This window comes from Vicugna pacos, chromosome 1 (genome assembly GCF_048564905.1).
Source record: "Vicugna pacos chromosome 1, VicPac4, whole genome shotgun sequence".
In the NCBI taxonomy this organism is placed as follows: Eukaryota; Metazoa; Chordata; class Mammalia; order Artiodactyla; family Camelidae; genus Vicugna; species Vicugna pacos.
The window spans coordinates 17,456,845-17,528,933 of record NC_132987.1 but is presented as its reverse complement, the minus strand read 5'-3'; the positions used below and the strand labels follow the sequence as shown (position 1 = coordinate 17,528,933).

The window sequence follows — 72,089 nt, the reverse complement described above, 5'->3', positions numbered from 1 at the left end:
GAAGAAATTCTCATCCTGGAAGCTTCCACCTCTATATCAGATGTATGTAAAGTAACATCTTCAGAAATATTCTTTCAATTAAGTTTTCAAAGTTAAGAATTTCCTGGTTTAGTGTTGGGTTTAAGGGCTGCCAGATTTGCCTATTACTTACTCAAAGCTCTTGTGTTTCCTCTTTGTACATAAGCAGATATGTCCCTCTTAATGTGACTCTGTTGCTACTCCAAGTTACGTGGGGGAGTGTGGGGACCCTGACAGCAGCCCAGGAATGTTGTGATGCTGGAAGGCTGGATGCAGTACACTGAATGTCTCAAATTCTCAGGCTTTGAGCCATGCATTATACCTAGTGATACATAACGTCCTGTTTAATGAGGTCTGTATCTGATGCTCTTCATTTCTTCCTGAAGATCCTAGTTTGCATCTGACATCATTTCCTTTCAGTCTGAAGAACTTCCTCCAACATTTTTTTGTACAGTAGATCAGCTGGCACTGCATTCTAGTGATTTCCTTTTATCAGAAAACTGTATTTTCCCTTCACTCTCAAAAGATATTCAAGCTGAATATGGCATTTTAGGCTGACAGGTTTTACTTCCAGCACCTTAAGTATATCAAACCACTGTCTTCTGGCCTCCATTGTTTCTTTTTGATATTGTCTTACAAGCCCCTGATGTTTTTTCTCCCTGTTCTTGGATAATTTCTACGGATCTATCTTCAAGTTAACAGATGATTTCCTGTCATCTCCATTTTGCTTGTAAGTTCATTTTTTATTTCAGATATTATTTTTCAGTTCTAGAATTTCATTTGAAAAAAATTCAGTTTCTCTTTCTGTTGATATTTTGTATCTTTTCATTCATTATGAGCATATTTTCTTCTATGTATTTCAGCATAGTTACAATAGCTGCTTTAAAATTCTTGTCTAATTCCAACATCTAGGTTATTTTGAAGTCAGTCTCCATTGATTGCCTTTTCTACTAAAAATGGGTCATGTCATGTGCATATAAAATAATTTGGATTCTATTTTGGATGTTGTAAATGTTACATTCTAGAGACACTGGATTTTACTTTTCCAGAGTATCAATCTGTTTGTTTGTTTGAGTTGACAGTTAACTTGCTTGTATTCAAACTGCAAACTCTGTTTCTTGGGGGACGTTTCAAATCTCCATTCTTTTTTTTTTTTAACTTAAGCCAGCTGTTTCCAGTCAGCATTGTTGTTGTATAGTTCAGAGTTTAGTCAGAGATTTAGAGGAAAGTTTGTCTTAGACCTTATCCCTTTGAGTGTCTTCCTTCCGAAATTCCTCCCTCCCTTTATGGTAGCTAGAGTTACTTTGAACTCTGCTTCAATTCTTCAGTCCACAAAAACTATTGGTTTTCTAACAAAGTTTGAGCTGCTCTTTGCTGCCTGACTTTGTCCTTTCCTTGGGCCAGAAGCCACAAAAACTCGCTTGGCATGAGTTTCCATTCTTCCAAGTGTCACCTGCCCTCCTGAATATGCCCGTCTTTGTGCACTCTTTAGTGGATTCAGGTGGTTGCTTTTTCTATTTTCTACAGAGTTTATATTTGTTATCTGCAGGAGGATCAGTCCGGTAGGAGGTTTCTAAGCCATACTGGAAGCTCCTTCAGACCACTTTGGTAATAATTTTTGTGCCAGGCAAAAACCCTAAGTCAAAAAAAATGTGGAGAAGCACAGATTGTAGACCATGAGAGGAAGACCTATATACATGAAGTCCTGTGTACGACATGGAATGTGGGTTCAGTTTTCTCACAGGTGATTCCTTTTCTGTCTTTGGTCCATGACTAGTGGCACGTTTCTGGTCAGTGTTTGTGGGCCAATGAGGGCATTATTTCTATTCCCCTTTATGCAGTGAGCTCAGTTCAAATATCAAATGTGTGGGGTCTGAGACTTCCCAGAGGAGGTTAAAATTCAAACTACATGATGCGTATCTTGTGGAAACCCCCCTGTGGGCCATTTGGCATCAACTCTCACTCATCAATCTGACTTTGAGTTCTTTCTTCATTTCCAGCACTTGCAGGTGACCTGCTCCAGTTTGGCTAAAGAGTAAAAAAAAAAAGTTTTTTTTTGGTTCAGTTTTGTGCAGCCTTCTTACCCCCAAACCCCCTTGCCTCTTGTTTACTGGAAAGCTGAAGTCTCCCAGGCCTCCCTGAGTCATAGGAGAGCAGGCTTAAGCAGTTGATTAGGACAAGCCTGTAGGCACTGGGGAATGGCGATGACTCTCACCACCTATCTCAACAATTAACTGAGATTATTCGTTCATTTCCTTTTAGAACTTTCATGTCTGAACAGAATCTTTGGCGATGGCTTTGCTGAGTCCACGAGATTGCCGGTATTCTGGTTAAAAGCAACTTTTCTTTTTGTTACCAAGGTTGTTGTTCGCAGGGTCATACCCCTGCCCTCCCTCAAATAGAAACCAATTACTCTTGTCTAAGTATCAGGAGGCAGCGGCAGAGAAGAAACAAGAAATGTTTAGAATCCAGTCCAAGATGGTGGAGGATTTGACTTCCAGTGGACCTTGCATCTCATCATATGCTTATCGTAATATATTAGCATGCTAAGTAACACACCCACCAGCGCCATGACAGTAGACGGTTGCCATGACAACAACCAGAAAAGTCCATACAAGGACTGAAAAACTCACACAAGGCCTGATGGTCTCCATCACAACCAGAACAAGGACATGATGGTGGAAGCATCTCATAAAAGTCCACATGGCCTGACCTGGGCGAGCTGTCCCTACCGCCCAACTTGGCTGATGGCTTCCCGCTTGAGCACCTCTTCGTTGCTTGAGTGCTTTTTTTTCTCTTCTCTCTGCTCGAGAACTTTCCTTCCTTTTCCCCTTCTGAGCAATAAAGCAGCTGTTCACTTAGTCCCTCTGCCTCTGCTGTGTGAATCCTTTCAGTCGGCAGCAAGAACCCACACTTTGGTGGGCCTCCTAATTTAGGGGTCCCTCCATCCGCTAACATTATCTATCTATCTATCTATCTATCCATCTATCTATCTATCTATGTTATCTATCTATCTAATCATCTACTTTGGTGGGTGAGAGAAGGAGGTAAAAAAAGTTTGGTTTCTGTTTCAAAGAACTTTCCCAAAGAGTTATGATTCATTTACGTTACACACCCTCATGGTAAACCCTGTTCCCCTGGCTTTCATGACAGTTTGAGTTCAATGTAAGATGTGTGATAGATGCTTTTCTGAGGTCCAGTGTATTCACTTGGGCCTATGTGAAGGGTTCCTCCTGTTCTTGATCTCATATGAAAGGTATTGATATTTTGGCTTCAAGAACAAATTGAAAAATCATAAATAAAACTTGTGTTTGAGTTGGATCTGGACTGATTAGGAAGGGCTGATTACAAAGGAACCATTTAGCAATAATGGTCTCAGATATTAAAGTAGTCTGTGAAACTACAATTAATTAAGGGACTGCTGATTTGAAGAACTATGAGACCAACAAGGGAATAAGGGGAGAATTTTAGCAAAAATGATAATAATCTGCTCACAGCTGCAATATCTATAAATAAAATAGAGGGAGAGGATAAAAGAATTATTCATATAATAAGAATTATATGAAAATGTTAAATCAAATATGCATATAAACCAGGAAATTTTTTCTATTAAATTTGCCACTTAATTTATTGCCATTCAATACAATGCTTATAAGGAAAGTAACTATTTAAGGCAGAAGACTAGTTACATTGCTGCTGTTCAGAACTTCTTGAGAGCAAAAGAATGAATATTTATCAGCTTCTCTGCTTTCATTATTTGTCTTAAGACATGTTATTTTCCAATTTGAACTTCTATGTTATCCTTTGAAAAGTCCAAGCAGAAAATAAAATCATATAGAAAGCCAGCAACTTCATCAATATATCCAGACAGATGTTTGCTGGTGGCTTTTGGTATCTAAAGCCCTTTTTCCTCATGTTGCATAGATGCTGTTTTTCTAGGCACAGCCCTGGTAGTAATGAAAACCTGGTTGGTGCACAGAACTTTTACTGCTTCTGCAAGTGGAGGATTTATTCTCTCCATATGGATTGAATTTTGCTTTTTTAGAAGTCAAAGTTTTATTATTTATTTATTTTATTGAAGTCTAGTTGGTTTACAATGTTGTGTTAGTTTCTGCTATATAGCATAGTGATTCAGTTACATATGTATTCTTTTTTGTATTCTTTTTCTTCATAGGTTATTACAAGCTATTGAATACAGTTCCCTGTGCTATCCAGTAAGACCTTGTTGTTTTCCTATTTTATATATAGTAGTTTGTATCTGCTAATCCCAAACTCCTAATTTATCCCTCCCTGTACGTTTCCCCTTTGGTAACCATAAGTTTTCTACATCTGTGAATCTGTTTCTGTTTTGTACAGAGATTTATTTTTGTTTGACTTTCTCTCACCACTTTGGATGGCATTTCTTGCACGTGGGAAGACATGTACCTGGCATGATAACAGTACCAAGTTTCTTTTCACATTTTCTGCATGCCATCCTTCAGGTGATGGCTCCCTTAGCCATAGAAACACAGCTGTTTTTTTTTTTTTAAATTAGAGTCAGGATGCTTTCTTTTTGGCAGATTTCCAGGAATGGGACCACTTGGTCACAGAGAATGAACCAAGTAGCAACTTGGAGTATGTTGCCAAAGAGGCCGTGAGGGTCATTCTGACACCACCTTTCCAGTGAACCCTTCACTGGCTTCTTTCTGTCCCATTGGCTGTGCCCACTTGCAGATGGATTGGACTGGTCTGTCTGCACAAGGGCTACTGTTGGGAGGGGTCTGCCAGCCCTCAGGAGAAGACACAGTCACATACCCACCACTGGTTTTCACATCATTTCTATCTGCATTCGACCTTCCCACCCTCACCCTTCAAAATGTTTGCTGGACATTTTTCTTTTTGTCACGCTCTCCTAATTATGACTTAACTCCTAAGACTTGGGCAAACACTCCCAGTATCATAAGGAGTTGGCTGGCTGGGCAGTCTGTGCCCCATTATGGTATTTTATTCACCCTTCAGCCAGACTCCATCCTCTTTACCAGAGCCATTGCCATGGCAACTGTCCTCCTCTGGGCAATGAGTATGGGTGGCAACGTCCTAGATGATTAATATGTTTGATATTTTACCTTTCAAAAAGTTCTTTGGGGAAATTCAAGTTGGCTTGTTGAACAAGATAAATAAGCCTTTTATTGTCAACAAGGGCTAAGGGCGGCAGCTTTGATAACAGCAAAAGCCTGGACTGGTCACAAAAATGAGAGCAGAGTGAGTAGGTCACATCCAGCTCCACTTGAGACAAGAAAGGAATGGAAAAAACTCCTGATGGTGAGGGAAACTGACTCACATCCCAGAGTGCTGGGGAGTCCAAACCTAAGATTATTGCTGAGATGAAATGAGCCTCAGCTCACACCCGATCTCTGTGGTCTTTGGGTGGCGTTTGGCTGCTACCACTGGAGGGATCGGGTTTCACCTGCGGACAGTGCATCTTGGCAGCCCTGGACCTTTCCCTGACCCTCTGGGTGGCTTCACACCCCAGCCCTCTTTAGCCTGGAAGCGCTGACATGTACATCCATGCCACACAGCTCACTGAGAGTTTTGCAGAGGCTGAACGTGTCAGCTCAGAGGGACCAGCTAGCCTGATGTCCGCCCCCACCCCGTCCATCTGTCTGTCCACCATTTACAATAGATTTCCTCTTGTTTGACATTTTTTTAAACTTGAGAATTAAAGATTGAAATTTAACAGTATGTTTTGTTTTAAGTATTATGTTTTTTGGTTTCGTAGACAAATGCTTTTTCCTTTAAAGTAGATTTCCTTCTTTTCTTCCTTCTTCCTTCTCCCCTTTCTATGTATGTATGTATGTATGTATGTATGTATTTTAGTGGGATTCACTCTAGCATAGTGGAAAGAGAGTGAGGCATGGAGCCAGATAAGCCTTGACTGGAATTCATGCTTTTCTATTAGCTATGTGGTTTTGACATAGGGTGACTAGATGTCCTAGTTTGCTGAGGGCTGAGGGTTCTCCTGGAAGGCAAGACTTTCAGTGCTAAACCCAGGACAGTCTTGGACAAACCAGGACAGTTGATCGCCTTACTTAGGCAAGACATTTTGCCTCTCTGAGCCTTACTTTCTTCATCTGTGAAATGAGGATAATAATACCTGTTCCGTGGGTTATTTTGAGGATTGGAACTAGTGAACAAGAAGGGCCTGAAACTGATCTACTAGATCTCAATAGATGATAATGATAGCAATACTAATATTAGTAATTTTCTGTATTTTTTAAGCCTCAGAGTGATCTTTCACCATCATTCATTTCTGCCATTGACGCTTTTATCTTAATCTCTAACGTTTGTTCAGGAGAGGGGAGTTTATTTTGTTTTCTTCATTTTAATGGAAGTCTAGGTTTCTAAAACGTTGCTTTTCCTAATTAGAAAAAAAGCTACTAAATCTTGCTTGCTTCCTAACATCTCTGAGTGGAGTCTTAGGGTAGCACACCAACTGAGATCCAGATTATCCTTTCGAAACCTTGAGGAACTCATTAAGGCCCCTACAGTCTTCCTCTGCACATACAAGACACATGGCTTTCACCAGCCCCTTCTTTACTGGATGCGGGTCTGATGTGTTCCAGGAAATGAAGGTTTGGGAGCTGGGAGTCTGCTCTACACAGGGGAGTGGAGGTCCGGGCCACCTGCCTACATGAGGTCACCCGACCCCACAGCAAGCTCTCCTGGCTGTTTTGGGTTGGCCCTTCCGTCCAGAAAAAGAAGTTGGAGACTGGGGAGGCCAGTGAAGTGGGAAAGTGTGGCCTTGGGGGGAAAGTAAGAGGTTAAACCTGGGTGTGGACTCCAACGTTTGTTCTGGCTCCCCTGACTCTCTGCTGGTCCTTGTCCACTTTGTGAGTGTGGGTTTCTGCTCTCCCATCTTCAAGGATGAGTAGAGGGGCTGAAGCAGAGAAATAAACGCCAGAGGCTCTCCAAAGGGGGAGAAAAACTAAACAGCACCATAGAGGTCAGTTTCTGGGCTTGTGAGTGTTTTATTTTATTGGTTCAGAATAAACAGAGAGCTCTACTCGTAGCCAGGACTTATCAGCTCCCTTCTGCCAACCTGCCTGAGACGGTCAGGTCTCCAGGTAACTGGCTGCACCGGCCCTTGTGGATTTCCTGCTGGGATGTTATTATCATTTTTAAATTGAGGTAAAAAAACTCATAACATAAAATTTACCATAATATTATTTATTATTTACCATAATATTATTCATTACTATTTTCAAGTTTCTGATTCTCTGTAAGTTCTTAGTTTTGTTTTTCTCCTCTGGATATAAAATGAAGACATTCTCATAGAAGAAAATTTGAAAAGTACTAAAAAGTATAAATAAAGAAAAAGAATCATATCACTTTAAAAGCAACCACTTTAAAATATTTGGAATATATTTCTTTCCAGGGCATTTTTCAATGCACTATTTAAAAGAATTAATATCTCAAAAAATCTTAATTTAATGGGTGTCTATTAGTTTACACGTATAAACTATTATTTATTTAGTTGGATTTCAGGTTGATCCAGTTTCACTATTCTAAACTATTGATACATATCTTTGGGCAGAAATATTTATGATTATTTCCTTAGGGGAAATGATAAAAAGAGAATTGCTGGATTAAAGGACAAATATTTTTAGCCTTCTTTCTTGTTAGCTATTACATTATTTTTACATTTCCCCCCCAAATCTAAGTTAAAAGATAAGACAAAGTATGATGTTCTCTATAGAAGGGATTTGTATGTTCCTTATCTCCAAGTAGGACCCAACTTTCCCTGAAAGGTTCTCCAAGGAAGAAATCTCTGATTTCTTAAAAAAAATTTTTTTTGGGGGGTGGAGGAGATAATTAAGTTTATTTATTTATTTTTAGAGGAGGTACTGGGGATTGAACCCAGGACCTCATGCATGCTAAGCATGCGCTCCATTACTTGAGTTACACCCTCCCCCTAGAAATCTCTGATTCCTTTTAGCAGCCCTCTATCGTAGGGGTGGCTAAGAGATTTCATCTTACTTGACCATTAGGTAGCTGCCTTTAGCATTGAGTGTTGAGGTGGTATGCCTATTAAAACCCACCACTGTTAGACCCTCCTTTTTTTGTATCTAAATTAAATACTTTTGCTCCAAGATAGGAATTAAATACTGTTAAAGAATTTTAGTGACTTTTTTCTCCACAATATAGTATCCTGCACTTAATATTAAACCAAAAGGAACCGCTGTTTACTCTCCACTCCTAATCCCTCTTCTGCTCACTTCATGTTGCTTTAGGCTGTTCTGAAGAAGATAATCCCTTTCGTCTGTACGACATGTGGATCGGATGAATGATAAGTCATCCTGGCTTCAGCTGGACAAACGGAATTGTTCAAAGTTCTGAGGCATCAGCAGAAGCCTGAGAATTGAAAAATCAAAGAGGTTGGTCGCTGTTGAGGATTCAGAAATATGGCTGAGTGAGTGTGAGTGTCTGTGAGTGTGCGTTTGCGCAACTGTGGTCCTTGACAAGTGTCTGGGAGCTTCCGGCCACTCAGTTAGACTGAGCACAGGATGGAGGTTAGTGGCGGGAGATCAGGGTTGTTGGAGGATTAGAGATAAAGCATTGTAAGGCACTGAACGCAGTACTCATGATGACAAGGATTCAGTAAAGAAGCAAAATAATGAAAATATGTTGGTGAATCACTGTAATTGATCCTTCAAGGTCCCACAACTGATTGGCTGCGGAGTTGGGACCAGACGCTCTGGTTTCCTTAAGGGCAGGATTCTAACTCCAGGACTCTCTCTAGTGAAATGCTCCAACTCTGAGAGGCCAGGCACTTTGGCAAAAATTGTGATCCTTGCCATTGCTCACCCTGTGTAATGTCTGTGGAGGCAGGATGGAGCTGAATATCACCCAAGCAAAGAGTGAAATATTTGGGCATCCCATGGAAACCTTTCTTTTGGACCTCGGGGTGGATGACGGCAAAACACCCACCGACCAGCTCCTCGGGATTCCTGAGGGATTGTTATGGAGAAGAGTGATGAGTCGTATTTTGAGCATGTACATTATGACTTGATTCCCCCTCTCTTTGCACAGAGCCTTCAAAATATCCCTAATTTCAGGAAATCTAAGTTTGAATAGCTCAAAATTATGTAGTTGAGGACAGTTTTCTGCTCTCCTGTTTGGTAATTCCACTTGTGTAGAATGGAATGTGAAGGGTTTTGTTTTGTTTTGGCCAGTTTTAGGTTGTAATTATCAGTTTCCTGTGAGAACAAAAGTAGTCTCTCAGGTTGTCCCTCTCTGTACTGTAAATGCTGTGCTATTGGGTAAATGGACAGTGAAGTTCAGAGGTGGTGCCTCTGAGGCTTTTCTTGGAATTCAGCCAAATGTATAAAAATTAGGCAAAGTGTTGAGTCTGCCTGATTGCTAGGGACTCTGGGTCCTTAGCTTACAGTCTTTGTGATTTATGGCAAATCCCCATGTTTTGACTGTTGCACTCAGGTGTGGCCAAGCGAAGTACAATTGCTCTGGCTATAGGAAGAAGTTTAGGGATGGATACATGACTCCAATAGTCCAATAAGTTTTATCAGGATTTTTTTTTTCTCCTACAGATAGCAGGAAAGAGAGACCTTCTTTTTACAAGTTTGCCTAGCTGAAAGATGGCCTGTTCCTGGAAATATGAGTAGCCATCACTGCTATCCTGTGGGGACCACCTGCCTGAGAAGCACACCAACTGCAAGGAAAGCAGAACTGAGAAAACGGCAGTCTTGATCATATCCCTTGATCCAAGGATCTAACCTTGGCCTCATATCCTGCTTACACAAATCAAGTCCCTGTTTGTCTTAAAATTGCTCAAGTTGAGTGTTTGTTGTTTAAATAGATCTTTTGTTTGTTTTAGTCCCTTAGCCATATTATCCCCATTCTAAAGATAAGGAAACTGAGCTTCAAAAAGGTTAAGGGCTTTGCTCAAGCTAACACAGCTGGGAAGTGATGGGGCCTGGAAATGAGGTGGGATGCTCTGATTCTGTAGCTCATGTTCTTTCTATAGTCTGATGCAGCCTCACTGAGCACGGCTAAATGAGCCGTTCAAGCTGGCCTTTGACATCCTCATGAGGACAGGCACTGGCTGTCTTGTTTTCCTAGCTCTTGCGCTGACCGACTACAGATACTTCAGGCTGGCGCACTCAGGGTCAGACAGGCTAAAACTGGTTTTCGGATGCCTGGAAACTCTGGGAATCCCTTTTTATTTAAGTTTCCTAACTTGCAGGAACTACTAATTGGCCTGGAGCAGACCTAGTTGGCCGCCAGGCAGCCAGACTGCTGCCGAGAAGACACAGATTCTGCAAACAGAAACACTCTGGGAAGATGCCCTCAGCTTTGAGGTACTGAGACTCCCACCTCCACTTCCCGAAACTTTGGGAAAAACAGCAGAAGTTGTTCAAATGTGAGATAACAGTATCTTTAATATGTAAGTAACAAAACAGGTCGATACTCAATGCATATACAATAAGACAGGGCAACAAAAACAATTACAAAGCACACTCTAACTACATGGAGGCTTTCAAACAATTAAGTGTTGGATAGAGAATGTGTACATTAAAAACCCAATCGAGCCACACCTCAGTGCCTCCGACCTGACCAGGGACTTTCTGGTGATGGGAGGGAGAGCTCGCTGTGCCCATGGTCTTCAACTCAAATCCTGAGACCCCTTAACAATCTCCATGTCCTAGACTGCTCAGATTTCTCTACTTCCACCCCCAATTTTTTCTTGATTTATCTGTTCATCATTTACCCCATCTTAGACAAAGAGTTTCGTGAGTAATTTTGTCTGATTTGGCCTAAAACCATTGCTGCCTCAGTGACCAGGGTCTCTGAGTTACTGTTTTGGTTGTTAGTGAACACAGTTCTTTTCTATTTAATGAGCCGTGATCTGGTCTTTTCCCCAGACAGAGTCTGTCCAGCTCGAAGACCCCAATGAATATTCACCATCTCCTTGGGGGCCACTTTCACACGCACTATTGCTGTGAAGACCTTGCCCCCTCAGATAGTAACCCAGTGGTCAGATTCCCCTCGTGCCAGGGCTGCTCTCTGCCTAGGTAGTGTTGAGAGACTGCCCTTACCTCACTGGAGGGGCTATTCTGGCCCTGGTGCTGGGGCAGGATTCTGGTGGCCTGGAATAAGGAGGCTAGGCTCTCTGCAGCAGTGATGCAAACACAGGAAGGTGCGTGGCTGCAGAGAGCTTCCAGTTCCTGAACATCCAATGGTCCAACCACTCTAGGTGAATTTAGTGAAGGGAAGAGCAGTCTCAGGGTCACAGAGTTGACCACAGTGCCCAGCAAGTGCTGCTCTCAACTAACAGTGTAGCCATGTAAGTGTGTCACCTGGAAACATTACATTCCACTCAGGCTCATTGTCACTTTTTTTTTTTTAAGAAGTAGTTTCAGGTCCTTACTTCTTAGGACCTGCTGTGTTCCATCATGTGGTTTTTACACGGATTACACTGATTCTATCATCTATAATCAGAGTCCAGGAGACCTCAAAGGGAAAGAATTAGGATCAGTGAGCATTTCATGAAATTCAGACTTAAATGTGATTTTACAAAGTATAATATAGACAACATCAAAGCAATTATTTTTTCATTTCCTTCTATTCATGTGCAGGGGTGAGGCTAATTCACAGACACAGTGTATCATTTCACTAATACATATTTATTCTAACTATATTTAGAATACCAAATATATTTAGATTACAAAAAAAAAAAGAGAGAGAGAGAGAAAGAAAAAAATCCTTTTCTCATTCCTCTAGGGACACTTTTTGCTGTGACAGAAAGAGGACCTGCGGTGGCGAGCCCAGGAAACTCCTGGGAGAGTACAGCTGGAATTAGCAGATGTTAGCAGAAGTGGAAAAGTCTGCTTTCCTCAAACTGAAATCACTTTGGTCCAAGTCATGTTCAAGATCACAGTGTAAGAAAACTCAGATAATGATCTGGAGAGATGGGAAATATCTTTCCCTTGTCACCTTGTCTTCAGTGTTTTTATTAGAAGCCAAATTAGGGTGGGAGGGGGGCAAAATCAAGTAGCAGAAAATGATGTCTTTTGATTGATTCTGTTTTTCCTTTCCAAATTGTTCTGGGGGATGAGCTGGGAAACAGATCATAATGGGCTGTTGGCTGGAAGGAGAAGGGATTGTCTGTCTACATTATCTAAGTGATTGATAGGAATTCAAACCACATTCTATCATCAGGTTAAAAGGTTATATTTAAAAAAAAAAAGGGAGTAAGAGGATTGGAAAATGCGGGCTATCACCTCTAACGCACATCTGATAACTCAGTTGTTTTGTGATAAAACATGTAGAGACAAGAGACCAGTGGCTAAGACCATCTGGCTGCACCACAGATGAAATCAAGGCTTTCTAACTTCCGACTGCGAGTCACAAGCAATCGGGAATCAAGGTAAAATTTCCTTGTCTTTTTGGGTGAGCTCTAATGGAAGAGGTGGTTTCTTATGCCCATGCTGAGGTGTCTCGGAGAGCTACACGTAGTCATACTTGGAAGGATGAGACTGTCCCTCATCCTCTGTGCGGGCACCACCATCATATATCTTCTTGTTTTTCATGCTGGACTCAAAGCCACTGCTGGCTTTGAAGCCACTGGGCCTGTAGGCGACATTTTGGCCCGAGGCATGGTAAGACACGGCTTTGTAACTGAAAGAAAAAGAAACAGTCCATGACTATAGACGTATTTGGTAGGGGGACAAAGCACCCATTTATCCTAGGATGTCTGACTTTAAGCACTGGAAGTCCAGTGTTCCAGGAAACCCTTAGTCCTGGGCAAACTCAGTCAGCTGCTTCCCTGGGCTTTGGGAACACTGGATTTTCTGCCTCGGCAGTGGAGCAGAATTTCTTGCTTTGTATTAGAGCTGGTAGCTAGTGACTAGTGAGTTCCCTCTGTTAATCAATTAAGATGAAGCTGAACCAGAAACAACGTCCAGGGGAACATAGTGATGCCAAAGAATCGTAGAATCTGTGAGCTGGGAGGTACCGATGTGAAGCCCATCCTCCCTAATCTGCTCAGTGTGTGGATGAGGTAACACAGGCCCAGAGAGGGCAAAGACAGGTAGAGGTCACAGGGCTGGTTAGCAGTAGAAACAGACTGGTCCAGGTCTCCCAACCCCAGGCCCAGTTATGGAGGCAAAGTGGGCTCTCCTAGCAGCAGTGTTACTGCCATTCTGGAACGGGTGCTTCTAGTTGGTGGGGGCCTGCCTTGTGCCTTGCAGGATGTTCAGCAGCATCCCTGGCCTCCACCTCCTGGGGTGGCACAGAATTGCTCCAAGTTGAGAACCACTGAGTTACAAAATACTGGAATCAGAGGGAGCCTAGAGGGCTGGGTTTTTTTTTTCTTTCTGTTTTTATTTTATTAAAAATTGAAGTATAGTCAGTTTACAATGCTGTGTTGATTTCTGGGGTACAGCATAGTGATTCAGTTATACATATATAAATGTTCCTTTTCATATTCTTCTTCATTATAGGCTATTACAAGGTATTGAATATAGTTCCCTGTGCTCTACAGTGGGACCCTGCTGTTTATTTTATATGCAGTAGTTAGTACCTGCAAATCCCAAACTCCCAATTTATCCCTCCACCTCCCCTTTTCCCCCTGATAACAACAAGTTTGTTTTCTATGTCTGTGAGTCTGCTTCTGTTTTGTAAATAAGTTCATTTGTGTCATTTTTTAAGATTCCACATATGAGTGATATCATATGGTATTTTTCTTTCTTTCTGGCTTACTTCACTTAGAATGACAATCCCCAGGTCTACCTATGTTGCTGCAAATAGCATTATTTTTATCCTTTTTATGACTGAATAGTATTCCATTGCAAATATATATATATATATATATATATATATTATATATATATATATACACCATATCTTTATCCAGTCATCTGTTGATGGACACTTAGGTTGCTTCCATGTCTTGGCTATTGTAAATAGTGCTGCTGAGAACGTTGGGGTGCATGTATCTTTTTGAATTAGAGTTTCCTCCAGATCTATGCCCAGGAGTGAGATTGCTGGATCATGGGATTTTTAGTTTTTTAAGGACTCTTCATACTGTTTTCCATAACTGCTGCACCAAACTGCATTCCCACCAGCAGTGTAGGAGGGTTCCTTTTTCCCCACACCCTCTCCAGCATTTGTCGTTTGTGGACATTTTAGTGATGGCCATTCTGACTGGTGTGAGGTGATACCTCACTGTAGTTTGATTTGCCTTTTAGAGGGCTGGTTTTCCCTTTAATAGGATCACTTCTAAGTCTGCTCAGGCTGAAATAGTCCTATTCTGTTCTTTGCATTCCCTATGGACAAGAAGGTACATGATCCTTTTGTCAATGAACTTCTTCCATACACCTACGCTGATCATTCTGGTTGCAAATTATATGTTAAAATGGACTTGGATCAAGCGTCTGATTGCATCAGGATGGGGAGACTCACCTGGTTTCCTCCGGCGCGAGGCCCCGGCAAGCGATGCACATCATCACGCCTCCAATTAGCGTGAGGCCTCCGGCGACCCAGCCCACAAACAGGGCTGCACCAAAAGTGTACCTGGGTGGGGAGACGGGGGCTGTGAATGTGGTTGACTCAACTCTCCAGGCTCCACCCGCTGCTCCTGGCCATGCCCGTCCTCTCTGTCCTCACTTTTGGATTCTACACCTATCTCAGGCTGCCCCAGAGCACATGCTCCTTTGGATCACAGCCAACTGAATCAGGTGCCCTGGAGAATAGAATTGGGACTGAAGTCAGTCAGCAAAACAGTGGTGGGATTCTGAGCCCCTAGCATCACTCAGGCATAGAATGAATTTTAAGTCTCTAATCTCGGAGAGACATCTCAGGAAATCCCCTTTCCTCCCTACTGGCAAAGGGGAGTGTCTTGAAGGTTTAGCAAGGGAAATTTGGGAGATATGGAATCAGTCTCAAATTATTCTTTCTGAAGGTATTTTAGTCTCTTGAGTTCTTACTGTGGGTCAAGAAACTTCCATCTTTCCTACCTCAAGTAACCTTGACCACCACCCATGCAGGTAGGAGCGTTATCTTCAGAAAGAACAAGTGTGAAGAGTTTTTCATTCGTTTCTTTACTCATTTGTTCAACAAGTATTGACTGAGCTCCTACTACATGCCTGGCACTGGGAGAGAAGGGTGAACAAGACAGACACAGAGCCCACCCTCATGGTGCTTCTGACCCAGCCCACACTGAATTCTAACCTGTGGTCATCTGACTTTAAAGCTGGTGCCCTTCCCCTTTGAGGGGGCCTCTAGTGGGACTGAATCACATCCAAACAGGATTGTCTGAGAACAAAATCTCTGAAGTTGCCTGTCCAAGGGACAGGGGTGAGTTCTAGGGAGATGGTGTGAGAGAGTGATGGTGGGCATTAGTGCTGGCTGCCAGGTGGGTGGGTGACTCCTCTGGGCAGGGGTAGTGACACTAGACACCCAGATACTGCAGATAAGGTGGGCTCTTCTAAGTAGGGTCTCATCCATCCAGATTTGCCTGTGACAGAAGAGTTTCCCAGGATATGAGATTTTCAGTGCTAAAACTGGAAATGTCCCAGGAAAACCAGGATGAGTTGATCAGCATGCTTCTAAGTTGTCCTTATAACCAAGAGTCCATGGAAGATCAGAGAGGAGGAGGAGGGTAGCTGGTGGGGATCATGTCTTTCCTATTCTTGAAAAGGATGATGAGTGGAGTTCCAGGGAGCCAGAGACTATTGGGTTTATCACATGCTCCCATCCTGCCTCCCATGATGGTGTTGCTGGAGAAATAACCAAGCGTATCCACTCCAGAGACACACTTAGGTACATGACGCAAAGGCCACTCAGGTATAAAATTTACATTGCTGTCTCAGAAAAAGAGCTTTCCCTTTCAGGAATTTGCTGCTGCTTCTTGCTATGAAATACATCCCTTTGAAGTGGCTAAATGAAAATGGGTATTGGAATTGCTCTTCCATCTTTTAAAAGTTCTATCCTGCTTCAGACACCAAATGACAGTGGGGTTTCATGTCTCTCTGCTAGACCATAACCTTCATGAGAATGGGGACCTTGTCTTTATCCTGGTTCAGAAGAGTTCCTGGTTCATGGCAGGGTTTTGATACATTTGTAGAATGAATGAATTGATGAATGAGAGATGGAGCAGCTGTACAAGGAAGAAACATGACCTCGCTCACCTATACCGCACCTTGCTCACTTCTGTTCAAGCTTTTCCCTGTCCCTAGCCAGGTTCCCGTCATGGACTGGAGACGTGGGTTGATGTTCATTTACATGCTTGGGTTAATAGTGCCTGTTTCATTGCCCCCACAAAGGGGCCTGTGTAAGAGTGTTAGATAAATACTGTGAACTGTCGCTGTATTTCAATGCAAATGTCAGATCAGCCTCAAGTCATATCACCAAGGATAGAAGCTTATGAATTTACAGATCATTGTTGATTTATGATATGGCGTGGTTGCCTCTGATAAATTTTTGCTATTTCAGGCGCTGACAGTCACATTAGGCGTTTGTGTTTCATTGGATTTTTACAATTTTCACCGGACTACTGAGACTAGACTAGGAGGTTACCTGGTCTGAAGAGTCTGCACCATCCCACCCAGGCCGGTGTACATGTTGGCTGTAGACATCCAGAAGTTAGTAACCAGCATGTTGGCAAACACAGACACTCCAGCGATTGCACAAAGACCTGCAGGCAAAGAACGAGAAAGCTCTGGAGTCAGCTTTAAAGGGATTGTGTTGTTTCTGAGACAATGTGTGTTGACATGAGTTCAGATGAGCAGGCTGCATTTAGAATATCCCACTCCTGTAACAGGATGGTCAACCCAAGCACCGATTATTGAATTCTCACTGTGAGCTAGACATTGTGTGAGGTGCTTACACTCTCTTGTCTCTCTAGCTGTGGAAGGATTTGTATGTGTGCAGAAAGAGATTTTCCATCTTGGGACCAGGAATCAATAGTACAGATATTTGGGGCTTCGTCCTTTGATGGTGTCAAGAGCTCTTCCCTTAAAGTCATTTTCTAAAGACTCACCAAAATAATGCCTTTAGGGATTGAGTCACATGACTGCCTTAGAGTTGAGAATCTCTTATACTGAGACGAGGGTGGCAGCTAAGAGGGACCTTAGTACTCATGATAAATCTGTAGAGTGTAATTGAGCCTTAATCTCAGATCTTGAATCCCAGTGTGTGAAGCTCTGATCCATGTTCAAACCAAGCTCAGTAGGGAGAAACTGTGTTTCCTCTGCCAGAATGATTCTGCTTGACATTCCTGGATGCGCATTTGAGAGAGGGAGCCCCAGGCTCCTTGTTTACCTGCAATGATGAACATGATCCCGGAAGTCAGAGTCATGTTGGCTTTGGCGGAGTCCTCCATGCTGCCAATGCGGATGCACTTCAGAGCGAAGATGGACACTATGAGGCCAATGGCCCCCAGGACGATGCCTACGATCATCAGGGCTCGAACTGCCTGTAGCATGGCTGAAGAACAAGGGCCAGACAAAGAAGACCACCTCAACATGATTGATGAGGCTTTGGTTTAATACAACAAAGCAACCACAACTAACCAGTACCAAACTTCTGAGAAATAGCAAGTCCAATGACTGTGAACCTTTTCACTGTCAGGGGCTATGAAATTGTGGAAAATGCAAAACCATCATTTGCAATCCTCTGATTGATGAAAGACATGCACACAGATGTCTGTAGAATGAGAAAATTATGGACTGTTGGAGCTGGGAGGGCCAATGGAACTTAGCTATTTCATTTCCTCATTTTAAAACTTGCTAATCTGGGGTCCAAGAAGGGGAAACAGCTTGACTAAGGTAATATTAAAAATTATTGATAGAATCTATAGTAAAACTGTGTTGCTTTGACTTTTAACCCAAACATTTTTCTTCTCTAGCTTTCCATTGGGGCTCAATGCTTCATAGAGTTGTGTCCACTTCAGAAAAACCCAGTATTCATTAACAACATATAATGCAGCAAGGTCTCTAGGTGGTAAACCAAGAACACTGTAATTTTTGCCTCTTTCCACAGGGACTACTAAGTTCATGGGGAGCTGTAGGCTTTGGGATATATATGTATAAGGACTACTATATTGCTCACAGGCCTTTTAGCCCAACTACAGTTTATCAGCAGTTCCCTTTCCAGGAATCAATGGAAGCAATACATCCTTCTGGGGCTCTCCTGCAATGACTTCCTTTCCAGATATTTCCAAAGTGATTTCTAGAGCATCCTTAAAGTGCAGTGACTCATCTCAGCAGTTTCTTACTGAGCCCCCCTGACTAGGCATAGGGATGACAGTAATTAACAGATCAGCTGGTCTTTGCCCTCTTGGAGCTTATGCCAAAGTGGGGAAAGATTGTCATTAAACATGTCCACTATAAGCACAATGAATTTTACAAAGGAAGACAAATGCATTCTTGGGTCTTCCAGAGGGAAAGACCCTAGTGTGGGTAGTTCTGGTAGAGCAGAACTGAAGAACCATGGGAAGCAAAGCAGAAAACGCCTAGTTGTCACAGACAATTGCTACTTTATTTTTATTTTTATTTTTTTTAGGAATTAGATCAGCTTTAATTTGCCAAATTTTGTGTGAATTTTGAACAAGGTCAGATGGAGGTGCCTCCATTCATCATTTTAGAATCCCTGTGTCCCAAGATCTCAAAGGCTGTAACAGCTTACAAACAACTTCCTAAGTATTCTTATAGTTGTGTTACCACTTAGTGCATCACTGGATTGCAGGTATTTATGCTGAGGGCTTGAAGAACGTTGTCCTATTAAATCCTTTCAACACTTTTGCAGCCAATTGCTACTTTTAATTGAAAGCTATTAGGGACTTTTCAGACATTAAAAAATTTAATGCACATACCCTCCTTGCAATGTAGGAAATATTATTACTTCTATTTTATAATTGAAGACATTGAGACTCAGAAGTTAAGTAACTTGCCCAAAGGAAGACATCAAGGGAAAAGCAGACCTGGGGGTCAATCCAGACTGTCTCAAAATCGTTCTTGTCCCATTATAGTACACTGCTCTGAGGTGTCTTATCCTGGAAAAACAGGCTGAGTTCTAGCTGCCATCAAGGTACAGGGATCTGTAAGCTCCTAACAGAATGTATCCTCCAAACTTGGAGACTCGCCATCAAATGTCATCCTCTGAAATGGATGCTAGGAATGTATAAAGGAATATTCTCCAAAAGTCATCTCAGGGAAGTACCTGTCCCAGGAGATTAATTATAAATGTGACTCTCAGGACAAGGGACCCCTGGAAGGGATTCTCTCCAGTCTCTTTGGGAAGATTTCCATCTCAAATATGGCCAGTATCAGGGGAGCTGCCTGCTTATTCACTCTAAGGCATGTATCACAAAGCAATTTGTCATGATGGAAGGATTGGTAATCAATGAAAGATATCAAAAAAAGAAGAGGTAGATCATGCAGAATTTGTTAAAGAGTTTCTGCAGTGTCTGAGGAATGGAGGCCCTGGCAACCTTCTCGCCAGGCATCTCCCTGTGTGTAGATGTGGTATCCAGCTACTCTGTTCCGTGCCATTCACCTCCATTCATTTGATTCTGACTCTCTTCTCCCTAAATAAACTTCTGATTTTAACTTTGCTTCTCTGCTAGGAAGAGACTTCTGTAAGTATCCACCATCAGTCTTGGTCCTATTAACAACGATATTCCTGGGAAAATGTGTTGGCTTACGGTGTGGAGCAATCCTCCAGGATCTGACCATTCGTTCCAGGGAGTATTGATTAACATTGGCTTCTTGGGCTTGCAGCTGAGTTCTGATGCTGGAGCCACAGTGACCCCAGTAAGGTGAAGGGAACTCCTCATGGCCTTAGAATGGCCTTTGAATCCATTCCTAATATAAGAGGGCTCTGGTGTGTTCGCCAAAGCCTTGCTGAATGGCTTTGCTGGCCTCACAGGATATGGGAACAGACACCCCGTCCAGTCCCTCATTAACAAATGCAAGCATGTGTCGTCCACTTGTGTATGCATTTATGCCTTTGTATATTCACCCAGCACATGTTAGTGTTCTCTCATGTTAACATATTCATACGCTCATTCATTCACTCATCAAGTATTATTAAGCTCAAATTTTCTGCAAAATCTTTTGCCAGATGCTGTAGGAGGAAAAAAGTTTCATAAGAAATAATCTCTGTCTTCAAGCAGCTTACACCCTGGGAAAATTATATTTTTCATTGGAAATCCTGAACCTCAAATTTCTTTTCCCCTCAGGAGTACCTTGGCTAAAGTAATCACAGAAGAACGACTTTCTGACAGTAGCTCATAGTGTCATTTTTGTTCTCTTTAACACACACAATTAAACTATAAGCCTGTGTTTCAGGATAGCTATGGAGAGGACATTTGTGGGGCAGCCCCAGCCTTCAGGAAATATCCTCAGGGCTCTTCTGTTTTTGGATGTTGCCACACGAAAACTGGACATATGAGAGGAGGAAGGGACTTGACTTTTCTTCCATCTTGTCCCCATGGGTCTCTTATGAACTTCAAATTGACTCAGGAACCTGTTAGAGGCTTTAAAAACTGCTCTTCTGCTGTGTTAAGCCATAGACTATTCGGAGAACAAAATCATTTATCCCTTTTGAGAAGCACCTGGCAAGGCATCTGGTTAAAACAACCAAAATCCAATCAACTGACCAACCAGCCTACCAACCAACCAACCAAACAACCAAACAAATAGACAATATTAACCAAGTAGTATAAAGAATATCTCTTCCTCATTCTATAAAATTACACTTATCCTAGACTCTTGGTAAGGATGGAGTCATTGAATCTCCTTCAATTGAGTGGTTTTCCTATTTGTGCCTAAAAACATATCACACATATGCTATGGCTGAGGTACGTGGTCTTCCCTGACATCGCTGATTAGAACGGTTGGCGATGTGGCAAGGGGGAGGTGAAAACACTGTGGGCTTACCGGATGTGGAGAGTTGCTGCTCTGCCACAGGAGCCCTTGGGTACTGAAGCCCTAGCCAGCCTGTCTTGCTCAGCCTTTGCCTCAGGCTGTCAGACGCCCTCTTGCCCCTGCTGGGTCAGATTTGCATGACAAGGGATCCTGCTGTCTCTTGATCTCTGGATTTCTGATGAACACTAGTTCTTCCTTTGAACCAGGGGTTGACCCTGACCCTGGGCTCTTTTTTATTTTTTAGTATCTCCATCCACCTCACTCCTACCAGTTTCTTTTAGCCTGTGGTTGGACAAAGACAGAACACTGTTTTATATCTGTGAGGCTACTGCCAGAGCCATAACTCTGGACCTGGATGAATAAACCAAGCTCTTCCCTGCTTTGGAGACCTCTTGGGGGGGTTCTTCCGGGGGTGGGAGCTGTGATGGGGGCAGCTGCCAGGAAATGAGTGGAAATGTTCTCGACTGCTCATTGTTAGAAATCCCCTATGTCTAGTAATGACCATGGAGATGCATGGCGGTGATCTGAACTTCCTTTCCATCTGGAAGAGTCTACCACCTGGGATTCTAATCCTTCTCCATAGATAAGTAACCAGAGGAACTGCTCGCAAAGGAGGTAGATATCTCTTTTAGCCACTGTCTTTTATTTGATATTCTGAGCAAGAGGCATAGGCTTATCAGCTGATAACAGGTGAGTCAACAGGCTCTGTAGACTGATTCCCTTCACCAAAGGTGTGACTATAGCAGTCTTTCCAATGATCAAAGAGGCATTATCAGACCTAAAGGGTGGGCAGGATTTAGGGCTGACAGAAGCAAACAGAAAAATGGGAACTCAGTATTCCCTCCCTGTTACAAAATATCTTATTCTCCAAAAGTAGTTGTGGACTGACAGGCAAGGTGCTTTTGGGTGTAGTTTCTAACCCTGGCTGCACAGTAGCATCTAAGGGGAAATTTTAAAAAAATTAAAAAAATTTTTTTTGGTAGAAGGGAGGTAATTAGCTTGCTTTCTCTTCCTCCCTCCATCCCTCCCTCCCTATCTCTCTCCCCCTTTCTTTCTCTCTTTCTCCCTTTCTCTTCCTTCCTTCCTTCCTTTTTTCTTTCTTTCTTTCCCTTTCTTTTCTTTCTTTCTTCTTTTCCCTCTTTCTTTCTTTCTTTCTTCCTTCCTTTCTTCTTTCTTTTCTTTCTTTCTTTCTTTCTTTCTCTCTCTCTCTCTCTTCTTTCTTTCTTTCTTTCTTTTCTTTCTTTCTTTTCTTTCTTTCTTTCTTTCTTTCTTTCTTTCTTTCTTTCTTTCTTTCTTTCCCTTTCTTTTCTTTCTTTCTTCTTTTCCCTCTTTCTTTCTTTCTTCCTTCCTTCCTTCTTTCTTTTCTTTCTTTCTTTCTTTCTTCTCTCTCTCTCTCTTTCTTTCTTTCTTTCTTTTCTTTCTTTCTTTCTTTCTTTCTTTCTTTCCCTTTATTTTCTTTCTTTCTTCTTTTCCCTCTTTCTTTCTTTCTTCCTTCCTTCCTTCTTTCTTTTCTTTCTTTCTTTCTTTCTTTCTTTCTTTTCTCTTTCTTTCTTTCTTTCTTTCTTTCTTTCTTTCTTTCTTTCTTTCTTTCTTTCTTTCTTTCTTTCTTTCTTTCTTTCTTTCTTTCTTTCTTTCTTTCTTTCTTTCTTTCTTTCTTTCTTTCTTTCTTTCTCTTTCTTTTCTTTCTTTTCTCTCTCTCTCTCTCTCTTTTTCACTGGAGGTACTAGGGACTGAATCCAGGACCTTGTGCATGCTAAGCACATTCTCTACCACTGAACTATACCCTCACCCTGCAAGGGGCAACTTTTAAAGAAATACTAACATTTCAGCCCAATGCCTAGGGATTTTTACTTAATTGTCCCATGACACAAAATTGCAAGGGATAATCAAGGTTTAGGAGGAGGTGCTCAGAATGGGGACTTCAGAGGAAACAGTTCCTGGTGACTGACATCACTGAGCTGATAGGGGAGCTGGAAGGGGGATGGGGGGTGCAGTTGATGAGACAGCAAGTCACCAAAAGCCAAAGACTTGGCCATGGGGCCTCTGTCGGGGTGGGGGAGGTGAGAGGATCCATATCTTCAGGCACAGCTTGGCCTCAGATTGGAGGCAGGAAGGGCTGGTAGAGGCGTCCAAAGTGGGGGAGCTCAGAGGAGGGAAGTCTGAGACCAGACCTCAGAAAAAAAGGCTCTTCACAACAAGGTGGGAGAGCCTTGATTCTCCAGAGAGCCCAGGGGACCAATATGGAGGTCCTTTGTTTCTCATGAAATCCTACAGATGTGATACCAAGTGAGTATCATAGGCAAGTCTTTTAACCTCATGGAAGCCAAGTCTCCTCAACTCTGGAGTGGCCTGGAGATATCTCTTGCACAGAGATGTTGTGAGGATCAGATGCTTCTTGGCACCATCATAGAACTAAGCCAGGCTCAATGAGTTTCAGTCTCCTCCCCTTCCCTAAAAAGAAGTTCTCTCTCTCCAACCCCACGTGGCTTTGGCTTGTACTGTGTACAAGCTGGAATGGTGATAAAACACGGTGGATTTGAAAAAGCCATGCAGGAGGGAGTGTGAAGGGCAGGAGTGGAAGAAGATTTGACAAGAGGAGGAAGAGAAAGGCTCAGGCAAAGGTAGGGAGGAAGATCAGGAAAAATGGGCTCAGGCACTGAGCAGGGGGGTGGGTTGAGGGGTGAGGCAGTGTAGGGGTTTCCATCCTCAATGCCTTTCCTTTTCACCTCTCAGGCGAGCTCCAGCCACAAAACCCCATCAAGAAATGATGCCCCACCACTGACTAGTCCATGCTAGGATGTGATGCTTTGCGGGTGGCTGCCCTGCTCTCAAAGCATCAACCTCTACCACCACAAGCTGAGGAGGTGTCTGATTCTTGGGTCTATATAGCTCTGATTATTGAGAAGTCAGAGCAAGCAGCCCCAGTTTACACCTAAGGTATAGGTTCTCTTGGCCTTTGTAGACGTGTTCTCAGATCTCTGTGGGCTCTCCTTCAGATATACAAGAGTGTGGACACATTTAGATGTTTGTCCTCATATTTAAAAAGGCACATTGATGCTAAAACTTGTCTCTTTTTAGAAGAAAAGGAAAGCAGCTTGACTGAAAACCAAGAGGCTTCCCCCAGATCTCATTTCAACACTGTAACTAACTTATCATCACTCTGCCTCTTAGGATCAGTTTCTACCACCTGACATTTGGGAAAGAAGCTGGTTTTACAGGATCATGAGCGTTGCACTTTATGTGAAGCATTCAGTCAATAGTAAGAAGAAACAGACGAGGCAGCTCCTTTAGAAAGAATACTTAAGAGCAGTTTCATTATTTTTTTCCCTTATGGATTTTTGCTTTAGAGTTTTTGGCACTGTTCTTTGGGTTAAATGTGGTTTCATAGGAAATATACATACAGAAAACTGAATCACTATGCTGTACACCAGAAGCTAACACAACATTGTTAATCAACCATACTTCAATTTAAAAGAATATGGTTTCATTAAAATCCCCCATTGCCATGTGTGTAAATATGATTGACAGGTTGACGGGAAATTCCCTAGTTCCCCACTGGCTGTTGTTTTCTTCACACTGAGCTAGTTAAGGGTAAATGCAGCCAATTGTGTGAAACAAATCAAGACCCTCAGTGCCTGCAAAGGGGCTGAGAACCAGTGAAATGTCCAGAACGCAGTGGGAATCGGGGGTGGAAAGGAGAAAAAAAGGACCCTAACTAATCTTTACTTTGGATATTTGGAGTCACAAAAGGTGTTTGATTTTGGAGGAGGAAAAAACCTGAAAGATCAAATGTCCTAACTGAGATCTTTGGGTGGTGTAGACACGACAGTAATGATTTAATGACACCAAGAACCATCTTGTAAATGGGTTGCAGAGCACTTTCACACAAATGCTTCTTGTGAGGCATTTCACACTTGGGGAAGGTGAGGTCAAGAGATGCAGGTGGCCAAGCTACGCCCTCTGATCCCAACCTTCCTGCCTCTAACCATAGGGCTCTGCCACTGCACCAAATTCAGTCCAAATATTTGCAACCACGTTAGAAGAAACAAGACTTGACTATGATATCGTCATGGAGGCCAGAGACATGAGTTTGCAGGACTTTGCCTCCTCTCCACCCTGCTCCTCAACTACCCATTGATTTTCCCTCCGACTGTGCCCAGGGAGGGAAAATGGGAATCATCCACTCTTTAAACCTGGCATTCTTCACTGTGCATTGTTAATAACGTTGCTGTAAGTCGGTGAAGGTGCCGATGTGCCTTCTACTCATCTGCTCAAGCCCAGACCAAGCTCTTCAATTCTAAAGGGAGCCCCTTCTAGCCGGAATGAGCATGGGTTGACTCAAGTTGAGTGAAGGACATGACCTGGGAGAATTTCAGCCTTGGGTTCACACCCTGCTTCTGTCCAATCTTCTATCCATGGGAACTTGGGCATGTGCCTCCCTCCCTGGGCCTTTCCAATCTTGTAAAAATCAAGCTAATACACATTTCCTTATATTGCTGTGAAGATTAAACTGGAGACTTTATGTGCAATCCAATGAACAATATCTGTTTTTATTTCTGGGCATGGTCTTTGGAGAATTCCATGCTACATTGACTGTTCAGAATCCAGTGAGGGAGAATCTTGGGCTGTGAATTATACAGAGCTGATAACATACAGATAAACAGTCCTGCTGCTATCATTGTTTATCTCATTTCCATCCATCTGTAGGTTAGAGAATACAGCTAGTTGAATAGAATTAAGTTATTCTATGGCTGTCAGTTCCAACTAAACATGATCCATTTTTATCAGATGAAGGAAGAGTTAAGTGAAATTTTGGCAAGAAAAGAGCTTATACTTAGGAAAATTGAATAACTGGTAGTGATGATTATGATTACTAACTAAAGTACTAGCATGGTATCTGCCGCCTGCCTTTCTAGCACATTCAGGCTTACTTCTCTGCCAGAGGGTGGTACTCCGCTCTGAGTCCTAGGTCAAAATGAAACTCTCTGCAACCTTCCATTTCTACCTCCAGGCATTCCTCCCAGCTCCTTGAGTTCAGGACTCTCCTCCCCAAGCCCTTGGTCGTGTTCAAGCAGCTGTTCCCAATAGCCAAGTCCACTCCTGGCTGCTTAATGTCACTCCTTTCAGCTCTCTCAGAAGCCCCACAAGTGTCTACAAGCCACCCTCTGGCCTCCTCTCTGGCTGCTTCATTGCTTTATGTCCCTGCCCTCAGCTTTTGAGTTTTTTCCTAGCCTGTTCTTTCTGATATTCTTCCCACCCTTCCCTTCCCTCATTAGTTAGCCATATCTTAAGTCATCAAACAAGTATTTGCATTTGGGAATGCCAGTTTACACTGTAGTCACTCCTGCTGTGTGAGGGCTGGCTCCTCTTAAATTTCACACTGGTCTCCATGAACACACATGATCAATGATCTAAAGTATCTCCTTTTCTACAAACTCAGTCCCAAGAAACGTCTTCCCTGGCTTTTGGTGGGATCCTGTTCCCCCAATGCAGACAGGCAGGGTGGGGGTACACCTCTGTGAAGGCTGCCGGGAGCTTTTCAGATCTGTGAGCAGTATCAGGATGGGGATATGCTCAGTGCTATCTGAGTGCTTGGGGGTTGGTACCCAGATCTGGGGGAGCCTACTTAATTGGGGGATGTAAGGGGGCATCAGGGAAGAGGTAGTGTTTGAGCTGGACCTCCCATACGAGAAGATCTGTGGAGATGGCAGTTGGGGTGGTAGAGGGGGGCATTTGGGCAGTGGGGTCAGTGGGCATCCGAGGCCAAGCCCAGGGTAGAGTAAATGGACGGGGAGAAGCACAGCCTGGGGGAGAGGAGTAGTAAGAGGTGGGTCAGGGAAGGCAGGTGAGGGATGTCGGAAGGCATGGCGTCAGGCTGTTACCCCTGCACCTAATTAGGCTGACAGAAGGGAACCATGGAAGGTGTTTGTCTTTTGAAATCTCTAGGGAGGTGAGAATTGAGAACTGGAAACTGGTAGTTGAAAGATTCTGCCCTACCTTCTGCCATAGTCAAAGGAGAAAACCCTTCAAAGGGATGAAGGAGAGAAACCAGACTGCAAAAGGTTGAGAATGAGGGGTGGTAGAAAAATTCGGTCTTTTAATTTGGTTGTTAGGGACACAGGAAGAGACAGAACTTGACAGTGATCAGAAGCAAGAGAAGATTTTCCAGGAAAGGAGGCTATAAGCATGAGTGAGGAGGAGAGATGAAAGAGGCAAGAAGGGGGGGGCCATCAGTGGAGATGACCAGATGGTGGGTGTAGGGTCTCCAGAGCCTGGGATGGGGGTGGGGAGAGAGGTTGGCCTTGGACGGGAGAGAGAAAAGGGATTTTGTTTTGCAGAGAGTCGAACTGCTGGTGGGGAGATGAGGAGAGGTTCTGAGAGGGCTTACGGAGGATAGGATCCCTCTGTAGAACAGGGAAGACACATGAGAGGCAGCAGTGGGGGCTGGTCATTTAGGAGAGAGGGAATATTTGGGACCCCCACGGGTGGAAAGATACAGAATGAGCAAGAGATTGATAACATGTGATGGGGCCTTGGGAAGAGGTTATTGAGCCAAAGTTCTGGAATGTTGTACCTTAATTTTGAATATAAGATCAATCTTATCTTTTCATTGAATAGTTAAAGTTAGGTGTAGCTAGCAACTTAACAACCCACGGTCTTGCATCTACTCTCTTCTGACCTTTCGCATCACACTACAGCATCATTCCTCCTCCCATCCTTCCTATGGAGGTTTCTTCCCTCCGGCCGAGTTCTACCTCCCTTTGCTTTTCTCTAAGCAGGTCTCAATGATTGGTTTGTCCTGCAATACAAGTGGCTTCTAAAAATGGAGTAAATACCCCAATTCTTCTACTTTGACACCCACATTCTATTTCTTTCTGCAAATGAAGATGAATTAGTTGAAGGGCTTTCACAATTCAGTTTCAAGGACTTCACAAGCTCTAACAGTTTTGTGTAAATTTATTCCCATCCACCTGTCCACAAGGTGTTTGTTTCAGAGAGGCAAAACCCAGCACTGTTTTCTTTTCCTCACCAGACTCACATTTTGGTCACTCCTTGGAGCCACTGATTAGCCTGATCTTTTATTTATTTATTTTTTTTTGCTTTTTTCTAAAAAACAACAACAACAACAAAAAAAACAAGTAGAGCTCCTTTAAGATGTAGAATGCAAAGCTCTTATGATGCTTACTTGAAAAATTATCTGTATTAGAAGCAGGGATTTAACTTCTTTCATGTTCAAGGGAGAAACGATGTCACATTTATAATTATATTTATATTCTGAAATCATTATCATATAATTATAATTTTATACTTATATTCTGACACGCCTTGTGTTTTAGGCATACAAACCAGAACCTCTCCCCACAAGAGCAAGAAAAGGATAGTCATAATTTAATGGCAATACAGACTTTCTAGCACCTACAGAGACTCCAACTTTTCAAAGAAAAATTGCACTGACATGAAAATAAAATGACATTAGCTCCCAAAAAACGTTTTCGGCTGTAAGAAAACAGTCACCATCCTACGTCCCTGCTCCCACGTATGTGGGGCAAGAGCAGGTCACACGCAGATACGTGCACACAGTTACTTTCCTCTTTGAGAATCATTGTCTATCCCAGTACCACGATCCTGCCCTCACCATAGACCCAGTCTTTTCAGGGCTGGCTTCCTTTGACCTGAGAATGAATTCTCCTTTGTTCTCCCCTATGACTATACCCCTCCTTGACCCGGGGCCAACTTCTCTTATTCACACCTCTGCTCCTGAGCCAGCGCTGCGAGGGTCAGGCCCTGCGCGGGTTTCCGAGGCCCCGTCCCGGCCGCACCTGCCCGGCGCGTACCTGGCAGGCCCAGGATGGTGAAGTAGGGCCGGCACTCGGTGAAGCCGGAGCTCTGCTGCACGCAGCTGCGCCACAGCCCCTCGTACTGGAACACGGAGGTGACGGGGCTGTCGTAGAGGTCCTGGGTGCTCCACCTGTCCATCCCCGTGGCGGCGATGCAGCCGGCCAGGCCCAGGACGGACAGGAGGAAGCCCACCACTTGGTAAATGGTGGTGGACATGGCCTCGGCCCCCGTCCCAGCTGCCGCCTTCGTCCTGCCACGCTCTTGGGGTAGCTGCTCTGATCAGATGATTTCCCTCGGCCTTTGGTGTTTGCTCACAGTGTTTTCCTTAGATAGTTCAGTTTCACTCCAGATTCAAGGGCATTATTTTTTCATTTGTTAGCGAAGCAGCCCAAGAGGCACTTGTCCCGCTGAGCGGCCGAGTCTCAGCTAGTTTGAGGGCGCGGCGGTCTGAGTGGACCTCCGCCCCATCCCAGGTCGGGCTGCGCCCGAGCGCGCCACCACCCGGGGAAAAGGCACCGCTGAGAGCCCCCACAAGCCCGTCCTTGAGGCTCTGCTCACCACGGAAAACCACTTGGCCTGACCTCACTTAAAAAAAATGGCCCCAGGAAATCTCCGCTTACAGCAGACGTTCACATTTTTACCTCACAACTCATAAACCACCTTTCACTGACATCTTCCATTTTAATCTTACAGAAATGGATAGGGCAGTGTTATCCACCACCTTTTTTTTTTTTTTTTTGGTGGGGGGAGGTGAATCAAGTGAGGTACAAATAGGTTAAGGACTTGTCCAAGTACCTTGAACCACAGATGCTTTAAAGATGGCAAAAGTGGGGCTTGCACCTCAACTTCCAGCCTGGGACTCTTTCTCTGTTTCCATATGGAGTGGCAAGAGCAGGCAAAGTTGTCCCTATTTTCAAGAACAGGAAGCCAAATCCTATAGATAGGCTCTTGGCCCACAGGCATGGAACTGGGATGAGGAGAAGCAGGCATTGTGTGGACCCTGCTTCATCCTTTCACTCCTCCCACAAGAACCACATGAAGACCATGTGGCAGGCAGACAAGGAAGTTCCACAAAGTCAGTAGGAGAGAGCAGGGCAGGCTGGGCTCCGGACCCTGACCTGGTTACAGAGAGGCTTGGGATCCACTCCTGACGCTGACCCTAACATGCTGTGTGCTGGCTGATTTGGGGCAAACTGCTCGACCTCTGTGGGTCACAGTTCCTTCATCTCTAGCACGGGCAGACTAAACTAGAATATCTTAGCTCCCTTGCAGGTCTCACACACTGTAGTCTTCTACATTTGGGAGAAAAGTTTTCACTGCAGTTGGTCAAAATGTCAGGAATCACACAATCATGAAAAAGAGTGGCTTGGCCGGAGATCAGCCGATGCACTTTGTCTACATAATTTGGTTTTCGAGTTACGTTAGTGCGTGGATGGACCTGCTGCTGCCTGTGGGTCATGGTAGTCAGCCTCTGAATTCAGATACCTTTTCTTCTTTCTTTTTTAAAAAAAAACTGAAGTATATTCAGATACATTTTGATGAGACCTTCCCCAAATCTGGTTGTCAAGGCCCTGATACACACCCACACCCACCCACACCCCAATCCCTAACCTGTGCAGTTTCTCCAGGAAACAAGCCTGTGCATCTAGACATTTCAATGTTATCTTGGGTGCACCCACCTACCACTCCCACGAGTTTATTCCCAGCAAACACAGAAAGCAGATATGCAAGTTCGCCCCTCTGATTTGAATGGAGGTAACACTCCCCTCAACCTACACCTTGTTCTAGGTTCTGTGATCAGTGTTTGTGGACAAAGAATGAGCCAGAAAACCCCAGAGAAGAGAGCAACAAAGGGTCATATGACTTAAGGTGCAGTCGTGTTGGTGGTTCTGTATCCCATGAACTGAACTACAAGGCCAAGTCTAAAAGGTGGGGACAGGGCAGCTAGACAAAATGACCCTGGTTTCTGCTGGTGGACCAGGGGGGGGATTGACCAATTTGATTGAAAAATGTTGGAATCATTCAGGAGTGATTATGCCACCGTTTCTGTGGACAGAATTCATGTTACTCTTATTTCAACCAAGAGACAGGCTTTATATTCACAAAGAGATCTAGAAGGGTTTAGTTTCCAGCTCTTCATTTATAACATTTGTCTAAACCCTGCCCCCCCCTTGACGACAATACCACCAAAACAGTAGACTGAAAATGGAGAAATTAAAAAGAAAAGGTTATTATAGTTATCCAGTCTCACTCATGACAGTTTTCCCTCCTATTTCCATATGCAAATTTTTTTATGCAAAACTTCAAAACAGGAAAAATAGTTATTTAGGTAATAATGAATTAAGCTTTCTTTCTTATTTGAAATGGTGACAGTGACTTTCCTTTTTTGGAAGAAGGAAAAGTTAATTATAAAGGTTAAACTAAAGCTCCCATTACCTTAGGCAGAATATTGAATGAGTAGAGGGAAACTGTAAGTCTACACACTTAAAAAAATGTGAAATAAATATTGACATGTTTTAAAACATCTTAACAATGGGAATTTCCACTTCCTGGCAAATTTTCTGTGCTCTGGAATGAGCGGACCACTGCTTTAGCTGTCACTGCCAAGGAATGAATGGGGGTCCACAGAGGAAAATCTAGCTTCCTTGTTCATGTAAATAGAATTTGTTAAAATACATTAAATGTATCTCTAATAATAGTGGCAGTTCATGGTCCGATTATAGTAATATATAATAATAATAATGATAGCTCATGGTCTAATTCTTTTGAACAATAATGGGGTTGTTACAACTTTGTTTAATCACCTTTAAAATGGAGCAAATTTTTTGCTAGCTTTTTAGGGGGAATCACCTGTAGGGAGAATATATTCAGCTTTAACTATGGTTCTGGTAGTGCCATGTCAGGCTGTGCATTTCCAGGGACTTACATTCTTTCACTGACATTGGCAAAAACCTGTCCCCTACCTCTTCTTTACTTCTTTATAGGAATATTAATATAACACCATCTATGGTAATTAGGCAAAATGGTGGTCACCTAGCAATATAATATTATAGCTAGGGAGGAGTAAAATTAGTATATTAGCAAGACAAATAATTGCTACATCTATTGATTTTTTTTTCTTTTAAAATACTAACACACCTAATATTCCTAATTTCTTTTCTTTTTTTAATGGAAGTGTAGTTGATTTACAATGTTGTGTTAGTTTCCAGTGTGCAGCAAAGCGATTCAATTATACATATATTTTCTTTTTCATTATAGGTTATTACAAGCTACTGAATATAGTTCCCTGTGCTATACAGTAGGACCTTGTTGTTTACTTATTTTATATATAGTAGTCTGTATCTGCTAATCCCAAATGCCTAATTTATCCCTCCCCCCAGCTTTCCCTTTTGGTAACCATGAGTTTGTTTTCTTTGTCTGTGAGTTTGTTTCTATTTTGTAAATAAGTTCATTTGTATCATTTTCTAGATTCCACATATAAGTGGTATCAGATATATATCCTGCATATCCTAATTTCCGGCTCCACCTTTTGGTGTTCATAGTAGAAAATTTGGAAGTAGGGAGAATTTTTAATAATCACTCATAACCTAAGAGTATTTGGCATACTTTCTTTTCACCCATTCTCTGTATATATATTTTTACATGATTAAGAGATTATACCATTTAATGTTTTGACTCTTCACTTAACTGCATACATGCGCAATTAAGGCACCTCATAAACATTGTTTAATATATTCAATGTTAAACATTTAATTTCTTTTTTTTTTACATTTTTTATTGATTCATAATCATTTTACAGTGTTGTGTCAAATTCCAGTTAAACATTTAATTTAATATGAGTATGTTAGTGTTCCATTATGTAGACGTGCTGTTATTCACCTAAACAGCATCTATTTTTATATAGTTAGATTATTCCCCTGCCCCAATTCTTTTTGGTATGAAAAACAGTATTATGATGAACATTTTTCACATAACTCTTTGCTAGCATTTCTGATCACTCTTTTAGGACAGATTCCCAAGAGTGGAATTAAGACGTCAAAGGGAATAAAGTTTAAAAAATTTTTTTTTATGAATTTTTGTCTATGAATTTTATTCCTAGCAGCAGTATTTGAAAGCTCTCACCTCACTGCACCCTTCCCTACACTGTGAATTTGGTAAGTTTTAATTTGCATTACTTTGGTTCCTAATGACCTTGAAACTATTTTTTTAAACAAATATTTATGGAGCATTTGCTTTTCCCTTTTCTTGAGTTGTCAGTTTGTACTTCTTCCTCATTTATTTACTGGAATTTTAGTACTTTTTCTATAAATGTATATGAATTACTTATTTGTTAAGGATCTTATTATATTGCTAAGATGACAAAAAACTTTTCCCATTGATTATTTACTTTTTAATTTTTTTCACGGTTTTAGAGAAAAATACTCTATTCCATTTATATGCTCCACAGTACCTGGTGCATAATAGGTGCTTAATAAATATTTGTTGAATGATGTAGTAAAATCTTTTCTTTTTTTGTTTTTCTTCATCATTTCTATGCTTAGGAAGTTATTTTCTATTTAGAAATTATATTAGAATTATTTTTAGAATTTTAGAAAATTCAAAAGTATTTTATATATTTTTATACTTAATTATCTAGGATCTATTTTGGTTTATATGCTATAATTCTTTTTTTCCTCAAAAAAGCTAATCAGTAATTTTTGCAGCACATACTGAATAACCTCCCCTTTCCCCATGGCTTTGTAAAATCTTCTGTCTATATTAAGTTCACATATATGTCTTTCTGTTTTAAGATTTTATTCCATGACCTGTCTGTCCACCTTTGGGCCAAAGCACCCTTTAAATTATTGCAGCTTTAGAATTTGGCTTAATATCTTCCTGGCAGAGTTAGCCCTCTACTTTTTTTTATTCTTAAAAAAAAATTTAAAAATTAACTTCCTCTACTTCTTATAGATAACCACTTTGTCAAGTTCCCAAAGGAAAGTGCTTACTGGTATTTTGATCAGAATTCTTACAATGAGGAAGAGCTTGGGCTGTGCAGAAAGTCTGCCTGGGTTTGAATCCTCACCTTCCGCTTACTACTACAGTGTAACTGGGCAAATTCTATAGCCCTTTTGTGCTTCAGTTTCCTCATTTATAAAATGGAGATAATACTAATACTTACTTCACAGGGTTGTTGTGAAAATTAAAGTCAGTATAGGTAATTTATGTAAATGTATTCAAGTATGTCAATTATATTTAAAAATGTAAATTAACACATGCTAATTTCTTGAACCAATGCTTTAGCACATACAAAGGTCTCAATACATTTTATTATTATTGTATACTTATACTATTTATTATTACACATTAATTAGGAAAAACTTCACATCTTTATAATCATCATATCTAGGAAGCTGTAGTGTATATTTCCATTTAACTGACTTAAATTTTTCTTACTAAACCTCTTTTCTTGCTTTGATTCTTGCCAAATATTTAAAGATATTATTCATATGTATTTAACACATATCTTTGTACTGTGTTGACTCCCTCCCCGGCTCTCATCACACACAAAGGGAACTAAGTTATTTTAATTCTCTTAACACACTACGCAAGCCACTGTGTCTTTTCCGAAGATGTTCTCTCTCCTTCTGGAAAATGCTTTACCTCTTCATCTTTTTGGGTACTCATTCATGACTTTCACTCAGCTCAGCTGTCCTTATCTTTAGGAAGTCTTCCTCTCCTCACGTCTGCCCCTTGGACTGTACAGGGCATTTGCTATGCCTTACTGCAGTGATTCTTAATTGGGGCTGGTTTTGCCCCCAGGGGATATATGGCAAAGTCTGGAGACATTTTTGTTATAACCAGGAAGGGGGAGGGTGCTGCTACTCCCATCTAGTGGATGGAGGACAGAAATGCTGCTAAATATCCTTTACTGCACAGAACAGTATCCTGGAGAGAAGAAATGGGCTTAAAATGTAAATAGTGCCAAGGCTGAGAAACTTGGAGTTGCAATGGCTTGTTTACCTTTGGCCTCTCTTTCTAGATTTGTAAGCCTTTTGATATCCATGTCCCACATCTGCAGACAGCTTGGGGCATAGTAGGTGCTCAATAAAGTTCTTTCTAATGCCACATTTTTTGCAGGGGAGGGAGGAGGTAATTAGATTTGTTTATTTATTAATTTATTTAATGGAGGTACTGGAGATTGAACCCAGGACCTTGTGCATGCTAGGCATGCCCTCTACCGCTGAGCTACACTCTCCTCCCTAATGCCACCATTTCTGTGTTACTGCTTATTTCCCTATTACTTCTGCACGTGTGGGAGGACAAAAGGCTTTGTTTTTCCTTCCTCATCCCTGCCAAGAGGGGATCTGGTCCAAAACTGGTTTGCCCAGGACAGGTTGGTTGCCAGTTACAGTTTTGGTGAAATGACTTTGTTGAGGAAGGTTGGTTGCCTGTAGTATGCCTCTGGTTTCTCTAGAGAGTTGGGTTGTGCCTGACTCCCTCCCTCTGAGCCTGAATGTCTGTGCTTGCATTCTTGGGAGCGTGTAGCTTCTCAACGGGAATTTTAAAATTCTGTGCTTTCATTTCAGTGGCAATGGAAAGGAAATTGAAACAAGTATGTTCCGGATCCTCCGGCTGCCCACTTAAGGTTTATGTTTATGTTGGTGTTTATGATCATGTTTACACCAGGAGACGGTGGAGTGATAGCTTCAAATAGAAACAGTCAGGGGACTTCCCCCCCACCTGGTCACACTGGCACAGTGAGCTCAGATACCTGTGCGTGTGGCCTTGGGCAAGTTACCCCAGCTTGTTTCCTGTTTCTAAAAAGGTGGTCATGATAGCAACAAGTTCCTGGGGTGATTCGTAGAGATTAGACAGAATATTGCAAGCAGTTGTTGGCTCAAGTGCTAGCGCTCGGCTCAGCACTGTTATCTTGCCTTCATGAATCAGTTGGAACCCCTCAGAGGTCAGGCTGGTTCTCTGTGTGTGCAAGGTCAGTGTTAAGCTGACTTTCTCCTTCGTGGACCCAGGTTTGAGCCTCCAAAGGGATTTTGGGCATTTTGCATTTGAAGGGAGGGAGAATCCCAAGGGCAGGTGGTTCAACCTGGATCTAAGGAGGGATCAGCGGGACATGCGACGTGGGAGTGGCTCATCTTCCTCCGGTCCCTGGCGGAGGGAGACCCCACTGAATCAGCAGCTGGGACCTGGCTTAAGTTCCCGTTTATACCCGGTACCTTCCTCTCTGAGCTTGGCATTTGATGCTCTTTATAATCGTCTCCACATAAACCCTCTCCTTTAACCAAGGTCATTCTTTCATTTTCTCCTAAGAAGGACTCGGGTGGAAACACCCTCATATCTTTGCCCAAGATTTTCCTCCTGTGATGCTGCCCCTCCAACTCCTCACCACCTTTCAAGGCTCCCTTGTGGGATTCCCTCCTGGGTGGATCTCTTCCTGAGTGGTTCATCCTCATTTCATCTCCTGCAGCACCGCCCTTTGTCCTTCCTACTTGGTATCTTGCCCTACCCAGCCTTGGGTGCATATTCACATGTTTTGGGGTGCTAGGCCCACAGAATCCTGAGGTTGTAGTGAGCTCTCCATCCGTAAGTGTGGAATAAATAAAAGACTGTATCACTGAGTCTGCACTGCTCACCTTCTGTGCCTGTCTGTCTTAACCCTACGGCCAAATGGGAAATTCCTGGAGGGGAAGCCCTAATTTCTATTTCTGATACTCCTTACTGTGACCTGCTTAGATCAAAGCCCCTCTCCAGACTTCGATGTGTATTTATGGAAGGAAAAAGAACTAAGAAATAAAAATGACAAGTGTATTCATTATCTTATACTCTGTTACCTGAGTGAAAGACACTTGACGTTCTCTACTCTGGACACAATGTTTTCTTCAAGTTAACACAGCCCATCTACCAAGCAAGCAAATCCTTGTGAGGCTAACATGCCAGTCTGGGGAGGCGGGCATCACAGCCCGCATCCCTTTGCCCTACGCTTTCTACAAGGGTCCTCTGTGCAGAGAGCTCCCTGAATCTGGTTCCATGTGGCCAGTACTTTCTGGAGGTCACGAGCCTAAAGGTACAGAGAAGGGACCCATCTGGCATCCCCCAAAGAAACGCACCACTCAGTTCTTTTCCTTTGTCCCTTTCCTCTTTCCCCTTTCTGTTGCTGCCACGTGTGTAGGTGCCCCCTGGAAAAAGGGACCAGGGAAAAGGGGGCCTGGAGGTGGAACTCTGTTCCGGAGACTCACAGTCCCCAACTCAGGGAAGGAGGGTCTTGGGGCTAAAGGAAGTGGCTACAGTCTGGACCTCCTGAGTGCTGTTCCTGTGGGTGATTGAGACCCAATGCCATTGCTCATGTGAGAGTTATTTTTAAAATGGGCCTGTTGAGGAGAAAAGGGTACCACCCAGTTAGGGGTACAGGAGCCCTCCCGGCTCCTGAAGTCCCCTGCACTTTTATTCCTACCTTGGTGGTGGGGGCTGTTGCTCCCCCCACCCCCCACCCAGGTCCCTCTGCGGGGCCGCTGGCAGAGGCGGCCACCTCCCGCCAGCCCCCGGCTCCCTGCCAGCCTGCCGGGCCGGCGCCTACCTGGCAGCCCCAGGATGGTGAAGTAGCCCCGGCACTCGGTGAAGCCGGAGCTCTCGCGGACACAGGAGCGCCACAGGCCCTGGTAGTTGAAGACGGCTGTCACCGGGTTGTTGTATAAATCCTGGGTGCTCCACTGGTCCATGCAGGTGGCAGCAATGATGCCCGCAATGCCGATCAGTGAGACCACAAACCCCAAGCCCTGGCAGGCGGTCACAGACATGGCGGGGTGCAGGGTGGACACGGGGCACCGCTGGACTCGGGGACAGACCAGTTCTGAGAGTGCTGAGCGTCGGATGGAGTTTTCTCCGAGAGGCTGGCACCCACGTCACCATCGAGCCATGTGATGGAGGAGGGGACTCCACAGTGCCACCTGGGCTCGCCCTGCCCCTTTATCTACCTCGGTGAGATAATTTCCACAACATGGTACCAAGAGCCATTTGTTTCCCACCAAATGTACACTCCACTCACTATTTACCTTCTAAGGGAGTTTCACTCCTGATTAGCCAGGCTCCGGTCTGTGGAGGGTAAAGCAAGAGCAGAGGGCGTTGCCTGCAGACCCCGCAGGCCGGCCAGGCAGGGCCCCCAGTGGCTAAAATCTCGAAATACTTGGAGGTGAAAGGGCTTCATCCCTGTGGCCCTACCAAGGTCCCACTGCCACTTTAAACACCCAGGTAAGGCAGGTTATGAGGCAGGATGAAGTACAGCTGATTCTCATCAACCACGGTTGTAAGGGTCTATGAAAGTCACTGAATCAGCGAATATGGAATCATTGCTCCTGAGGGGATACAGAGGTCCGTTTCTGTTAGCCTCTAGTCCCATTTTCATCAACCGGTCAATGTAAGACCTTGTTTTATGTGTTTCTGTTTGATGACGCCTTATTTAATAGACATTGTTCATTGAACTCACAGCCTACAGCACCAGAACCCGCGCCGAAGGACGCTCAGCAAACGCATCCTTTTCCCCGCGAACACATCACAGCCGGCCTGCGCTTGGGAGCAAGAGCCAGCACTTCAGCATTATGCTCGGGGACATTTAAGTAGAGAAATCAGCAACCAAAAGCACACAAATGTGAATAACATGGCACTGAACAGAGTGCGAGAGGACTCGTGTTTACAGGATGAACCGAAACAAGGAAGCCGAGGGTCGCCTTGCTCTGTCAGCCTCAGCTGCGAGCACGCAGCGCCCGCAACCGCCGTCTTCCGCCCTCCGCGTGTGCACGTGTCCAGTCATGGCTGAGCAGGCACCTGCAGTGTTATGACACGTTTTAGTAAGTAGGCGAATCCGCAAATGGGAATCTGCAAATAATCGACGGTAGAGGTTTGATGGAACTGAGCAGTGAACGTGGTCAAGCTGTTTGCAGCCTCTGTGGTGTTGACTCCGCCTTCGCCCAGAGACCACAGAGGAGGGAAGACGCCGGAGGGAAGGAGCTGGAACACCGTGGGGTCTGGAGCCAGACAGGCCAGATGCCCCCTCCCCGCGCTGCTGGCTGGCCGTGTGAGACGAGCTCAACCACTCCACCTCTACCAGCCTCATTGTCTTCACCTGTAAAATGAGATAGTAATAGCAGTCATCTCCCTGGATTGTTTTGTAGCATAAATGTGCTAATGCATGTGAAATGCTAAGTATTGCATACAGAGATCTGAACTCAGAAAATAATAGCAAACATTAGCAGGGCAGACTGATAGTAACAGAATTAAAAGCTTAGGTGATTGACAGATCACTTTCACATTGTGTTTCTTCACATTGATTAGAAACTAAACTCCAGCTTCTCACACACTGTCCCTAGTTATGGAGAGGTTGAAAAATTGGGGGGGTCCAAATATCATTTCTACATGTCTTGAACCTGGATTCAAGTCTCAAGTTTTATTTTTTATTTATTTTTTTACTGTTAAAAGGTTTATTGCAATAATACAATAAAAGTTTAGAGAACATTTGTATGATTCAAACTGGTTTGGAAGTTGTAGAGCAATGGGAGCTTCCTGCAACATGACACAGCAAAGAGATTCTCCGACACTGTAGCTCTTTTAACAGCATACAACCAAACGCTCTTCCCCAAATCATCAATACATTAATCCTCTTTACCAAATCATGGGATGCTATTATACATTGTTGGCTAATACCTCTGTGCCTCAGTTTCCCCATTATTAAAGTAAAGGTTTTGTTATGAACAGAAGTAGTGAATCACTATGTTGTGTATCAGAAAGAAAATAAAAAGTTTCAAGATATCCCAGAAATTTCATAATTAAAAAAAGAGGAACCTCCTTTAGTTGTCTGTGGTATCGTCAGAAAGACTAATGTGGGTTGTAGATAAAAAGTGTGTTTGTGTGCGAGCTTTTGTGGCAGTGCAAGGGAGGAGAGGGTTGTGCTACCCTGGTGTAGGAAAAATGGAGTCACTCAGGCTCCCTTGCCGGACATCTGGTGCCCAGTGACTCAGCTGTGTTATCCTGCATGCGCAGGACCCACGTAGTGTTATGTAAGCATGATTTGCACTGTGCAAGCACACTGGTTAGCTCCTAGGTAATAGCTGGCTGGGTGCTGGCTTTGTTTGCTTTTATACATAAGGCAGATGGGATTTTTCGCCACCACCATTGAAGCCTGTGTACTCCTCCGTGATAAAGGCATGTCGGAGATACCTCCGGCTCCAAGAGTGTTCTTCTGCCTGCTTGAATCCCGAGTGAACCCGCTAGGCCTTGAGCACTGGCAGTATACCTGGTTCACAGGATGGAGGAAAGAATCTTCCCACTTTTCTCTTAATCCCTGAAGTAGCTGCTTGGGTCATTTATTAGAATCCCTCAGGGCATCAGGGGACAAAATTTGAAAACCAGTAGACGAGATTCATTCAATAACGTATTCATCAATTTATACAGTGAAGGGATGGACTAGAAAATTCAGCTCACTGGCCCAGGGAGAAAACAAGGAGGCTTAGTCCAACCTGGTCTCTATGCAGGAAAAAAGAAAAATCTTCTAAGAATATATTATCATGAGTATGGTTCATACATGATTGGGTTTGAATTGACACATCCCGCATCACGGGCCTGGAACTCCCATACTAAGAAAATAACATGAAAAGGTGACTCTGGGCTGATAACACATCAAGAATGACTTGTAGAGGCAATTGCACGAGCCCTCAGTGTAGGTTGAATAAACCTCTGCATTTAAAGCCCTGTCAAATTTGAGCTCAAAACTTAAAATTCAAAATCTATGATAAACAGTGGTAAGCCAACTCTCAAAAGAAAAAGACAATTGCTGACTTTATAGTTTTGCCAGTTTGCGTGGCATAAGTACTCCCACTATGGCTAATTTCAAGCTACCAAATGTGAAGTCACTGAATGTAGAGTTGGAAAGAGATGCACACAATCAGCTCCCGCAAGGAGACTCCTGCACATCACTTGATTATGACTAAGATCACAAGGCTTAGCAAATAGTTATAATGGATCCCCCAAGAAAATCAAATAATGCTGGTTAAAGACATAAAGGAAGGAACCAAAATTACAAGTAAATAAAAGTCACCATGAAAAAAGAACAGGAAGATTTGACCATAACCACCATCCTCCCCAACCTAAAATTCTTAGAAATTAAATACATAATTACTGAAACAAAAAACTCAGTGGACAGTGTAGGAGGCATAATTTTGGACCCTATGATTTCCTTCTCTTTATGTTATATCACAGTTATATTATTTTATGTGGCACAAAGAATTTTACAGATGTAAAGTTACTAACCAGGGGACCTGAAAATAGAGATATCATCTTTAATTATCCAGGGCAATCCAGTGTAACCCTATGAGCCCTGAGAAGCAAAAGAGGAAGGCAGGACAGGGAGTGAGAGAAATGCAGCCAAAAGGAAGTCAGAGCTTAGAGGAATGAGAAGGATTCAATGTACCAGTTGATTCGAAGATGAAAGGATTCACAAGTCAGAGAAATAGGGACCTCAGATCTACAGCTGCAAAGAACTGAATTCCTCTAACCAACAGCAGTCTCAGCAGAAGACCTTAAACCCCATATGAGAACTACAGCCATGGTTGATACTTTGATTTAAGCCAGGTGAGATGATAAACAGAGTATCCAACCACAGTGTGCCAGACATCTGACCTACAGAAATTGTGACATAATAAAAGGGTGGTGCTGGAAGCTGCAGAGTTTCTCAAAATTTGTTGTGGCAGCAATAGGAAACCAACAACAGGTAATTAACAGATTAAATACAGCTGAAGTTAGCATTCATAGACTACAAGATAGAACTGAGAGTATGCAAAATACGGACACAAATAAAGAGATGGAAAACATGAAATAGCAGTAGGAGGCACAGAGGACAGGATGAGAAGTTCCAACATACATCCAATAGGCGTACCGGAAGAAAAGAATAAAGAGAATGAGAGAAAGACAATGTTTGATAAGCTATTGGCTAAGGATTTTCTATAATTGATGAAAGCTTTTAATCCCATATGAAGGTTGTACAGTAGTTCCAGGAAAGAGAACCAAAAATAAAACCATATCTGAATGTACTGTAGTATTGCAGAAATACCAAAGAGAAAAATCTTTAAAAAACCTGAAAGAAGGGAATTACAGCCATTACATCAATTGCACCATAGAAACCAGGTGACAGAATTGTATCTTTAAAAATTGAGAATAAAAATAACTATCCACCTCAAGACAATAAGATAGGCTACAGATGGAGAGAAAATATTTGCAAAATGAAGATATTTGCAAAAGAAAAACATTTGTAAAAGATTTTTTTTTTAATCCAAAAAAATCTGGGGTCAAGGACTCATCCAAAATATACAAAGAACTCTTGAGAGTCAACAAGAACAAAATGAACAACCTGATTAAATAATGGAGAAAATATCTGAAGACTTCCTCATCAAAGAAAATAGACCGATGACAAATAAGCATCTGAAAAGATGCTCAACATCATATGTCCTTAGGGAATTACAAATTCAAACAACAAGATACGTAACTGTTAGATTGGCTAAAGTCCGAAACACTAACACCAAGTTCTAAAGAGGATGTGGAGCAGCAGGAACTCTCATTCATTTCTGGTGGGAATGCAAAATGGTGCAGCCATTTTGGAAGTCAGTTTGGCGATTTCTTAGAAAACTAAACATACTCCTACCATCTGATCCAGCAGTCGCACTCCTTGGTATTTACCCATATGGTTTGAAAACTTAAGTCCACCAAAAACTTGCACATAGATGTTTATAAAAACTTTATTCATAATTGACAAAACCTGGACATACCCAAGGTGTCCTTCAGTAGGTAAATGGATAAATAAACTGTAGTATATACAGACAATGGAATATTATCTACTGCTAAAAAGAAATGAGCTATCAAAACATGAAAAGACATGAGGGAACTTTAATTGCATATTATTAAGTGAAAGAGGCTAAATTGAGAAGGCTATATACTGTGTTATTCTAACTATATGACATTCTGGAAAAGGCACGATGGAGGTATTAAAAAATTTGTGATTTGTCAGGGGCTTGGGGCTCTAGAGGGATGAATAGGAGGAGCATAGGAGATATTTAGGGCAGTGAGCTATTCTATGTGATACCATAATGAGTGGATATTTGTCATGATACATTTATGGAAACCCATATCAAGAGTGTTACACCTAATGTAAACTATGCACTTTGGGTGATAACGATGTGTCAGTGTAGGTTCATTGATTGTAACAGATGTGCCATTTCGATGCTGGATGTTGGTAGTAGGGGAGACTGTGTATGTGTGGAGGTAGGACTTACATGGGAACTTTCTGTAGTTTCTTATTTTTAAAAATTCTTATTGAAGTGTAGTTGATTTACAGTGTTAATTTCAGGTGTATGGCAAAGTAATTCAGTTATACATACACACATAGATATGTATTTTCTTTTCAAATTCTTTTCCACTATATGTTATTGCAAGAAATTGAATATAGTTCCCTGTCCTATACAGTAGGTCCTGGGAATTCTGGGAAATCTGGGAGTGGGCAGGAGACTTTCCCAAGGTCTGAAATGAGGGCTCAAAACAGTCTCACATAGAGGGGAGGGTATAGCTCAGTGGTAGAGCGCATGCTTAGCATGCATGAGGTCCTGGGTTCAATTTCCACTACCCCCATTAAAAAAATAACAATAATAAATAAATAAACCGAATTATACCCCTCCCTTCAAAAAAAAAAAAAAAGAAAGAAAAAAGAAAAAACAAAAACAGTCTAACATAGGTCTTCCGGGACAGGGGAACCCCTAGGGGAAATCTCAGTTACATGACAAGCAGGAGGAGCAGGGACCACATCCTGGTGATGTGCTCAGTCAGGGGAGGAATGAGGTCAGAATACACGTTCAAACCCTCAGTAATGGGGCAGTTGTGAAGCCTGAATTGGGAAGAGAGAATTCTGACTCAAAACGTCCTGCAGTGACTGTGAGGCTGGCTCCCTGGGGCTCCGGCCCTCTGGCTGCCAGGTGTACACCTCAGCCCTGTGGCCAAGAGGACACGCCTGGTATCTGACCTTCTCTCCAGTTGGTCAGTGGTAAGGGATTCTTTAAAAACTTGTAGAAACTTTTTTTTTCACCAAATCTGGGACTCAGAGGTAAAGCGATCTCAGCATGTACGCTAACATACAAAGAAGTTCATGTCCTAACTCTAGCGGTGTGGGACTTTATTTATATCATTGCACCAAAACTGGGTCTCTGTCCTCCAGAGGAATAAGGAATATTTCTTATCCACAGTATAGAAATATTTTTGAAAAATAACAGGCTGAATACCACTATGTCCAGAGATCTTCGGCCCTGAGTGTGGGCACTGAAAAAACAAATTCAAATTTCCAGAAGCGGGAGAGCCAGCCTGCTCTTTCCTGGTGATAAGTCCATCCCAGATTCTGCAGGAGAAACTCAGCATGTCCTTGTCATACGCTTATGCTGCTGAATCAGATATGATTAAGAAAAATGACGATTGAACCCGGAGTTTCAGCCTCGTGTGGGTGTTCCAAGGACAGAACTCAGCCATGCAGTGACTCATTTCCATTTGGTTTGGCTTGTGGGAGTAACAAGATAATATTCCCTTGACTGCGGACAGGAGGTATAAATGGCTCAAATATACATCTCATTTGAGTCTCAAAATTCAATTTGAAAGCCAGTAAACGCGACTAACCAAAATACTGCCCAGCATTCATCAGCTTTCTAGACCTGGCTATGTTTTTGAGTCCCAGTTGGAATGACTAATAATATATGGATTTTTAATTTTAAAAAATGCCCTGCATATTCAGAAAAGAATTTGAGCAGTATGCATCATTTCCGGCTAGAAGAGAATTAGGTCCCTATTTGTTTGCCAAGCAAGGTTTTGGGTGGGAAATCCAAATCTTGCTCCCTTTGGTGATAAAGCAAAATGTGGCAGGAATATGGCTGCTATCCACAAAATCCACGTTTTTCCTGTTGCCAGCACATGCCAATATCAAGGTATCCCCTGAATTATAGGTAGTTCTTTTAGGGCCAAAGTTCTAGGGCAGAATTAGCCCTTGCACAGGCGTGATGACATCACAGATGATGCTCAGCCTCTCCCGTCCTCACCTGTCCCTCTTCCTCACTGATGCTCAGTGCCCCAGGCTCCTCGCCCTCACTCCCAGCTCTAAAATCCGCTATTAAGAAAGAGACGTGCTAAGGCGTGATGGTTGAATGGCAAAGCTTAGTTTGTAACCTCTTCTGGGCTCTTTGTATTTTACCCCATGAATCAACTCCTCCTCTCTCCACCTTAAAAACAAATAAAACAAAACACATTTTGTATTTGTTAATGATTTGGTGATCTCCAGACTTTAGGATTATATGAATGAGTAAATTTCATATAAAAGGTTCCAGGCCCCAAAGAAGACCACTAAATTTTTGTTTTGCCCAATAAGGACAAAAACTAATTATTAGAATCACCATCATTTAGAAGAGAAAAATATTTTGATATAAAAATTATGGAAAACCACAATCTCAGAATAAAGGACAGTCACGGACAGCTAGGCTATGTAGGTTCCACACGGTCTTCATTTCTTCCCTCAATTCTTTTTAGATGGGAAAATCATCGTCATGGACATACATGGTCCATGGAGCAGTATGGGTGCAGAAACCTGCAGCTAGAGGATTGGGAGCTGTCCTACAGCCAGTGAGATGCTCACTGCCAAGATTTGTTGTGGGGGAGCAATGCTAGGATATAGACTCCAGGAAAATGATCCTTGAGCAGAAGATGAGGGCAGGAATTTTGGTAATACTGAAGGGAGGTGCTAGTTTGGGGAAGAGATATAGAGGGGCAGAGATGGGAGATCTTGAGGACTTAGGGTGATCAGGTTTGGAGGTGCGGGGATTGAGGTGGGTGGAAGTGCAGGTAGTGAAAAATCATTGTCATCAGAAAAGCATCCCCTGTTCATGAAAAGGAAAACAATATTGTTAAGGTAGCAATACTCCTCAAATTGATCGTCAAATTCAATGCAATCTCTCTAAAAGTTCCAGCTGACTTCTTTGTAAAAATGATAAACTTATCCTAGAATTCATACAGAAATTCATAGGATCCGGTATAGCTAAAACAATCCTGTAAAAGAAGAGCAAAACTGAAAAGCTCACACTTTTTAATTTCAAAACTTGTTACAAATCTACAGTAAACAAGACAGTGTGGTGTAGGCATAATGGAATGAAACTGAGAGTTCAGAAATAAACCCTCACATTACGGTCAATTTGTTTTTGACAAGGGTCCCAAGACAATTCAATAGAGGAAAGAATAAACTCTTCAAAAATAGTGTTGACCAACTGGGGTACCCATATGCAAAAGAATGAAGTTGGACCCCTACCTTACATTATGTACAAAAATTAACTCAAAGTGGACCATAGACCTAAATGTAAGAGCTAAAACTATAAAAACTCTTAGAAGAAAACATAGACATAAATCTTCATGATCTTGGAGTAAGCAATGGTTTCTTAGATATGACACTGAAAGCGTATGCAACAAAAGAAAAGAGAGAAATTGAACATTATCAAAATAAAATTTTGCGCATCAAATGACACCATCAAGAAAGTGAGAAGAACCAATGGAATGTGGTAAAATGGTGGGAAATTATCTCCTTTAAGAATTTAAAGTCAAGCTTTCACTTTGAAGAGTGGAGATGTGCTAAAGGAAAATACACTGCTAGCCCTCCCAGGGAGATTTCTGTAGGTTGGGCTGGTAAAAGCGAGCACGATGATGCTTTGGAACATTCCTGATAAAAGTCCTGGGTAATGACTGTTTCCCAACTAAAGAAAATGTGTACGTGAACTGAGGAGGGTTCCCTCCCCACACCCTCCACCGGCTTTTGATTTAAATGAAAATTTTTAATGAAAAAAAGTTGAGATAAAGTTGACTCACCTTTGGTTAATGTCTGCAGTAAGATGAGAAGAAATTCCCTATAGGACGCGTGGTCTGAGTGATGGTCATAGGAGGTTTCATTTACCACCAGCGCAGCCTTATCTGAGCCGACACTCAGATCAGGAAGCCGTGGTACTCTGTGTTTCCCCCTCTCAGGAAGAGAATGAGGCAAGAGAGCAAACAAGGTGGGGAGAGCTGGTTTCTGTTTGATTAGCTGGGGGCCGCGAGGCTCCATGACTCCTCCTGATACTCAACACAGAAACTGCATGTTCACCTTCTGCTGCTTTTACATGGGGGAGCTGAAAACATTCTCAAAGTGTTTCTGAGTCATGGAAAGATGAAAGCTCCAAACTGCATTTTCCTTCACAAAAGAGTTTCTTTCAATGACAGTATTTTTTTTTTATCAAAAGAATAAGATGAAATGGTAGAAAATGTTAAAGAATAAAAAAAATTTTTAATCCAAAGAGGGATGAATGGGTGGAGCAAAGAATTTTTAGGGCAGGGAAATTACTCTGTGTGGTACTATGGTGTCAGCTTGTATTTGTCTAAGCCCATAGAGTGTGCAACACCAAGAGTGAACCCTAATGTAAACTATGGACTTTTGGTGATGTTGATATGTTAATGTAGGTTCATCATTTGTACCAACTGGACCACTCTGGTGGGGGATGTTAATGCTGGGGGAGACTATCCATGTGTGGGGGCAGGGGGTACCTGGGAAATCTCTTACTTTTCCCTCAGTTTTTCTGTGAACCTAATACTGCTTTAAAAAATAAATTGTAATAAAAAATTTTAAAATAAAATTATAAAATTTAAAAAATCCAAAAAACAAGAAAAGCATAGAGAATAAAACAATAAACTGTCATTCTACCTCTTAAAGGTACGACTATTAACATTTTGGCTTTATTTCCTTCTAGTCATCTTTCCTTGAATACATATTTTTTTACACCGTTGGGATTGTACTGCACGTGTAGTTTTTATCAAGCTTTTCTATTTAACTTTGTCTATAATATTTTCTTTATCAAAATTTTATTGTAATTATAAGTTTTAACAGCCTATTCTGTGGATGAACCATGTTTGTTTAACCTTTCCCCCACTGTTGAGTGTTTAGGCTATTTGTCGTGTTTACATTTTATGTGTAGTCTGATTTTTGAAAAACCAGAATCTCTGATTTTTGAAATCTGGATGGGTAGAAGTTAAAAAAAAACTAGCATTTAAATTGTAAGTAGTTTTTTGTTTCACCAGAGATAAGAGACTCTAATATTGCTTCAAGATAGGCTGTATTTTGTTATGGGCACCACTGGAATTAACAATGTAATCATACACATGCAAATTACTTGCTCACTTACAATTCTTGGGGAAAATGTGGTGTCATCACCACCAACCATAGTATAGATGTTTGTAGACTGAGAGGCCAAGTATTCTGATGGGTAAGATACATTTTTTTTGCTGTATGCTTGAGTCAGAATTTTGTCTCTAGGATTTTTTTTTTTTTTTGTAAAGAGAAGTTAATGGAGTGGAAAAAAAAAAAGGTTTTCTCATTTTGAAATGAAACTGCTTTTTGCCCAAAGCCTTGTTTTTCCCGGGGATATGGATATGCAAATATGTTAACGTGATTACCCAGAGCACTTAGTCTCTTAAGAGACTAATTCTGTCTCTCATTCTACAGCTCATGGGTCTACAAAGCCCTGCCCACCATTTCTGCAATTTCCTGACTGTCTTATGTTCTCACATCACCTTTGCACCTGGGATCCTGCTCCCCTACAGCTGTTCCTGTTCCATACCGTGTACACTTAGATCTCAGTTCAGTGTCTTCCTCAATTTCCGTGGCACTAACTCACACGGAGCATTCTTATGTAGAGAATCAATAATAATGGCCACTGACGTTTGCTGAGCACTCATGCTGTGCCAGGCATCATTATAAACACGGCCGAGGTACTGCCTAATTTAATCTTCGTAACAACACTATCCCAGCTTTCCAGATGAAGAAACTGAGGCACTGAGAGATTAGGTACAATTTATGTTCAAGTATATTTGCTAAAGCATTCATTTATTTTAAAAATTAGTAAGCATACTAATAATTCTGGAAGGTGCTAGGGACTGAATGGTTATACAGATGTGGTCTTGGCCCTCAGAGAACTCATGGTCTAGAGGCAGGATGTAGATAGTTATGAAATTACCAAAAACATGACATAGATGAAGTACAGGATTATACTCCAGAAAATATCATTTGATCTTTGCATTTAAGGGAACTTCCTGAATGAAATGGCAACAAGGATGATTGGAAATGAGCCATAAAAGGGGGAAGTGGGGAGAGCCAGGTAAAGAGTGTTTTAGGGACAGAGTAGTTTGTGCAAAGCTGGGAATGAAGAGTAAGTGTGGGAGGACCAGGTGCTAAAGGAGGTTTGGAACAGCTGCAGCCCAGAGTGAAGCGGGGTGAATTTGAGAGAGGGGCTAGGGACTTGGGGAGCTGGGCAAAAGCCAGGACATAGAGGATTTGTAGGCCATGGAGTGAACATGGAGGGTCTTCTAGGGCTGTTAAGGATTTTGGACTCCATTCCAAATGTGGTGGCAAGCCAATGAAGGATTTAAGAGTGGAGGGACATGCTCATATTTGCATCTTACTTACTTACTTTGGTTGCATAGGGAGAATGAAACTGATTAGCGGGCAACTACTAACAGCAGGCAATCCAGAAGGCTTTTGAGTGAGCCAGGCAAGAACTTACGGTGGCCTGGACTGAAGGAGTGGCAATGCCAAAGCAGAGATGTAGATGGATTTGAGGTTTACTTAAAAGGTTGTATTAGTCTGGGTTCTTAGTTGCAGAAAACAGAATCCATTTTAGGTGATGTAAGCAGGAAGGGATTTATTGTAAGATATTAGGTAGCTCGCAGAATGTATAGGAAGACTCATGGAATAGACTCAGTGACATCACTAGGTCCCCCCTAGCGGCAAGGAAGCAACAGAAGTGTACAATCTCTGTACAGGAACTCATGCTAGAAAGTAACTGGAATGGCTTTGAATGAGTCAACATGCAGTACCTGTTTCAACGGTGGCTGGGCTGATAGGCTTTGGTGAGTGATTCTAAAGAGGGTAAGAGAGAAGAAGGTGTTAAGAAAGATCCCTAAATTCTAGCTTAGATTCTGAGGGTACAATGGTAGATTTTATTACAATTAAGAACACGGCAGAAGGAGAAGCTCTTTGGAGGTTGGAGACAGGAGACAGATGAGTTCGTCTGGGTAAGGGCTGACTTTGAGCTCTCTGCGGGTTGTACGTATCGAGGGGTCCCATAGACAGTGAGATGTAGGGCTCTGGAGGTATAGGTTTCTGAGTTATCAGCATATGGACGGTACCTATTGAGAGAGAAGAGACAGTCATTAGAGGAATGAGAGCACAAGGAGTATAGTGTCAATAGCTGGGAGGGCCAGAGACAAGAACCCTGGGGATACTCCCAACACCAGAGGACAGGCAGAGCAAGAGGCACTGACAAAGACACTGGGAAAGGACAGGCAGAGAGGTGGAAGGAAATTGGAACATGGGGTCATGGAAGGCAAGAGAAAAGAGTGGAGAAGAGAGAGTGGGACGCTGTCAAGTGCTGCTGGAGGTCAAGCAAATGGAGGACTGAGTGGTGTTCAGCGGATTGAATGAAAAAGAGATCACTGGTTCTCTTCTGTCCTCTTCTGAGGGTAATTTCAGTAGAGAGACAGGGAAGACAGATGCAGGGAGTGGTGGAGTGAATAGGATGTGGGGAAGAGGAGAGAATTACAGTAGGTGTCTCTTTCCAGAAGTTTGATGAAAGGGGAGGTGAGAAAGGAATATGGGGTTGAAAGAATGTGGGGGGTGGGTGAGAAGGCATGGCTGGAGCATGTAAGTGCTGGTAAGTGGAAACCAGGAGAGAGGAAGAGGAATAGAGGTTCAGAAGAGTGAGGGAATAGTTGAGAGACTGAAGTCCTGGAAAGATAGAAGGAGTAAAGCCAGAGTTTAGTCAGGTAGACAGAGGGACATTCATTCATTCAATTCATTTTATGTGTTCATTCACTTAATTTATTTTTTCTGAGCCACTGTCTCCTTCAGCTGGGCGCAGTTTACTATGAGTATGTCCACCAAATCATCCTCCTATTTGCTCTTTTTTTTAATTCCTATTTGCTCTTGAATTTATTTATTACTCAATTAATCTGGGGCCAGGAGATGTGCACCTCCTTTCATGGGCTGACCCTGGGCATCCAGTATTTTCATTTCCTAAATCTGTCGAGCTTCTATATGATCTGAACCACACATGCAAACCACATAGGTGACTTCAAATTTTCTCATAACTACATTTTAAAAAGTAAAAAGAGGCAGTTGAATTAATGTAAATAATATATTTTCTTTAACTTAATATAGCCAAAATACCATTTCAACATGTAATTAATAGAAATATTAACAAGATGTTTCACATTCTCTTTTTTGTATTAAGTCTTTGAAATCCAGTGTATTTTACACTTATATTTCATTTTGAATTAGCCACATTTCAAGTGCTCGATAGCCATGTGTGGCTAGTGGCTACTGTGTTGGACAGCACAGGTGCACATCTCCCCAGATATTCCTATTTCATTGACCTGGGCTGGGGTTTTAAGAGCTCCCAGATGATTCCAGTGCCACCTCTGTTCTGCAAGGCTGCCTGGTCACAGATCAGTCTGTGATGAGCAGCGGTTGCCACAAGAGGGAGCCAGCCCCTCGGAGAAGAGGCTTCTCAAAGCCACAAGGTCTTCACCAGGCAGGGACTCAGGGAAGGCTGGGAGAGGCCACAAGCACAGTGGCTGGACTGTTCCTCAGTGTCCCTCACGCTCACTTACCCTGCCAAGGTTTCCCACAGTCTGGGCTGCTACTTCACATCTCTCTTTAATTTCTCCAGAATTATCCCTTTCCTCTTGATCTCTCCTCCCTTCTCCCACCATCAAAGGCCTTTCCCCGTGTAGGAGTGTGGAACGTCACAAAGACTGAGAACTAGGGGTCCAGCAGATTGGGGTCATATCCCAGCTGTGCTGCGTACCAGCTAAGGGCACTTTCAGTGCACCACGTAACTGTTGGCAGCTCCTTCACTAGGGTGGAGATACTCTCAATCTCATAAGCTTGTCAGGGAAGGACAACGTATGATAATATACTTAGAGCAGTGCCCAGGAGATGCTTGTAATTAAGCAAAGCAAGGTAGGTGCCCAGGAAACAGTGGCTCACTCCCCCACATCCCCTACTCTGCAGATTTGTTGGAGGTAATGTGACACACCTAACATGTTAGTTCCCCTGCTCGGCTATACCACAGGATCACCTAGGGAGCTGATGAATAAATCCTATTTTCTGATCCTCCTAGAGATTCTGATTCAGTAGGTCTGGGATGAGTCCAGGGATTATGGATTATGAGTTTTAGAGAAGTTCTCCAGGAGATTCTGAGAAGCCAACCTGCTACTGGTTTTGTGGGTTGTTTGGGAATCATTGACATATGGAAGAAACAGGGGATTTGGAATCGGGGGATCCTAGGCTTATCTTCATGTTTTGCTTTTTACTCAATTTTTCTGAGCCTCAGCTCTGCCGTTTGTTAAAGGAGACCACATAAGACATCCTGCTCAGGAGGTGGTGAGCTATACAAGGCAGAGTAAGGGCTGGGCAGCCATGGTCTCTGCTCCCCAACCCCCCCACTCCAATGCCCCTTCTTTCCTAATTCCCTGGACTACCTACTATTTCTTGCACAGGCTGTTTTCCTCGCCTCCCAGCCTCTCCGTACCTTTCCTGCTACTTGAGATGCCCTCTGCTCCTTTCTCCATCAGAGCTGGGCCAGCTTAACCAACAGCGCTACCTGCTTCCTTTGGACTTCAGATTGGATTCTGGCTTTAGTGCCCTATTGCTCCACCCCGATTTTGGATTCATTTTCTTTTAAAAAAAAAAAACTTATAATTGAAGTGTTGTTGAGTCACAATGTTTAGTTTCAGTGTTCAGCAAAGTGATTCAGTTATACATATGCATACATACATATTTTCTTTTCAGATTCTTTCCCATTATATGTTCCTACAAGAAACTGGAAATAGTTCCCTGTGCTATACAGTAGGTCCTTGTTGTTTATCTATTTTATAGACAGTAGTGTGTGTCTTTTAATCCTCAACCCCTAATTCGGATTCACTTTCTTTGACTGAGCCATGAGTTTATCATTGGGCAAATTCAAATAAGGCCTTTTCTGTCCACTTACCATCCTTTCCCACCTTACCCGCCACCCACTTCACTCAACCCCAAGGAGCCAGACTTAGCTGACAGGTCTTCCTCGGAGGTCGTGGGTGTCACAGGGGAAGGAAAGAGGAGAAGTTCTATGTGGAAAAGAGCAAAGAAGACAACCCTAGCCTTTGCAATTGCAGATTTCTGGCCTGAAACAGATTTGCTCTACAGCAAACGTATCAAAAATGAAACCAAAAGACAAATGACAAAAGGTTAGTATCTTAATAGGTCTTGTATATAAATGATATTAAATCACGTTTGCAGTTTTGATTAATATTGTGGACCAGGCATTCTGATTTTTCACTTGAGACAGTAATTGTAGCTTAAAGTGACTGTGGGATTGTCTAACCAAGAGTGAGAAGAAAAATCATGGCTCGCTGCTGGTTCCATCTAGTTGCAGGAGAAATTTACACCCACTGACCAAACTTTAAAATGACAATAGCAGACCGAAAATAAAATTGCATTTTTGTTATGTCAGCAGTGGTACCCCCATCTTTTAAAAAATTGCGTAGTATTCCATCATTTGACTATATGGTAATTTATTCAATCAATTCCATATAATGTATGTTTAGTTTGTTTCCAATTTTTAATTATAATTATTTATAATGTTATCAATGATACTGAGATGGTAGAACGTTGATCTTTTCCCACTTGTTTCATTAGTCCCTTAAGATAAACTCCCTAAAGTGAACTATCTGGTATAAGCATAAAAAAGTAATGCATTTAAAATTTTGATCATATTGTTCTCTCAAAAAGTTAGATCAGCTTGTACTACTGCTAACAAACCAGTATGTTTATTTTTTTATTTTTTATTTTTCTAATTGAAGTATAGTTGATTTATAATGTTGTGTTAATTTCTGGTGTGCAGAAAAGTGATTCGGTTATACATATACATATATATCATTTTTCAGATTCTTTTCCATTAGAGTTTATTACAGTATATTGAATATGGTTCCCTGTGCTATACAGTAGGACCTTGTTTATTTATTTTATACATAGTAGTGTGTATCTTCTACTCCCAAACTCCTAACTTATCCCTCCCCCCACCCTTTCCCCTTTGATAACCTTAAGTTTGTTTTCTATGTTTAAAAACAGTATGTTTAAATGATAATTCTCCATATTCTCAAAAACTGAGCCTTATCAATATTTTATTACTTTTGAGAAAGAATAGATGGAAATGGTACCCCATTTTAACCTACAATTCTTTGATGCTTACCTGCCAGTAAGCACCTTTTTCTGTATTTGTGGACATTTTTACTTCTTCTCTTTTGATTTGCTTGTTCACGTTGATGAGTAAAGTTTTAATCAGATTAATAATTCCATTACAAGGTTGTGTCTTAATATCTTCTTTTAGTGAAATTAATGTCAAATTGGTGGGCAGAGGTCTCTACCCTCCAATTATATATAAAATTAATGCCTCCATTACCGTTTTAGATTAGAGTACTTTTCAGATTCTTATCTTCTGTGTAATCAAGGTTTTGTGGTATTTCTATTTATTTTTTATAAGAATGTGAGTGTGGCCTGAAGCTCCGTCAGACAGAAATAAGGCTGTTAATGTGGCCTTTGGTGGGAGAGGGAGCTTCTTACCGAGTTGCCTCTCTGCGGGACTGACTTACTGATTCTAAAGGCCAGACTGTCTAGATCTATTTGAAGCAGTCTTTGGGGATGTTTAGAAAGACCAAAAAGAAGTTTGTTAATGAGATTGAACTCTTTTTTTAATTTTTAAAATTTTTTTGCTAGACGGTTACATATAAATACAGCCGTCTGATTAAGCACATAGAGACAGGTTCTGTGATCACTTTTAATTTTCCCTTCACAAAGGAGCTTTTTGGAAGTCACTACCTGGGACGAGGAATCGAATGGCCATTCACGGCCCTTTGGCAGTGACCAGGTTTCTGGGGACCCCCTGTGTGTCTCCACAGGTCTTGCTGTGCCCAGGCACATCCTCACACGAGGTGTGATGGTGGCACTTGCGGTTGGCTGATCTTCCCCGCTCATTCTGTCATGTTTCAGTTCAGTGTAATCGTGAGAGTACAGCTCAGGGGTTTTCTTCTCTCTGGTATGTTTTGCAGAATACAGTGAAGGAGCTGGATCTATAGGTTGCAAGCCCAAGACAATTTTCCTTCCCCGATGTTCACTTAACCCAGTCTTGGAATAGTTTTTCTCTGCTCACGGATGACATCCCAGGCAGGCCCTGTAGCCTTCCCAGTCATCCTTAGAAACAGAAGTTCCCCTAAAGACCAAAAAAAGGTGCTATTTCAGTGCCCAGCATGTCAACGCTAACATTGCTGTGTGCCCAGTATATTTGACACCACAGACAATCACTTGTTAATGTTTCCTCCCTGCATGTGACCAAGTATAATCATGAAAGGGAACAATAACAGTGGCCAAAGAAAAAATATGAACAGTGAGAGTTTACTTTTCTTAAACTTCCATATCATGCTAATAAATAGAAAAAATAAAAATAAAAACAGAAAAGGGGAAAAGTAATGACGTAATGCTTTCTACTTACATTAGGATCTTTTTTGAAGAAAGAAAACATACTGTTGTTTGCACTTTCTTTTAAAGTTTGAACTTAGAAAACCTCTAAGTGGTCTCTTAGTATGACAGAATTGAAATAACACATGTTCTTTGTCTTTATAATAACTGTGCTATCATGGCTTATTTAAATCTACTGATTAAATGCAGGGGTATGTGGTCCTACAGGAGCTGGAGATGTTAAACTCTACCTGGAACAAAAAAACACAACGATGCTGCACCTTTAAAATTTACCCTTAAAATGAATGCAGGCAGCTAAGTTCGAGTGTGTTGGTGCCAACAGGGCAGCAGAAACTTCCTGAATTAAACGTAGAAAATGTTTATTAAAAGAGAAATAATAAAAAGTCCTAATTTGGAGCCTCCATATGTAATACTCAAGAGTATCCACAGCAGTGGTTTAGATATTAGGCCAACAAAAGATATCTTTGAGGAGAAGTTCATCATTGACATTGTACAGAATAGTCACATGATGATAAAAAAAGCAGATCGACATGGTGTAGATTTTATTATTGCTTTTACATTCTCTGCAGACAATGCCTCCCTGATGCCTTGATACCGTATAAGCTCTGGAGCTTGGATTCAAGCTCAGGAAAACATAGAAAGAAGATCTGAGTTTCAGTCATTGAGTGAAATGAGGCTAAAAGTAAACGTTATGCTCAGCTATGAAAAAAATGGACAAAGTTATTTTCTTAAACGTCTGGGTTTGTAGTCGGACATCTGTACGCAGTAACTTGTTATTCCAGAAACTGCTGCTTGATGCAGTGACGTTCCCTTTCTCTCTTTCACCTGGGCCCCGAGGGTGCAGTTCCTGTTGTCTGGATAGAAGAGATTTTCAACTCTTGTTGTGGAGGGAAGAATCACTTCGTGAATGGGATCCAAACTGAACATGGATGTCCCCCAGGGCAGAAGCATGCGTATGTACCTCGAGATGCAATCTGCACAGAATTCAGGGAATGTCCATGCTCAGTGTCAAGGGGATCACAGAGGTGCCTTTCATCCTCATTCCCTCCCCGCTTCAGGGTGTTCCACACCCTCATCTTTGGCAACCCCTGGCCTGAGGCTGCTCTGCGGAGCTAAAACGGCAGGTGCTGTGGATTTCCAATATCTTCACTCTGAAAAGCATGGATCTGAATATCTGGGGCAGAGAGGGAGGGGCCTGCTGTTGTACAGGGTGCTCTCTCGTGGAGCAATCGAAATTTTCCCGAGTTGTGAAATCCAACAGGGCTCCGCAAATGACTGCTGGTGAGAGAGTCTTCAATCAGGATGCCTCTTTGGTGGTGTTTCAGCTTGCAATTATCTCCAGAGTCCTCAGGGGTTGGCACAGTTGTAGGGTCCCCCAACGGGTCTGATAACACTCCAAGGCCTCCCTGGGGGTTCTGCCCGTGCCAAGAAGGCGCCGCAGCAATTAAAGAAGGTTTTCTTCCCAAGCTCTGGGGTGTATTTATCTTGAAGCTAATGTTACAGTCGGTGCTTTCTTTTGCCAAAGCTTCATAACAACTGGGCCTCCTATTTCTTCGCAGTCTCATAACAGAGCGAGAGAAGGGTTCAGAACAAAACAAAACCCAACCCTCCCTCTGGTGAGGGAGAAAGAGTGCCAGTTGAATATCCATTAGATTCAATAAGTCAGCCTCACTTCAAAGACATCTTGTCGACCTATCTCGGGTGCTACTGAAGCTGTGACCCAGAAGAGGCGCCGGGCCCTTTGTCCCCAAAGGCTGGCGGGAGGGAGGCTCGGTGGCGGGGCGATGCCCTGCTGGACAATGCGGAGGGTTGACGGAGTGTTCCCATTTATTGGCTGAGCGAGTACATCCGTCATTCATTCACAGGCACAAGGTCTAAATTGCAGAACCAATTAACAGCACTAATAGCCCTTGCCTGAATTAATCTTTGAGACAAAGGGAGGAGAAGTGGAAGTGCTATTAGCAAATCAAGCTGTACCATCCCTGCTTTATTGCGCAAATCTCAGTGTCTGTATTGTGGCTATTGTGCGCTGACTGCAATTACAGCCCTCATTTAAAAATGATTAAGTGGTTATAATTATTTTTCAATTAAAACTTATATCTTCCATTTAGGCAACATTTCAGACTTCAATTAAACTTCTTTTGAAAAGTGCCACTGAACCAAAAGATTCTTGCTTCCTCTTTTAACCAGGGAACCCTAAACTCAATCCAGATAGGATTTTGATTTCCAACCTTCAGAATTCGTCTTGTGACATTTAGACATCGTGATGAGAGTTACCAAGCGATATAGAAATGTGTGGCACCTGCTGGAAGTGACCACTGCCACCAAGGGAGTGGGGGAGGGGAGAGAGACAGTTCAGGCTCTTCCTGGAGATTTGTGACCACTGGGAAGAGCAGGGTATTCTTGCCATCAGAAGGCAGTGTCACTGGAAGAGCTGCCATCTGAGGCTAAATATTAGAGTAACACGCTCAGCTATGCTCTTGTGACAGTAATGATTGCTGTAAGAAAGGTGTAAAGTTTTGAGCAATCTAATTCATTTAAAAATCAGAGAAATTTCCAGGTTTCCCCCTTACAACCTGTCTTACTTGCCTTCTTTTAGAGGAGAGAGGTAATTAGGTTTATTTATTTATTATTTATTTATTTATTTTAATGGAGGTACTGGGGGTTGGGCCCAGGACCTCATGCATGCTTAGCATGCGCTCTACCACTGCGCTGTACCCACCCCCAACCCCTCCCATCTTATTTGCCTTTAATGTGCCTTCTTGAGAAGGAGAGAAAGGAATTTCTAGGAATTGCACATAAACCATGGCCTATTTTATCTTGCTGCTGCCCATAATTGGAGTACAGCTGTGGAGTCTGACCCTCATGGGGACATCATGCATCATGTGTGTGGCGGTGTTAAAAATGGTGCAAGAATATCTGGGCTCTAGAGGTTCCAGTCAGGACTGTGTCCCTGAGCCCTACTCACCAACTTTAGGGAAGACCAGAGCTGTAAAAAGCAATGCTTGGCTTCAGAGAAGCAGTGTAAGGTGTTACTTGTTATCCTAATTCTGGCTGACCTTGGCCTCATTCTAACTGGCTGTGCTGAGTTAATAACCTCGATTTTATTCTGTGCTGTTGAAGGCATGCGTGCCACATGTAATAAGTTTAAAACTCACATAATTAAAAGAAATTATTTATAATTCTTGTTCCTTAGTAACAAAGTCCTGGTTTCTCTGACCTGATTCTGGCTTTAGTGAGGAAAATTATGTCTCAAGAAATGGAAGGCAATGGCAGTCATGAAATCTGGAGTCTGTGCTGTGGACCAGACCCTGTCCAAGAAGCTCAGACAAGACTGACGGCTCCTTCCTGCAAGGAAGAGATGTATTACTGCAATAGATTTTTTTCCTTTAAAAAATTAAGTAACCTGTATTATCTGCTATTGTTTATACCTCCAAAGCATCTTAGGTTTTTATGTTTATAAATAATATGTTAGTTGTAGAAGAACAGAAAATTTGGGCCATAAGTCTAGGCCAAAAAAATCAAAGCAAGCTAAAATACCTATAACCACTGCTAAGGAATTCATGTAATCTCTTCTAGTATTAAAAAAATTATTTCCAGTTAAAATTAGATAGCAATATCCTTGTTACCCTGAGCATCTTATTGGCCCACTGCCACAGGGAGGATGGGCTGTGTGATCTCCCTCCAGTGAGGGCTGCCTCCAGGGTCCCAAGAAAGGACCAAGGACCTTACTGAACTCTGTGTGTTTGTGCACAGAAACCTCTGAAAACTTCTAGATTCAAAGGAGAGTGAGGACTCATGCATGGTGCAGACCAGCATCAGAAACAAAATGGTGGTCAAGACCTAGTAGCAAGCTAGGAGCCAGGTCAAGAGTCTCTGGATTTTTTTCTTTTTCTTTAAACACAGGACACACAGGGTTGGCAGTAGAGCAAAGAGGGCCCCGAAGACCAGGAGAAGCCAAAACATTTGGAAGTTCAATTTTCCCAATCCATATTTTTTTAACACTTGTTAGAGCTGAATTACTATTTACAGTTTTTAGATGTACATCTAAACACCCTTTATTATGTCCTTCCTACGTCCTCCCGAGCTGACTGCTTTGCATCAGTTATTTTCTGCAGTTTATATAACTCACCTATGATGTGGATGATATAAAGCTAATTTCCAGATGAGATTAAAGAAGTCGCTTAGAGAGGCTAAGAATTTTGCCCTGGTCCCATAGCTAATAAGTGGCAGAGCTGAGTTTACTTGTCCCTCTTGGCACCAGAACCACTGTTTCTTAATTACAATGGCTTCACTGAAGGTCTGGTATCTGGCAGGGCAGGGACCTTCCTCCCTCACCTCGCTGCCGTCCCACAGTCCCACCCTCTCCCCACCCACCCACCTCGTTCCTCTGCTTCAAAAGAATCATCGATTTTTCTTGGCCCTTTACTCTTCCATGTGAATTTAAGGACGAGCTTGTCACATTCCATAAATAAAACCCCAGTTGAGATATTGATTGGAATTACATTAAATTTATAGGTTACTTTGGGGAAGACTTGACATCTTTATGAGATTAAGTCTTCCTGTCTATGAACGTGGAGCATCTCTCTGTTTATTCAGGCCTCCTTTCATGTACTTCAATAATATGTTATAATTTTTTCATAAAGCACATCTAGTTATTCCAAGACTCCTTGAAATTGTGAATGAGATCTTTTCCTATTATCTTTCCTATTTGATTATTACCATTGTATAGAATTTCAATTGATTTTTGTATATAAATCTTGTCTCTAGCAAGCTTGCTGAATTCTCTCATTTGCAAACAGACAGTTTTGTTTCCACTTCTCAATTCTTATGCCTGTATGAATTGAATTGCTTGCATTCAATGCCATGGTGGATAGAAGCAATGATATAGGAATTTTTTGCCTTGTTCTTGATTTTAAAGGGACAACCTCTGATGTTTCACCATTAAAATATTATTTGTACTAGATTTTGATAAATACCCTTTCACACATTGAAGAAATTATTTTCTATTATTGTCTAAAATATTAATAATTATGTTATTATGTTCCTTTTAATCCTGATTAAGTGTTAAGCTTTATCAAATCTTTTCCTACTTCTACTAAACTAATTATGGTTTTTCTCATTTAGTCTGGTATTATTGTATATTATATTAACAGACTTCCTTGCATTCCTGGAATGTGCCCTATCTTATCACCATATAGAGTTGTATTCAATTTAATGATATTTTACCTAAGATTTTTCCAGCCAGTTTTATAAATGAGATTGATCTATAATTTCCTTCCTTCCTCCCTCCCTCGATTCCTTCTTTCCCTCATTCTAGTGCTGAGAATATACCCTCCCCCACTGTAACAGAGAAGAACAAATCTGACTCCATATTGCATCCATTCCTCTAGCTCTAACCTTTGTGCTCTGTTGCCTGTGCTTAGTCACGCACCTTTGTAGAAGAATGTTGCCTATAGCCTGAAATATACGTGAGAGCTCATTCTCAAGGTTCTGCCTCCCAGGCTTGACCTTTAAAGGTAGAACATTCTTCAGTTCATATAGAGATAAAAAGTTGCGCAGCAGAAAATAACAATTGTCTTGCTGGAGGTTTATAGGAACATTGTGACCAGATCAAAGTGGACAGCTGCAAGAACAAAGGATTCCAGCACAAAGAAGTCTGCAGCAACCAGCCACATGCCCTCCCCTTTTAGTATAATAGAAGCCTGAATTCTAACTCAGGGAAAATGGCTCTGTGGGACACTAGTCCACCATCTTCTAGGCCTTCTAGCTTTCCAAATAAAGGTGCAATTCCTCATCCCAACATCTCTTCTCTAAATTCATTGGCCTGTTGTGGGGCAAGCAGTATGAGCTTGGACTTGGTAACACCATGAATTAATTTCCATCATTCCATATTTTTCCATTCTTTGAAATAGTTTATATGTGATCAAGATTGTAAGACTGTTTATTTAGCACATACTTATTGAGTATTCACTTTGCACCAGGTCCTCTTCTGGTCCCTGGGGATATGATAAAGGATCAGGGAAAGTCTCACTTTACACATTTAACATTTTGACCAAATTCCCCTGGCTCTGGGTCTTTGGGAGTAAAGAAGAGTCTTTCTCTTTTCAACTCAATTTCTTTCATGTTTTTTGGTTTATTCAGGCTTCCTATTCCTCTTTAATTTGTTTTGTAGATTTTTTTTCTAGGAACTTTTCTAATATATCTGCTTACTAATAAATTGAGAGAAAGTTGTTTATGATATTAAATTATGATTTTTTTAGTCTCTACTGTAGATGTAGCTTTGTCTTTTTTTTTCCCTCTACAATATTGCTTATTTATGCCTTTTCATTCTTGCTTAATCTTGTTAAAGTTCTGGTTAAAGGATTGTCTATTTTATTATTATTAAGCTAATTTTATTAGTTTTATAAGGAACCGTCTTTTAGTTTCTAATTTCTGCCTTAACTTTACTATTTTCTTCCACTTCTTTTTAAAGAATTTTTTGCTTCTAGCTTCTTGAAGTGACCACATAACTAATTTATTTCTAGTCTGTCCATTTAAAAAATGCATTTCTCTAAATACCATTCCCACTGAAAGAAATCAGGGCTTCTTGAAGAATTGCCGAGTCCAGATCTGGGGCAGAAAATGTACAAAATGAGCCTGGAACATCTGTCACAATAGATAACAAAGAAAACTATCAAAGACTACCAGGGTCATAACAATAGGACCCTGAAGCCTAATTAAAGGGGTTCATTCTCACTGGTCAAAGATGGGAGAATATAACCATCAAAAAGAATAATATCTGCAGTGGATTGAAGTACATCATGTATATTAAAATCCACGAGCTCATCATGATACTAAAAATATCCTTCATGGAATCTTTGATGTTAGGACATCAACTCATTGTTCTGAAAAGCCTTTAGAAAGGGAAAGTGTCAACGTTTACCCTGCTTTTCCTATACAGACTATACCTCAGGGTAGCTAAATAGTTGATGAAGGGAAGCTCTTTTTAGAATTATTTTAGTTAATAAATAAAGAATGATATGCTAGAAGATCACTACTTTGCAGCCCTTAATGATTCAAACAAAGATGGGCAATGATCCTTCATGACTTCTAAAATCTCCTGAGTTGTGCTGTGGGTACGCACCACCACCTATGATGTATTCTTGCCAAAAATCCAAACCTTGATCAAATTAAGTCTCAACATCTAATTAATAGTTTATAGGAAGTACAGGGAAACAAGGAACCTGTTAAATGTCCCCCATGGGGACAGAATTAATACTACCCAGACCATGGGAAATTCTGCAAGAAAAACACCAGGCTTCTTCAACAAATAATTAGCAAGGGGAGACAGAGAGAGAGAAAGAGGGAGAGAGAGAAAGAGAGATAGAGAGAGATGAACTTGTAGATTAAAAGATACCTAAGAGACACATAAACAAAATGCAATATATAGACCTTGTTTAGAATCCTGATTCAAACTGACCAATTATATAAAGTTATTAAGGAATTATTATTAGTCGTTTTGGGCGTGATGATAGAATTGTGGTTTGCTTGAAAAAAGAGCGATGCTTATCTTTGAGACATCCACACTGAAGGATTTATGGATGTAACGATATGATGTATTTTTCTCCAAGACAGTTAGTCAAATGCCTAATAACGGTTGAAGTTGGGTAATGGATACATAGAGTTTCATAACACTCCTCTCTACTTTTGTTTGAATTTCTCCATAATTAAAAAGAATGCACCTAAGGTTTTAAATTTGCTCTAAGTAGTACTTCACCTTCAACCTACAAGTTTTCCAGGTAGCACTTTTCTGGGTTTTCAGTTCTAAATATTTTTCAGTTTCTATTGTGATTTCTTCTTTAAATGATGAATTATTTATGGATAGATTTATATACAGATATATGCATAAATATATATGTATATATACACACATATATATGTGTTTTATATGCATTAATATTATATATTATATATATTATCAACTTATCATTGTTCAATTCTTTTTAAAATTAAAAAGAATTTAATTTTATTTTTATTGAGGTATAATTGACATATGACGTTATATTAGTTTCAGGCTAAAATGGGAACATTGGGGATGGCCTGTCCTTGCTCCACAAACTGTGGGGCCTCAGTATTGAAGATGCAAATGAACAGGGATTATTCAAATGGCTGGGTGCTGGGGTCATGTGTATATCTAGGGCCTGAGAGGGGGGTGACCCAAAGGCCGGGGCTAACATACCAGATTCTCCCTTTCAGCTGTCTTTGTCTTCCATATCCTTAGCCCAGTGTCATCCGAGCTGGGGCTGGGACTGACAGTGAGAAACCAGCCCGGGACTTTCTTCCAGTCTGTGTGGACACCTATTGTGTGTCCTCAGCAGTAATGCCCTTCATCCGAGGCAGCTTGATTCTCTGTCCTCCACCAGCCATGCTTTCTCCAAATGGGTGTGTCTCCCCTGGAATGGGCCTGTTGCTTCTCAAGCGTGTTGCTGAAGATCCGTGCCAGACTTAGAGAAGGCGCAGTCTTGGGAAGAATAGCGCACTAGTAAAGTCCAGTGAGCGCCCTGTCAGCTGAGCTGGTGCCCTTGGAGTTGCCAAGAGTGTAGCTGAGTGGCCACCAAGAGTCCTGTCAGACTGGGAAGAGCACGCCAACACTTGTTTCAAATTAAGTACGTGCAACACTCTGGGTCTTTCCCATGCTCTCTTTTGGTGCCATAGAATCCCTTCTTTTACCCTTAAATGACTTCAAAAATATTTTTAACGTAAAGGCACACCTTTCCTTAAAATTTTGACAGTTTTATAAAGACATAATTAATATTTATTGACTACTTAAACACTTGCCAGCTACTTTACACACACGATCTCATTCAGTCCTCAGAGACTTTCAGTGCATATTGTCCTCAGTTTACAGATAAAGAAATGGAAAAGAGATTAAGTAAGCTGCCCAAAGTCACACAGCTAGAAACACAGGTACAGAAAGGTCGTGTTCCCAAGGTCGTGCGGATCTTAAATGTTACCATGAAGGCTTGAATGCAGGTCTCATGGTTTCAGATAAAACATTCTTCTTGTAGCACATGAGCAGCCTCTCATTCCTGTCCCATGAGTCACTTAACCTTACCTGGTCATCTACCAGGGTTACTCTAAAATGAACCTTTTCTTCTCTATTCACCTTTGTGAATTCAACAAGCGCTGGCTGACTGGCTCTCTGAACCAGCTGGGCACTGACTCACTGCTTCCCAAGACCCCTTCTCATGGAGGCCACTTCCCTTGCTCCTACTTTACCTTGCACGTCCCTTTATTTGACGAATATCAGTTTTCCCCTAGACCATAATCTACACTCACTGTGTACAGCGCAGTGCTGGGTACATCGCAGGTGGTCAGAATTTTTTGGTCAAATGAATGCGTAACGAATAAAATCTTCCACCTGACACTCCACATCCATACTCTTTGGATTTTGCCTGCCTGATTTTATCTCCTGCTCCATATCAACCTGAACCTTCTGCTCTAACCCACCTGGTCTTGTTCCCTCCTAACATGCTCTTTGTTTCTGTCATTATCCATTTCTCTTATGCTGTTAGCCCTGCTTGAGGGGTCCTCTCTGCTCTGCAAACATTAACGCATTTTCCCCACCAGCGCTGATCACATCTCCAGCCCTCTTATGGAGACTTCTTTGAACATTCAGGCTGTTACAGACCACTCTTCCTTTTTATCATTGCTAGCCATCTTTATTTGCTTCCTCAAGTAAAATGGCAACCTTCTTGATTAAGAACATGTAGTTTTGTGTATTCCTCTGCAGCCCATGTAGTGAATAGCTAATAGCTGTCAAGTGATAAATGATGAATCCATGTGCTTTGCTGGTTCTACTGCTCAGCAACTGGGGGACTGGGTCACGCTGTGTAACATCTCCAAGGCTACGTGCCCAGCTATAAGACAGGAATAGTAACATCTACCTTGCCAGCCTGCTTTGGCAATTAAATGAGATGACCTATGTTAAGAGCTTAGCACCTTGACTGCATTTGCTACATGCTCAATAAATGATATTTAAGATAGATCAGGTTGTACTGAAGAAATAAGTCCAAATTCTCAGTGTCTTAACCCAATATCTTGTCCATGGTACATGTCCAACATGGGCTGTTTTTGTTTACCAGTCACTCAGGGACCAGGCTGACAGAAGTTCATCTTGACAACTGCATCCATGATCACCTTGGCAGGTGGGAAAAGAATGTAGTGAATTAGGCATCGATCCTTAGAGGTTATGCCTGAAAGTGGCATGTCACTTCCACCATATATCATTGGCCCAAGCAAGTAATATGGCTATGCCTAACTTCAGGTGGGGAGTGAGTGCAACCCTACTTTAGGGAGCAGCCTGGATAGGTTTCCTTATCTGCAAAAAGATAATGATAATGATTATACCGATGTCATAAGGTTGTGATGAGAACTGAATAAGTGAATGCAATTAAGTACATACAACCATGCCCAGAACACAGCTATGTTTTTCTTAAATATTAGCTGTTCATATTCTGTCTATGGGATGAACCATTTGACATACGCAATTACGTGGATTCATTTAACTATTTCATAAAACTTGACCGAGTGCCTTGTAAATATGAGACCCTGTGCTGGGTGGTGAGGATTATGGAAAAAGATGACATAAGTGCCATTGAAAAGGAAGGATAAGATGGAAATTGTTTTAGTTCTGATTCAAAATTTTGACTTATGTAAAGATGTACTGAAGAGGATTCTGAAATCTTACAAGGAACCCATTAATTGGAAATATTTTATGTCACTAGTAGATTTATGGTATTGCTAAGTTTTGGTTTATTGTTTGATTTATAGTTAAGTTGTGAGATTTATTTATTCTCTGTTTTTAGTTAGTCAGGTATTTGTCCCACATTCTCCCAATGTCTGCGGCTTGTTTTGGTTTGCCTCTCCTTGTGGCACCCTAACCATATGTGATGACAAAGCTAACTGGTTGCATAGTCCAGAGACCTGCACACTGTGTTTCCATGTCTCAGGAGGTAATCAGACCAGTGGCTACTCTTTCTTGGAGGAAAGCAAATCATCGTATAACCACTAGAGGGCAGTGGCAACTCACTGATGCAATAGGACTAGCCATGATCAAGTGAGATTCATCCCTGGGATGCAAGGATAGTTCACACTTGCAAACCGATAAGCCTGATACACCACAGTAGCAGAATAAAGGATAAAATCATATGATCATTTCAATAGGTGCAGAAAAGGCATTTGACAAAATTCAATATCCTGTCATGATAAACACTCAGCAAATTAGGTATAGAAGGAATCTACCTCAACATAACAAAAACCGTATCTGATAAGCCCACAGCTAACATCATACTCAATAGTGAAGAGCTAAAAGCTTTTCCTCTAAGATCAGGTACAAGACACAGGTGCCTACTCTCACCACTCTTACTCATTATACTATTGGAAGTCCTCGCCAGAGCAATCAGGCAAGAAAAGGAAATAAGGCACCTCAATCAGGAAGGAGGAAGTAAAATTCCTCTTGCTATAGAGAGCATGTTGTCTGACATCAAACCTTCACGGAACAGCCTGCATCTGGTGACCAAGCAAAGCAAGGGTATGAAAGCTTGACCACTTTGACCTGACATGGGTGACAGATATTTGCTCTAGCTCTCCTCACTGAGTTGACTAAGTTTTATCAGGATTGTGTTTCAGTTTGACTTCTCCCTCTGCCCAATCCTACTTCCTCCCTTTGAATCCCTTTATTGAGATTCAGAAATATTTTGTACCTGAAACTGTCTCTCAGGTGTCGGCTTCTAGAGAACCCAACTGGTAACATTTTGCCTCTCATCTTGAAATATATTAGCTATATTACAACTCCAGGCTTTATCACCATTTCAAGAAAGATTCACTTAGCAAACATCAAAATAATTGAAGATTTATAGGGAGTGAAAGCAAGTAGAGTGAACTTCTTGGCTTGTTCTCCTGTCCATCTGTAAGCCTGTCAACTAATGCCATTAACTTGGCCCCAGCTAGAATTTGGGGCCCAGTCCTCCCTTGGGCAAGTCCTTGTAGCCCAGATCTAAGTAGCTAAGTTTTCATATTCATTTATAACTAAGCTTCCACCCTGTGTCTTATTTCCAGTAACTACCCAGTCTTGTGCCCTGTGTGTGTTAGTTACCCCGAGTGGTTCTAGGCTGCTGAGTTCAATTACCAGAGCACTGAGAAAAAGCGCTTGCTTCAGACAGGTCTTTTGTTTGCTGTCTATGTGCTCCTGTCTCTCCTCACATTAGCATGTACTTTTCTAGGATGAGTCACCTGTTTTCATATAAAAATGATAACCTGAATGTGGTGCTACTTTTTCTTTGCATGGACTTTTCTTTCCATCCTTGTTTAGTCTCCATCTCCTCCTTCTCACGTACCTCCTCCTCTTTTTGTTTTTTCTCTCGTTCTATTCTCTTCCAGCAATTACGGTGTCCTTCTTCATGGCAGGAGAACACAATTAGACAAAGAGGTGAAAGACATGGTTCCTCCCCTAGGGAGCTCCCAGTCCACTGGGGATTCGGGGAAATGAACATGTAACCTCCAGGTGCATGCTCAGTGCTGTGTTGATGGGGGCCAGTGGCCCCCTGGGGGCAGGCTGCAGCTTGCTGGAGGACGTGAGGCTTGGTCTCAGTGCCGAAGGGTGGGAGGAATGTGGTCATGTTCACTTCTGGATTCTTGGCTACATTTTTGGCTACATTTGTTCTTGAAGTTTTGGGCAGTTTAGCTTTCAGATATGTGACATGCAAATGTAATGAACTTATTATTTCTTTTTGTATAAATGACTGTTTCCACTGTGTTTGAAGGATATTTTAAAACAGTGATTTCAATGTGAAAATGTCATCTGAAATCTTATCTCTGCATTCTTAATTTGCCTGATAAACCATTTCATTCCAGGAGACAGAAAAACCAATATCATCCTAGGTTTGGCCATATCCCTTCAAAAAAATCCCAAGAAGAGTGGTAATCAAAGAAGTTTAGTAGTACATTGAAGTGTCCTTATTTCCTCCTGGCTTTTGAGTGCATACATGCAGATTTGCTCATGACACATGAAATGCTACATTTGAAAAGAGTAATGAAATTTCTCGGTCAGAGCACAGTTCATCAAATGGTGTCATTTTTCAAACCTGATTTTAATGGCTTGGGGCATATTCTGAGGATTTCTAGGGCCAACATCCTTTCCTCGCTCGAAACATTTATGTGTTCTCCACCTTCCAGGCTGCGAGTGCTGGGTGCTGCCCTGCCATTCTCAGAAGCCTCTGGATCACGGTAAGGTCAGATCATTCCCATATATCAGATATTTAGCTTAATTTCCACATTTTCAGGGGAAATAAGTAAAAAGAGTATGCTGATTGCTAACCTGCCCCAAGTTTTTCACCAGTGTCTGATACAGTAACACTTGAATGATTGATTCCTTGATATTGTATATTTAAATCCCTTTTAAAGGAATTTTACTACTTATTTATCATTGTCATCAATAATTTTGTTGACACAAAGTAACCACTGTTTAGAGTTAAACAGAATTTATTAGTAGACTTAACATAAATTTTATCACAGTGTAATGTTCAACTAGAATGTTGCTAGAATCAACTAGCACTCATATTCGAGATCATCAGAGGCAAAAAAGCTAAACAACAGAGAGCATCTGAAAAACTAGACTTAGAAGAGGCCACGAATAATTTAGATTTGCTCAAAATTTTGCATCCCCCACTACTTACCTACATTAAAACCAAATCAGGTTAGTATCAGATTTTGCAAAATAGCAAATCTTTTAAGGTAAAATCAATCAGTCCCTCAGAAATCATGGGGCACTGAATATTTATCTTAAATACTTCTAAGTCCATTTCCTTGGTTATTGGCATGACCCATCTATGAGAACCATTGCCATCCTGAATCTTATGCAGAGTTATGGATGGAGCTTGGTCAGCAACTGGCCAGCACGTGGGCCACTTCTCAATCTGCAACAGAATGATGTTCTGAAACAATCTTCTTTCTCAAGCCATCAGCTAAAGTGCTCTTTGCACCCAGACCACCAGGCTACAGCCCTGTCTGCCTCACAGACAGATTGGGGTCAAAGCATTGGTCCAAGCAGTTGGACCAGGACTGTCCACCTGCTGTGCACATATTCAGGGAAAGCCTGAAGGATGATGAGATGTCCCCAGAACCAGCACGTGCCCAATGGCTTCTTGGGGACTGGAATGCCTTGGACAAGAGATCCCCCAGGGTCTCCACAGAGAAGCCTATCTTCCAGAAATCTAAGACCCCACAAATGACCCTCTAGGTGAACACTCCTACTTATTAGTTTTGCCTAGTCACAGACATGTATACAAATCCTTGAGGAATTGTGCTATTTGTCCACAAAGCCAAAACAAATCAAATACTCATCACATTCCCCGTTAATGTATTTGACATAAATTGCATCTAAGCGGAACTAGGGTGTGATCGCGTAGCTGTTTGAGAGCAGCCGTTTGTGCACACTGCTCACTTATGCTCTGGGTTTATTACTGATATTATTCTGTACGAAAAATGAATCTTCCCATGTTGAGAAATTAACTTGGTCTTAATGGAGATAGTCTAGAGGTCACAAAAATGCTACAATTAATTCAGCACTTCTGTCTCCAAGTGATGGTGTTGCAACAAATTATGAAGTGTAATTATGGTTATAGACCATCAGAGCATTTGGCAAAATCAGTTAATTCTGTCAAGACAGATGATTCAGAATTGGCTTTGGCTTTAGATTGAATTATTTGCATTTTCATTTGGTGCTTTGCCATCACGTATATACACGTGAGGAGGCTCCAGGGGCTGGATTTTGGTGGGAGTGCCAAATCCAAGGAGGAAAGGAGAACGGCTCTGGAGGTAGGCTTGGTTTCTGGGACTCACTTAGAAACTCACTGCTTTGGAGATAACTCTGCTAAAACTCAGTGCATTGCACCTCAGCTTCAGTTTATAATTCACAGTAGCATATGCCATTGCTTAAAGGATTAGGAATGAGCAAAATGAAATATTGATGCATAAGGTCCCATTATTGGGTGAAGAATAAGGACTCTAAGACGTTCTGTCCTGTTCCCTGCATCTCCGACTAAAGCTAACTTGTTTTCTTTATGTACCATTTCTGCAGGAGGGAGCTGACTGTGGAACTCACAGGACAGAATTGACCAGACCAGATAAAATGCCTTGGGGAAGAACGACTTAATACTTACCGGAAGTGTGCCAAACAACTGGTCTGCCTCCTGGCGGTGGGGAGCAGAACTGCAAAACACATGATGAGAGGAACTAGACATTCTCTTTTCTCTTTGCTTCTTCCACCTTCCCTCCCTCTCCATCGCACTGCCCTCTGTCTCTCTCCCTTCTTCCTCCTCCCCTCTCTTTCTTCCCTGTCCAAATGGTGAGGACAGACTAATCAAAGCTATAAAGGAGGAAAGAAAGACTTTTAGAGCAGGGGCTAGTCAAGAAACAGGTTTGGCTGAAACAAAACGATGACGTTGGGAGTAAAAAAGTAATTTGGATATGTACACATGTAGATGACATTGAAAGTTGGGTGACTTTAATCCCAAAGGACAGTTGGTGAGCCTGGTAAGTTCCTGAGTGGGAAATTGATGTGATAAACATAGCATTGAGAGGTACATTCCAATAGTGAGTGGAACTAACCGGGGCAGAACCTAATATTTCTTTGTCCAGGGATGGAGCCATCCATCTGTCCCAGTTCCAGGTCATAGAATTGGCAAGTGTCCCAATTAACTGAAGAATTGATTGTTGACAGGAGGAATGCACTCTGGAGGACTTGAAGGTGCTTCTGAAAAACACACATCGCCATTTCCTGTCTGTATCCAGACTTAAAGTATCTCTCCATCGGCCTTCATGGCTTAGCTGGAGTGCCTCCTTTTCGGGGAAGGCTTCCCTGACCTGCTCCATTCAGGTTCTTTCTTCTGTCACTGTTTGTACCACACTATTCATCTGTCCACACTGGATCCTGTCCTCCGAGCCCCCACATTCCTCTACTCCTGGTGCCTCTTGAAGGCAGGGGTTGAGTCTTTAACTCTTCAGTCAGTGGCCCCAGCACAGTGCAGCACACAGCAGTGACTATGGCCTGGCTGAGAGTCTGTAACTCTGGGCAATCAGGTGAGATGTGCAGATATCATTCCATAACATTCCTAGAAAACATTGCTTTTCAAATGTGCTTTCAAATATGTCTTGTCTTAAGAAGAGGTCAGCCTGTGAAAGGTCAGGTTCAGTGGGACTGGGTTAAGTTGTTTGCAGCTCTGACATTTTGTGATCTAAGTGCTAAGTTTCCTGGAAGGAGGAGGAGATGGGGTCAATGAGGCCGTTTGCTAGGGTTGTCTAGGGGAGTTAGGGGCTGGAAGAAGCCGAGTACTCCAATCCTCCCTCACCCACCCACATGGCCCAGTCTAATCAAGCACTCTTAACATCAGAAACTTTAAACAAAACCAGACTAAAAGAAAGCCTCTTTCTTGGTGCAGCAAATAAAGAAAGAAGCAAAGGCACTCATCTGGGATGTCCCGAATCTTCTTGGATCTTGTCCAGGATGGATGTGACTGTTGACAGCCATGATGGTGGTGACTTCACATATCAGGTTCAACTGCTGCTGGACCCTCCATCTTCAGAGATTTCAGTACATCTTCCCCTCAAGCAGGGTG

General features: G+C 42.0%; 1 protein-coding gene and 1 pseudogene across 2 annotated transcripts; both read right to left on the bottom strand.

Annotated features, from left to right (window-relative positions):
• Positions 1-3,872: 3,872 nt before the first annotated feature.
• On the bottom strand, positions 3,873-4,492 carry LOC102541171 (cysteine-rich PDZ-binding protein pseudogene; annotated as a pseudogene).
• Positions 4,493-12,115: 7,623 nt separating this feature from the next.
• Positions 12,116-37,576, bottom strand: CLDN18 (claudin 18). 2 transcript variants are annotated; one of them, XM_006216050.4, is made up of 5 exons: positions 28,781-29,145; positions 17,338-17,502; positions 16,594-16,711; positions 14,479-14,589; positions 12,116-12,693 (listed from the first exon to the last, which is right to left on the bottom strand). In XM_006216050.4, the coding sequence occupies exons 1-5, from the start codon at positions 28,998-29,000 to the stop codon at positions 12,522-12,524; spliced, it is 786 nt and encodes a 261-aa protein (XP_006216112.1). In that variant the 5' UTR covers positions 29,001-29,145; the 3' UTR covers positions 12,116-12,521. The 2 variants fall into 2 exon arrangements, with proteins under 2 accessions (XP_006216112.1, XP_072801707.1); XM_072945606.1 differs by lacking the exon at positions 28,781-29,145 and adding an exon at positions 37,357-37,576 and having other exon boundaries at positions 12,522-12,693.
• Positions 37,577-72,089: the final 34,513 nt, after the last annotated feature.

Excerpts from the sequence above, each read along its gene's own strand:
- CLDN18 (XM_072945606.1), bottom strand. The coding sequence starts at position 37,576 with ATGTCTGTGACCGCCTGCCAGGGCTTGGGGTTTGTGGTCTCACTGATC. Across the intron at positions 14,590-16,593 it reads GTGCAGACTCTTCAGACCAG|GTACACTTTTGGTGCAGCCC; the intron begins GTAACCTCCTAG and ends CTCCCCACCCAG. Across the intron at positions 12,694-14,478 it reads CTCGCGCCGGAGGAAACCAG|TTACAAAGCCGTGTCTTACC; the intron begins GTGAGTCTCCCC and ends TTTTTCTTTCAG.